Source organism: Gopherus evgoodei, chromosome 2, assembly GCF_007399415.2.
Source record: "Gopherus evgoodei ecotype Sinaloan lineage chromosome 2, rGopEvg1_v1.p, whole genome shotgun sequence".
NCBI lineage: Eukaryota > Metazoa > Chordata > Testudines > Testudinidae > Gopherus > Gopherus evgoodei.
This window is the reverse complement of record NC_044323.1, coordinates 39741312-39813400: the sequence shown is the minus strand read 5'-3', so window position 1 is coordinate 39813400 and position 72089 is coordinate 39741312. Positions and strand designations below refer to the sequence as shown.

Sequence of the window (72089 nt, the reverse complement as noted above, 5' to 3'; positions counted from 1 at the left end):
GTGAAACTAACAAGTCCAGAAAAACAGTATTGATCTGTCACTACATTATCTCCTACATTTCTATGGAAGGAAACTTTGTTCTTAGGAGCAAAGTTTACACCATGAATTTGAGTTATTTTAAAAAGCCACATGTGACAGGATATTTCCTTATTTAGAGCCCAGAGCTTTCCCCTGATCTGTCAGCCTTTTGAAACTGAGGAGGACCTGCCACCTAGCTTGTTTGAGAAGGATTTTATTGACAGCTACAAATTACAACACATCTCTTGGTGGAAAGGAGTTAAACATTTGTGATGATTCTCTCCATGTTGCTGGTTTTTCTCTCACTCATTCACAGCGCTTTGCAGCTACTGGGTAAGTCATTGTTTTGTCTCCGATATCAGAGTGGAAATGAAAGTGCTTCTCCTTCTTATGCTTTTCCTTTGACACTCTGGTTCAGTCTGTTTATTTTGCATTCATTATTAATCCTAATTTGAGTGATTTAAAGAAATGGGCTAGAGAGTCTTTTCCAGATGTGTTGGATCCTTCTCAGAATAAGGTAAATATTTACTGAAGCAGCAGGGTCCAGGCCTAGCAGGGGAGCAGAAGTAACAGCAGAGGCAGATACACTCAGGTACAATCTTGAAGATTCCTGTAGGATCTGATTTAATTAAAAATATATATCTATATAAAAGAATAAAACATACTGGATGTGTACCTTCTTCCACTTTAGATGAGCTTGTAAAAGAAAAGATGTGACTTGCAAATAAATAATTGGATGTTAAAGTGGGGATATATGGCTGTTGTTAGAAATATATAAGCTTGTGTGTAAGAATGTATCAAAGATATGGGCAGAAACTGGTTGGGGGCATTGGCATGGGGCAGAGTTAAGGTTGGATGTGCATATTTAACTCTGAATAAGAACTTTTGGGCCAAATCATGGTTGGCCCTGCATTCATAGAATCATAGAATCTCAGGGTTGGAAGGGACCTCAGGAGGTCATCTAGTCCAACCCCCTGCTCAAAGCAGGACCAATCCCCAACTAAATCCTCCCAGCCAGGGCTTTGTCAAGCCTGACCTTAAAAACCTCTAAGGAAGGAGATTCCACCCCCTGCCCAAGTAACCCATTCCAGTGCTCCACCACCCTCCTAGTGAAAAGTTTTTTCTAATATCCAACCTAAACCTCCCCACTGCAACTTGAGACCATTACTCCTTGTTCTGTTATTTTCTACCACTGAGAACAGTCTAGATCCATCCTCTTTGGAACCCCTCATTCCTCAGGTAGTTGAAGCAGCTATCAAATCCCCCCTCATTCCTCTCTTCTGCAGACTAAACAATCCCAGTTCCCTCAGCCTCTTGTCATAAGTCATGTGCTCCAGCCCCCTAATCATTTTTGTTGCCCTCCGCTGGACTCTTTCCAATTTTCCCACATCTTTCTTGTAGTGTGGGGCCCAAAACTGGACACAGTACTCCAGATGAGGCCTCACCAATGTTGAATAGAGGAGAATGATCACATCCATTGATCTGCTGGCAATGCCCCTACTTATACAGCCCAAAATGCCATTCGCCTTCTTGGCAACAAGGGCACTCTGTTAACTCATATCCAGCTTCTCATCCACTATTATCGTTAGGTCCTTTTCTGCAGAACTGCTGCATAGCCATTCAGTCCCTAGTCTGTAGCAGTCCATGGGATACTTCCATCCTAAGTGCAGAACTTTGCACTTGTCCTTGTTGAATCTCATCAGATTTCTTTTGAACCAATCCTCTGATTTGTCTAGGTCCCTCTGTATCCTATCCCTACCCTCCAGCATATCTGCCACTCCTCCCAGTTTAGTGTCATCTGCAAACTTGCTGAAGGTGCAGTCCATGCCATCCTCCAGATCATTAATGAAGATATTGAACAAAACCATCCCCAGGACCGGCCCTTGGGGCACTGTGCTTGATACTGGCTGCTAACTAGACATGGAGTCATTGATCACTACCCACTAAGCCTGATGATCTAGCCAGCTTTCTATCCACCTTACAGTTAATTCATCCAGTCCATACTTCCTTAACTTGCCAGCAAGAATGCTGTGGGAAACCGTATCAAAAGCTCTGCTAAAGTCAAGGAATAACATGTCCACTGTTTTCCCCTCATCCACAGAGCCAGTTATCTCCTCATAGAAGGCAATTAGGTTAGCCAGGCATGATTTGCCCTTGGTGAATCCATGCTCACTGATCCTCTCCTCTAAGTGCTTCAGAATTGATTCCTTGAGGACCTGCTCCATAATTTTTCCAGGGACTGAGGTGAGGCTGACTGACCTGTAGTTCCCTGGATCCTCCTCCTTCCCTTTTTTAAAGATGGCCACTAAATTAGCCTTTTTCCAGTCATCCGAGACCTCCCCTGACTGCCATGAGTTTTCAAAGATAATGGCCAAAGGTTCTGCAATCACATCTGTCAACTCCTTTAGCACCCTGGGACCTGGCCCCATGGACTTGTGCTCACCCAGCTTTTCTAAATAGTCCTGAGCCACTTCTTTCTCCACAGAGGGCTGGTCACCTCCTCCCCATGCTGTGTTGCCCAGTGCAGCAGTCTGGGAACTGACCTTGTTAATGAAGACACAGGCAAAAAAAGCATTGAGTACATTAGCTTTTTTCACATCCTCTGTCACTAGGTTGCCTCCCTCACTTAGTAAGGGATCCACACTTTCCTTGACTTTCCTGTTGTTGCTAACATACCTGAAGAAACCCTTCTTGTTACTCTTCACATCTCTTGCTAGCTGCAACTCCAAGTGTGACTTCAACTTCCTGATTTCACTTCTGTATTCCTGAGCAAGATTATTATACACCTCTCTGGTCATTTGTCCAATCTTCCACTTCTTGTAAGTTTCTTTTTTCTGTTTAAGATTAGCAAGGATTTCACTGTTAAGCCAAGCTGGTTGCCTGCCATGTTTACTATTCTTTCTACACATCAGGATAATTTGTTCCTGCAACCTCAATAAGGATTCTTTAAAATACAGCCAGCTTTCGTGGACTCCTTTCCCCCTCATGTTATTCTCCCAGGGGATCCTGCCCATCAGTTCCCTGAGGGAGTCAGTCTGCTTTTCTGAAGTCCAGGCTCTGTATTCTGCTGCTCTCCTTTCTTCTTTGTGTCAGGATCCTGAACTTGACCATCTCCTGGTCACTGCCTTCCAGCTTCCCATCCACTTTTGCTTCCCTTACTAATTCTTCCCTGTTAGTGAGCAGCAGGTCAAGAAGAACTCTGCCCCTAGTTGGTTCCTCTAGCACTTGCACCAGGAAATTGTCCCCTACACTTTCCAAAAACATCCTGGATTGTCTGTGCACCGCTGTATTGTTCTCCCAGCAGCTGTCAGGGTCTCCCATGAGAACCAGGGCCTGTAATCTAGTAACTTCTGTTAGTTGCACCTAAAGGCCCTAACTAGCATTGGAGCCACTATGCTAAGCACTTTATAAACACATAGTAAGAAACAGTTTCTGCCGATTTGACGCTTACCATCTAAACACACAAAACTGACAGAGTAGAAGAAAATATATTTTTTTATTATTCCCACTGTACAGCTGGAAAACTGAGGCACAGAGAGATTAAATGACTTGTTCAATGTCACACAGGAAAATGGTAGGCAAACTGGGGAGTGAACCCATATCTCCTGATCCTAGTCCAGTACCTTAGTCACAAGACCATCTTTCTTCATGGACCTTGATTACTTGGAGTTTCCCAGATTCTGCTCTGTGGCTTCAACTCTGTTCACCACAGAGCTGTGATGTTAAGACACAATCTAGCCATTAGGAATGGAAGTCACTGGGAGCTGTGAGTGTTCTGGAGTCTGAAAATGAGGATTATTCCATTTAGATGCCTAAATATGGATTTAGAACCCTAGTTTTGGATACCTGAGTTTGAAACATTTAGTGATAATATAGAATAATTTCTCTTTGGTCTTAACTATACCTAATAGAATGTTTGGTACCAATAGTTGTGTGTAGAGCTCTGTTCGATAAGAAATTCTGTGGTCACACTACAACTGCAGCATGGAATTGTGGGCAATAGACTTGTTTAAAATCACTGATCAGAGGTAGGGCTGAAAGGGGCCAAGGCCTATTATACATCTAAAAGAGGTTATTTTTATTTTGAAATTCCATTAAGGTATGTTCAGTATATTCATTTGATTTAGAAAAGTTAATGTAACAAGATACAGTTAACATCTATACAGGTGATTGAGGCAATTGATCCCCTCACTCACCCCCCGCATTAATTTTTTGTTTTGTTTTAGCCATTTAAAAACAATTTATTCTTCTCAATGGAGGCTAAGAGGTCAAAGTAAGAGGCCCCTGGCACTGATCACACAGGAATACACAATGACAACAAATAAATGAGGAAAAGGCTTCCTCAGCTGATGCTCAGCCTCTTGGCAGCCTTGTCACTCATTCTCAGAGTTCAGATGGATCCTCCTCAGCTGGGTTGTGGGTAATTGTTCTGCCTTGTCACAAAGGGGCTCCTGTGGCACCTGCTTTGCTAGGCCAAGAAGCCTTTCTGCCTCTTCTGTTGCTGAATTCCCCCTGTTGGAGCTGAGCAGGGAAGGAACAGCCAGCAGGAGCAGGTGGTGCCAATATGTGAGTCAGCTCAGAATTGTCCCCAGGCTCCTCCAGCCAGACTCAGCCATCCAGCAAGAATTCTCTGCACCAGCCACCAAGCAACCATAGCCCTCCAATAACACCTTAGCTACCCTCCCAGGTAGCACACATTTACCTGAAAACCCTAACACCCAGCTGTCACTCAACAGCACTCTGTTTACACCCAAAGAACACCCAGGTACCCCACTCTCCTATCTAACACTATATCCTGCCCCTGTGTCCTATCCTTGCTATAGCTTGGAGCAAGGTGTGTTGACCATAAGATGAGATTTATGGTTATAAGCAAATTATTTACATTATAAAAATTAGCTCATTAAATAATTCCTATAAAATGCTACACATGAGCTCCTTCAACACTTGTGTAAGCCCCAAAGCTAGAAGGCTTAGGGAGCTGGAACATAGGTACTTCTATAGAGGAAATACCAGTTATAGCCTTCCCTATTTATGTTAATTGTAATGTTGCTTAACCATACTTCCACATTCTGTGTTTCATTGCTGTAGTTGGAATTTGCCTATCATCTGATTGTATAAGTTATATTAGACTCCTACTGTAACTGCACTAATGAAACATTGGATAACAAGCTACTATTTTTGTATGCAGTGTAGTTGTAACCATGTTAGTCCCAGGATATTAGTGAGACAAGCTGGGCGAGGTAACATCTTTTATTGGACCCACTTCGGGTTTCCTTTGAGGATGAGGCCTGATAGGTATGATATAACTTGATCATTCTGTGAAAAGTGTTCACCCACAGGTGATAGGATATTTTTATCTTTTATCATTTTCCTTTGTTAGTTCATTCAAGAGCAGGGTGATTGTGTGGTTTCACCCACATAGTTATTATTGAGGCATTTAGTTCATCCAGAAAAGCTTCTTGGAAGAAGTTTGTTTCACCCACATAGTTGTTATTGGGGCATTTAGTGCAATCAGAAAAAACTTCTTGGAAGAAGTGTGTTTTTGGGACAAAGTTAAAGGAAAAAAGAAAGTTCCATTATAATTATTGCTTTGTTAAAATGAGGTATAATATAAATTCTTACATTTCTTCTTTGCTTGATTGTCTCTTTGTGTTGTGTATGCACAAGTCACACCTGATTTTTTTCCCCTTCCTACGTACTAGGGCTCCAGAAGATACTGCCTCTGTCGCTATAAGTGGGACTTGAACCCACAATCACTTGCCATGAGTAAAAGGCCCATTCTTGATTCAATAAAACAACACCTCACATCGTCTTACTGTTTTCCTCTCAACCTCTCTCCAACCCAAATGCATTAATTATTCTCATTTTGTTTTGCAGATAATGAAATATTTTTAATATATAATAAAGATCTCAAGCGCTGTGCACAAGCTCAGAGTTCTAGCTCCGTCACAACTGCCACTTGCAACCAGGACGCTGAGTCACAAAAATTCAGGTGGGTCTCTGATCACCAGCTTATGAGTGTAGCATTGAGGCTATGCTTGGGAGTGCCTTCAAAGAAAGACCAGGTGATGATCACTTTATATCCTTGTAACAAGACAAGTGAACTCCAACACTGGGAATGCAGAAATGAAACCCTTCTTGCAATCCAAGGAGAAGATTTCTTTTTTAACTCTGGCAGCAGAGAAGAAGGAAATGTTATGCTGCAGAAGGAATCAGGTGTGAGGAGTAAGTGGAAGATCTATGGAACCACAGATGATTTGTGCTCTCAGGGCTATGAAGGTAAAGTCTGAAAATTTATCTTTTTATTGTTCTGAACTAATTTATTTGTGTGTGTGTGTGTGTTAGAGTAATTTGATGTATATTCATCTGATTGTATAATCAGCCATGCTCAGTTCTCATGTGAGACTATGGCAGAGCATGACCAGGCTTCTACATCCCAACCAGGGGCGGCTCTAGACATTTCACCACCCCACGCGCGGCATCAGACCGCAGGGGGCGCTCTGCCGCTCACTGGTCCCGCAGCTTCAGTGGACCTCCCGCAGGCATGCCGCCGAAGGCACCCTGCCTGCTGCCCTCCCGGTGACCGGCAGAGCACCCCCCGATGAATGCTGCCCCAAGCACGCGCTTGGCGTGCTGGGGCCTGGAGCCGCCCCGATCCCAACCCTGCAAACATACTCTTCACTTTACACAGGAATCATACCATGATATGATTTATTCAGCACCATGAAGGAAAAAAAGTGTAACATTTGTTGTCTTATTTGTAAAACAAAAATGGAATTACATTATTTTTAATTATTAAATGTAACTTGTGTTAGTCTCATCAGCTGCAGTATATGTGCTAGTAAAGTACATTGTAGTTACTGGATGAGAGGCACAAATTTACCTCTGCTTACTTCACACTTCTACTTTGATGGCCCATTAATATCAGAAAAGAAAATCAATTCTGTGTACAGTTCCTCCAAATGCTGTAAGTGTCTTTAGAAGATGAAAAGTCCTTTTAAAAGTGAACTGAAAAGATATTTACTTAAAAATATACAATTGTTAAAAATGAAACTATACAAGGTACACTTTTTTTTCCATTCAAAGAACTTTATCTTAAAATGAAGTTAGTGAAAATAACTAGGTGCTTTCACCAGCTCATGAGCATGAGTTCTGAAGGTTCAATTTCCAGCTGCCACAGCTAATGATAACACGGACCAAATGTGTAAGTCACACAGTGTTTCCTTGGCTGTCTTATGCTGCTCTGAGAGTAACAGTTGGCCATCAGTGACTATGCATACAGTGGCCCTCCCAGGTGTGATACAGAGGATTAGAGAGTTGGGCACCTCAAGCTTCCTTATTTTTATTACTATTCCTATACTGACCTATCATTTTGTATCCTCAGATTTATTTACATTGCTAGGAAATGCCAATGGGGCACCCTGTGTATTCCCTTTCAAGCTGAGTGGTAAATGGTATGCTGAGTGTACAGATGCTGCCAGGTCAGATGACTTGCTATGGTGTGGAACAACAGCAGACTTTGACACAGATGAGTTGTATGGATTTTGCCTGTTAAAATCTAAGTTCTGAATGTTGATTTAGAGTATATAATAGCATAATATTTAGGAAACAGAACAACACTGCTGAAATGTCACTGACAGTGTCATGTTCACAAGGCAAAAACTTGAACGGATTTATTTTGCATCATCCTCTACTTCCACCCTATAACATTTCTTACAGGGCAATAATGTGAAATCTAGTGCAGTAGAGGCATCCATATAAAAGAACTCTGGCTAATTGGGGATTGTTATCAATTGCAGAGTTTTGAGCAGTATCTCTAAGCAACTCTAAATTCTATTGTAGTCAGCATAAAACCACAAGTGAATCAGGCAGCCACTATCAGTTGCCTCAGGGGCTACTTCCCTTACTGCCAGCTATGGATAGCAGCAGCATATTGCCTCTACATCTTTGTCAGGCCCCCTATATTGCATTTGCAGGTAGGGTGACTAGATGTCCCGATTTTATAGGGACAGTCCTGATATTTGGGGCTTTGTCTTATATTGGTGCCTATTTCTCCCCGTCCTCTGTCCTGATTTTTCATACTTGCTATCTCCTATGTCATAGACATTGGAGCTGGCTATGCTAGATCTATATCCCCTTAGGAGATGTCAGCAGTCTCCTGGGTGGTGAAAGGGAACAGAATGGGCCACAGGACCTGACCCAGCATGAGTAAGGGTTGTAGAATCAGGCCATTACAATCTTCCTGGAGATCCAAATACTCAGTTGATAGCCATATGTAGGGTCAGGAAGGAATTTTCCTCAGGTCAGATTGGCAGTACCGTTGTTTTTTTTCACATTTCTTTGCAGCATGTGGGTACAGGCCTCCAGCACTGGTGCACCTCAGTCTGTCGTATTCTTTGCCTGTAGCATACAGTAGTTTAATCTTCTGTGGGTTGTAATACTTTGATTTGATTTCAGTTGTTGTGCTTAGTGTTTGGGTGCTGGGTGGTGTTGGTGGCCTATGATTCACAGGAGGGTCAGACTAGATGATCTAGTGGTCCCTTCTGGCCCTAAACTCTCTGGCTCCATGACCCTATTGAAATGGATACACACATGAGATTAGAGAGAAGGTCACACTAGGAAGGTGAACTTTGAATTTAAAGAAGATAATACAAATGCAATCTCAGCCTTCATATTTCATCAATGTCATCATTTGCTTTTGATTTTCTTGCTTTTTCAGAATGAGAAAGTCAAAGACCAGATTCACCAGTTTGCTGTGACTGTTTTGTGCCTCTCCTGTGACGCAAAGCAGCTGTGAATCTGCCTTAACCAGTGCTGAATTTGGCCATAAAACTAGAAACAAATAACTCCTTCCTGAGGCTGCAATGGCTGTTGAGTCAACTCTAATCCTTTCTAGGCCTGCCTAACCCCACCTCCCAAATATGGCAGCATGGAAATGCACAGGGAGCCACCCAAGAGTTGTGCTTTGTCATGTATGAGACTGTAGATATTCTGGGCAGGAACCCCAAATTCTTACCTATTCTCTACTCCTTGTTGTGGAACCATGTTAAATCTATTATGACTGGGGCTGTGTAGTGCTATGGAGGAAGGTGCAGGATTTGCCCCATTGTATTTCTTTCTTTGGAAGATTGTCACGTTTGAGCTATGAAACTGAATATATCAGGTGAAATCTTGGCCCCGTTGAAATTAATGGCTTATCCCATTGACTTCAGTGTGATCAGGATTTCATCCATGGAGCAAAATAACAGACTCCCACTTTTAAAGAAAGGATTCTGTTTTCTCGATTGGAACAGTGCTACTTTACAAGTACACTCACAGTTAAATTTTATCATACATTTTATATGTATTAATCAGAATAAATGTCAACATTGCATCCCACTTCTCTCATGCAGATAATGAAACTCACAGATTTTGGACTACAGACCCTTTGACAGGCACCCACTACCAGATAAACTTCCAATCAGCTCTAACATGGCACCAAGCAAGGAAAAGCTGCCAGCAACAGAATGCAGAATTATTAAGCATCACAGAGATACATGAGCAAATGTATCTGAGAGGTGAATTATGGAAGCAATTCATCTATTGTAATTAATGAGACTTTTGAATATTAGCAATATGTGCTAACTCATAGGAAAAAACCTAAACGCAGAAAGTGATGTTTTTGAAACGTGATGTGGAATTACCATTTAAATGGCTTAGAAAGTGTCTGATTCAATTCCCTTTGCAGTAAATACAAGGATATCAACCTCAAAGAAAAGCAATTTAGGAAATGTCCTTGATATGATAAAACTGAAGGCAGAGCTGTTTTGTTGCATATTACACTAGATACTGCCATTTATAAGCTTACAGTACTGGAAATTCAGCTGTTCCTCATATAGAAATTCCAATACATACAGCATTCTGGGAATTTCCTTTCACATGAAACACCTGACTGGATTAACCCTGTCAGCAGCTCACATAAATATTGTGCACATAAATATAGGCTCTGTTTGAATTAAGCCTTTGAATGATTTTGCATCAAAACTTAGAGTGAATTTAGTAATAAAATATTATTTGCAGCACTTAATGCTTTTCATTGCCAAAGCTTATTGCAAACACTTTTGGAAACCACTAAACAGACATCTATTAGCCTCTTCAAAACATTGTGCCTGTAAAGTATTTTACAACTAATATATGATGATGTATTTTAATTTCTTTTGGTTTAGATTTAATTGACAGGATGAGATCTGCTCTGTGGATTGGATTTAACAGTCTGAATTTCAACTATGGATGGCAATGGAGTGGCAGCAGTCATTTCAGATATTTAAATTGGGATCTAGGTATGGATAATTTTTAGAATGGTTTTAAGGATGAAAATCTGCAGCTAGACTGTTGAGTGGATCTCAGTTACAATTTTGTACTATCTGACATATAAATATAGCATTTGTAATGATAGCCATGTGAATAGATCATCATTGAGCTCCACTTTAAAGATTTGACAGTGGAGTTATGCTTTAATACGTAATCTGAAAATAAAAAACGAAAACAAAACAGAAATCGTCATCTAATCATATATCAAAAGTAAAATGCAATAAAATCCTACAGAGCCCCTGTCTGGGTAACGGCTGGGTTGCATAAGGCATGTATTTAGAGGTAATGTTGAGTCAATTAAGACATCCAACATTCTCTTGGTGCCCCTTAAACTTCACCATCTCCATCTGAGAGCATCTCAAGGTGTCAGTTCTCAGTGGCAGTGAGTTTTAGTCTTTTTCAGAGTTTCTCCTCCTTATTTTTGGGCATTTCTTCTCGTTTTATATCCTAAAGAGTCTTTGACCATCTGAGTCCCTGTGCATTTACATTCTAGCCCTGAAGTAATCTCTACTGTTATCACAGTAACAATGAGGTGGCTCAAATTCAAAATTCCTGTTATGATCTCAGCTGCCTCACAAACCCCAATTTTATTCAACATTATATTTGCTTCCTGAGCAAATGTATTTGATTTTCTTTTCCTGACCCTCACCAAATCTGAAAGTTCCTTTGGTGTTGGGGTATATGGCTACCTACCTTTTCTGACACCATGACTGGGGGACGGCTTCAGACTCAGGCCTGTCTCTATCTTCCCTATGACTCCAGGGTTTGTCTATTCCCTGCTGGTCCCATCAAACTTCCTGCCCCACCCTGTTTATTCAAGAGATAGGGGAGCCTTGTGCCTTGGCCTCCTACAGCCTTCACTCAGGTTGTTTCTGCATTCCCTTGACAATGGGTTATATAGGTCAGTAATAAAATTCTCGTGTCCAATAATTTTAGCAAATATGATTTTCTACTTATCTTCTTTTACTTTCTAAAAGACAAATAGAATTTATAAAAGGAATATGAATGTTCCCCTTTAATGCATACAATTTCTCTTAATCGTTAGTGTCTGATTATTCAAACACTGGGGTAAGTTCTTCTTTCAATACATATGTATATAATTCCTAGCATGAACTGAAATCATGCACAAGAATCAATAGGGGAATATGCAGTGCACAAAAATATTGGGCCAAATTGTGTCCTCAGATTTCATGACAGTAAATAAGGGCAGAATTTGTCTCATTACGTTCACTATTCAGCAGTCATACCAGTATGACCTGACCCCAGTTGAATATTACATCAGATGTTATGTAATTCATATTTTATCACAAGTGTTTAAGGGGACATTGTCAAGTAAAGAACTATTTTTGAACACATTTCTTTAGCTACAGTATAAAAATAATAATACCAATGAAATGCTGAGTCCATAATCTATATGGGAAAAGAAACAAAACAAACATGAGGATTTGCACTGCCTACAGGAATTTCACTGGCTTTGAATTCATTTTTCGAAGGAAATCCTTCCCTGGAACCTGAGAAAATCTGTGCAGTACTGAATCCTAGAAAAGATGCTAAATGGGAAAACCGTGAATGTGATCAGAAAGTTGGCTATATTTGTAAAAGGGAAAACTCCACTTTGGATTCTTTCTCTCTTCCCTCAGGTAGGTCTGTCAATAAAAATTACAGTAAAAGCTTTTTATTTAAATTGTATGGATTTGGTCTGCAGAGCTATGCAACAGAAATGCATTTTTATTTATATGAAATTACAAATTTGCTTCATCCAAAAGTAATTCTTTTTAAAAATTGCATATGTTCTGTTTTGCTGGTTGCACAGAACAAACCATTCTACCCATTCCCCTGTTTAAAATACTCTAGGAATAATACCATTATTTAATTTTTCTAAAGTAGGATGTCTAATCTTTGGCAACTTTTCTAGAACTCAAATCACACCTAAGTTTAAACAATTTATTTTTGTTTTTTTTATTTATAAAAACAGAGGTGACCATCCAAACCATGGACATCCTGACATAATTTAACTTCACAAAGAAGTAAAATGGATTGTGCTTCCGCACGTGAAGCCAATAGGAGTTCAGGATGTTTAGCACCTGCTACAATGTGTTCTGAACTTCCAAGAACGACTCCCCTTTGCCTTGAGAGGTCACTGGATCTGGGCCTTAGCAAGCAGCAGGGTGATCACTGGAAGCCCTATAAAGACTGCAGTATGGGCGCATATCACCACCTGATAAAGTCAAATGGAATTGGTTCCTAGGTATTAGAACCTGTAACTGGCAAAGGGAACGATTTACTGCAGCACCACTTTTCTGAGAAAATAAAGGCAGCTATCCTGTCTCTGACAAACTATTTAATGAGAACCTATGATGTAGAAAGTAAACATATACAGAGAGATAATTGCTACTGTTGGGATTTTGTGGTTCACAATGAGTCTGATGCTGGGTAGAATCAAGGGACTTCGATTCTATGTGATGCGATTCAGTGCGATCTGATGCGATTCAATTCAGCAAGGCTTTATTCAATATGTACAAAAGGAGAGCCCCTGGTACAAAAAATCAGACAGAGTCCCTCCAGCAAGGAGCCCCTCCCCTTGCTATTTTATAGCACATGGCACTTACATAACAAGTTATATAACATGAACATCTAACCAATCAGATTTTACCTTTCCATAAATGGATTTGTTTATCACATGCTCATAGTTTCTCATTCCCTGTGCTGAGCTCAACCACCTCCCCCTGGCCTTCTCTAGAATGTTCCTAAGGTGGTGAGCCATAGCATGCTTCCCTATGCATAAGCACCCTGCAAACCACATTCCATCCAAAATGAAGATAAGCATATCCTTCACTACTGTTGTGATAATATACAAAACATAATTAGATGCAATGCATCATGTGAAAATATTACATCTGGAATTATAAAACATCATTTTGTCCAAATTTGCACATTTTGCAGTGTTGATGTTTTCAGACTGTGAAATCCAGTTGGCATTGATCCCATTTTTTTCAGTCTTGGTTGAATGTGTTTATATTTTCTACCCCAAATTCTGTGTATCATAGCAGATAGATCTAATAGCCTGACATATTTATATGCAGAATAAGAAAAAAAATACTTCCAGTATCTTAACTCTGCTTTTATTTTTAATTAATTGCATAATTAATTTCAAATTTAACCACACTTATTCCAGGCTCTAACTTGAATTGTTCTGAAATATTTTTATTTATTGTAAGAACAGCAAAGAATCCTGTGGCACCTTATAGACTAACAGACGTTTTGGAGCATGAGCTTTCGTTGGTGAATACCCACTTCATCAGATGCACGTGGTGGAAATTTCCAGGGGCAGGTATATATATGCAGGCAAGCTAGAGATAATGAGGTAGTTCAATCAGGGAGGATGAGGCCCTGTTCTAGCAGTTGAGGTGTGAAAACCAAGGGAGGAGAAACTGGTTTTGTAATTGGCAAACCATTCACAATCTTTGTTTAATCCTGAGCTGATGGTGTCAAATTTGCAGATGAACTGAAGCTCAGCAGTTTCTCTTTGAATTCTGGTCCTGAAGTTTTTTTGCTGCAGGATGGCCACCTTAAGGTCTGCTATAGTGTGGCCAGGGAGGTTGAAGTGTTCTCCTACAGGTTTTTGTATATTGCCATTCCTAATACCTGATTTGCGTCCGTTTATCCTTTTCCGTAGCGACTGTCCAGTTTGGCCGATGTACATAGCAGAGGGGCGTTGCTGGCATATGATGGCATATATTACATTGGTGGACGTGCAGGTGAATGAACCGGTGATGGTGTGGCTGATCTGGTTAGGTCCTGTGATGGTGTCGCTGGTGTAGATATGTGGGCAGAGTTGGCATCGAGGTTTGAAATCACAGCCCCCAGTTACTGCAGCATTGGGTAACTGCTGTGGTCACAAAAAGAGCAGCCAATACTGCCGCTAAGTAGAATGATTTGCTTTCCTGGTGGTATTTCCTATCTCTTCTTGAATGAACATGAAATAGACATTAAGTAGACATCATTGTCAATATATCTGGAAAGGCTTTGTAATGCAATGTAACAATTTCAGCTCATCGTCATAAAATCTGCTCCTGAAAATTATTACAATGCAGATAAAAACATAGCTGAATTTATGTTCTTAGAGCCAATTGTTGAGCTGTGGATTGGTTTGAATGACCTCAGGATTCAAATGTGTTTTGAATGGAGTGATAAGATGCCTGTGACATACACAAAGTGGCTCCATGGAGAACCAACCATTGCAAAGAGCAGACAAGAAGATTGTGTTGTTATGAAAGGACAGGTGAAATAATGCAATTATATCTATGCATTAACAACATATTTTCTTTCTGTTTTTTATTTTCAATTAGATGTCCAAAAACTGGAGAACTTGTTTTAGAATAATACCATATGATGATATCTCTAGTTGCTCGGCAAGTTTATGCTTTAAATTTTAGAGAAACTTAGATCAGTATTAAGATACGATAATACATTTACTTCTCTAGCATATCCAGCAATCCTTGTAACTCTGTACCCAGGCTTCAGGCCAGCTCAATTCAACAGCTGTAGCTTCTTTATGAATCAACTCATGGACTAGCTTCAGGGAAAAAATAATAAGCATATTTCTTTTTTATTTTTAAAGGAAAGTTGCCAAAAAAAAGAAAAAGAAAGAAAATAAGCAGTTGTGTAAAGAATTTTAGTTCCTCTTAACCGACAATCTTCTTCCCAAACTGCCTTCAGGATGGATACTGGGCAGACAGTGTTTGTGAAAAGAAATTTGGATAAATTTGCAAAAAGAGTCCATTGCAAGACACTCCTGGAACAGTGAAGCACATTGATCCTGGCTGCTGGAAGGTAGGGACAAAATAAATTATGTTTAGATCAGATAAAATCACCCTTGAAATAGCTTGGTATTTTTGTATTTTTGACTAGGACATTGTAGTTTATATTTGCTGATGATTTTCAATCTGAAAAAAATGTGGTCCTTCATTTAAACTAAATTTGATTTGAATTCCTTCAGACACATGCACCCCTCTCCGAATGAAACAGAAACTGGTATTGTAGCTTTGGGCATACACGATTCGTGTTGGTGTACATATATTTCAACACTGTGTAATTAGCTATTGGGTAGCACAGTGTGGGGATTTCTGAATTGTGTGGCATCACTTTCTCAATGGGTGCAGAATGATGCTGTGTTCTATTAGTGGGAATCTGAATTTTTAGAAATGGCTAAGCACTAGAACTGTATTCATGAAACCATTTTAAAACAATTTACTGTTTCCTGTTCTTTTTTTTCTCTCTTTCCCCTCCTTTCGTTTTTCTTAATATATCATAGAATCATAGGATTAGAAGGGACTGCAATGGTCATCTAGTCTAACCCCCTGCCAAGATGCAGGATTTGTTGTGTCTAAGCCATCCAAGACAGATGGCTCTCCAGCCTATTTTTGAAAAGCTCCTGTGACGAAGCTTCCACGACTTCCGAGGCAGTCTGTTCCCTTGTCCTACTGTTCTTACAATTAGGAAGGTTTTCCTGAGAGTTAATCTAAATCTGCTGTGCTATAATTTGAAGAACCCATTGCCTCTTGTACTGATCTCTATGGCAAAAGAGAACAACTTTTCTCCATCTTTTTTATGGCAGCCTTTCACATATTTGAAGACTGCTAGCACATTCCCCCCGCCTCTTTATCTCCTAAATATACCCAGTTAATTCAGCCTGTGCTCACAGGGTTAGCATTCAATCCCTTTGATCATCTTTGTCACTCATCTCTGGCTCCTTACAGTTTCTCTACATCCTTTCTATACATTGATGACCAAAATGGGACACAGTATTGCTGGGGCCTAACCAGCACTGAGTAGAATGGTACAATCACCTCCTATGACTTGCCTAAAATTGCATTTGCTTTTTTTACAACGTTGCATTGGAGGTCGTGATCCACCACACCACCCAGATCCTTCTGAGCTGTACTGCTGCCAAGCCAGTTTTCCCCCATTCTGTATTTGTGAATTTGGTTTTTCTTCCCCACATTGTAGCACCTTATTTCTTTGTTGAATTTCATTTTATTGTCTATAGTCCAGTTCTCCAATTTATCCCTCTGAATTTTAGCTCTATCCTCCAAAGTATTGGTAACCCTCCCAGCTTTGTTTCATCTGAAAAGCTGATCAGTGTGCTCTCTATTCCTACATCCAGGTAGTCAAAAAAGATTTTAAACAACACTAGACTCAGAACAGATCCCTGTGGAACCCCACTTGAGACCTCCCCCCAATCCGATTCATTCCATTAATAGTTACTCTTTGTTTGTGGTTGTTTAAACAATTATGTATCCACTTAATGACAGTTCTGTTGAGCCCACATTTCTCCTGCTTTCTTATTAGAATGTTATGTGGGGCTGTGTCAACGGCCTTGATGAAGTCCAGATATATTATGTCCACCACATTCCCCTATCTACCAAATCAGTTACCCTGTCAAAGAAGGAAATCAAGCTCATTTGGCATAATTTGTTCTTGGTAAATCCATGCTGGCTGCTAGTGATCACCCCTTTATCCTCCAGGTATTCACAAATTGAATATTTTATACAGTGCTCTAGTGGTTCCCAGGTATTGAAGTCAGCCTGACTGGTCTATAGTTTCCCAGCTCCTCCTTTTCCCCCTTGTTAAAGATGGGCACTATATTAGCTCTTCTCCAGTCTTCTGGGACCCCACCTGTCGTCCATGAGTGTGTAAATATTATTGCGAGCGGCTCCAAGATTCCTTCAGCTAGTTCTTTCAGTACCTCAGTTAAATAGCATCCAGCTCCACTGATTTGAAGTCATTGAAATTGATCAGAAGATTTCTGATGCGTTCTTTATTTATTCTGATCTGCATCCCTTCCCCTTTATTGTCTATGGTAACTTTACTAGTCATCTGGGTACATGTTCTTTTTTGTGAGAAGACTGAAGAAATGGAGGCACTGGGCAGCTCTGCCTTCCTATCATCTTCTGTTACCAGCTCACCTTCTCCTTTGAGCAGCAGACCCACACCACCCTGGATCTTTATTTTTGTCTGACGTATTTGAAGAAACCCTTCTTGTTGTCTCTAACATTTCTTGTAGGTGTAACTCATTCTTTGCCTTGGCTTTCCTGATTTTGTCCGTACACTCTTGCACTGTTCCCATATATACTTCCTTGGTGATGTGCCCCTCCTTCCATTTCCTGTATGTATCCCTTTTGGTTTTTCAATTTTTCAATTTTTTTTAAACCATTTGAACTAAATTGTTCCTTTTTGTCCGATGACTTCGGTGATGTTAATGGGCCACTTCACCTTGAATGGTCCCTTAGAGTATGTGTTAACTACTTATGCTGAACTATCTGTTCAACCTTGTATTCAGTTGTGGCATTCTGAGTACCTTTTCCAGCCCCAAGGAAGAGATTTTTGTGTTACCCTTCTGCCAGATGAAGCCAGCAGCAATCAGGGCTGGGTTCAATATCTAGGATTCCTTTCCATTGATACAACACAGACCCAGCTCGAGCCCCCATCCAGTAACCTGGGAAATTTACACACCACCCCTGGGCGCCTTTGAGAGGCAATACTTCTGCACTCACAGGCACAGAATCTGAGTGTAGAAAAGAAATTTTTAATAAAAGGAGGGAAGTAACTCGACATTAATTTGGGAAAACTCCAAAAACAGGGTTCATAAACATAAACTATGAGTAAAAGACCCACCTCCAAGTAGGTTGTGCAGTGTCCTTTTCCCCTCAGGTTCTTAAGTCCAGCAACCCAAAAGTCCCTTTCACATGCCCAATCCTTCTCTGCACCCCACTCATGGTTACTGTCCTTGGTCAGTGCAGACCCAGAGTTCAGAGGTGAATTTGCAGAGCTCACCTCTCCCCACCTGGGTGGGCTAAAGAGGTACCTTACTCGTTCCTCTGCTCAGGCACTTGCTCACCACCCTTCTCTGACAGCCACCCTGACGACCGCCTGCTCACTGCTGTCACCGCGCGTGTCCATCAGCTGCCCTGCTGGTGGCTTGCTCACTGCTCTGGCTGCGCCTCTCCACTCTGGGGCACCAGCCATTCATTCACCAGCTGACTGTCAGTCGCCTTCTGCTGCCACCTGCCCCTCTGCTGTGACCTCTGCACATCAGTCTCTTAGTGGTTTTTGGCTCTTTGCAGGCTGGGCAGAAACACAGTCCTACCACAACTGATTTCGGCTCTGATAGGGCATTTAACATAACAAAAAGGTGCCTAATTAGCTCTGTTCTGTGAACAGTGGGGAGGATCACATTAAACCAGTCTAGAGAGGACCCTTGATGAGAGTGTGCATCCTCCTGGCTGGGAATACCTGTTCCCACCCATCTTCCTTTCACAGGGCTCTGACTTTTGAGCCCCTGGCTTATCAAGGTTCTTTCAACTGAGGGCCCCCTCATTTGGGACAGGTTAAGCACAGTCCTGCTTTCCTGAATTCCTACAATAATTACAACATTGGTAACCATATTTCACTATCCCTACATTCAAAACTAAGGTGATTTGTACCCAACCGCAGCTAAAGTTGATCACTTTGACACCACTCTATCTGCTGAATATGTAAGCAGAGCAGGACCAAACTGTATTTACATAAACACACTCAAGTCATTCTCCCTCCCAGCTAGCTGTGAGGGAAGCATTCATTCAAACCCTGCTTACATGTGTAGCTCAAAAGTTGTCTTTCTCACCAACAGAAGTTGATGCAATAGAAAATATTACCTCACCTACCTTGTCTCTCTTAGGCCATGTCTACCTACAGAGTTAAGTCAACTTAAGTTATGTCGATGATCATAAATCACTGTAATTACATCACTTGTGCAAATTCACACAATGCTCCTAGTGTTGACAGAGCATGTCCACAGTTGGTGCTTTAGTACCAACAGAGAGAGCAGTGCACTATCCCACTCTGCAAATTGCCACCTTCTCCTGGTAGGATTTCTGGGAATGGATCACAGTGCATCATGGGGGTGGGCTCAGCACCCCATGATGCACTGTGCATGCATGATGCAGTTTTCTCTATCCAATAATTTCAAGGGCTTCTGACTGCATTTCCTGCCATTTTTCAGCTGTGACTGTAAAATTTGTGCCCCCCATCTCTGCCTGAAAGTATAGACCCTGCCCTGCTCACCAGTCTTGTGGTAAGCATTATGAACATAACAAAGCTGATCCTGCTGTATTATATGAGCTGAAAATCTGAACAGGAATCCATGCTGCCTGCCGTGCTATGTGCTATGGACAGAAACAATTCAAGATTGATGTTTGCCTTCACGGTGCTGCACATGGTGGACTGTTGCTATTGGGCTCAGGAAACAAGCACTGAGTGGAGGGATCAGACTGTGATGCAGGTACAGGATGACAAGCAGTGGCTACAGAACACCAAAATGAAAGCTGCCCTAACAGTGGAAAAGCATGTGGTGATCGCTGTGTGGAAGCTGGCAACTCCAAGCTGCTACCAATCAGTCATTAATCAGTTCAGCGTTGGGAAGTCCATTGTGGGGGTTGCAGTGATTCAAGTGTGCAGGCCCATTAATCGCCTCCTGCTATGAAGGTCAGGGACTCTGGGCAATGTGCTGGAAATAGTGGATGGCTTTGTGGCAACTGGATTCCCTAATAGAGGCAGGGCGATAGATGCCAACTTCTCATCCATACCACGAGCAATCTGCTTGTAAATGTCAAAGTTCCTATGGCTGAATTAGAGCTGCAACTGCACAGCACCCTCTCTCCACAGGCCCAACAGATCCAGCAACTCCTGTGTACTCCAGGCAGGAGCACATTTGCTACAGAAAGCTAACATGGTCAGCTGGGAAGAAGCAATGTGAGGAAGTGAAATTTCAAAAATTCCTTGGGCTTTAAAGGTGGAGGGGTGCACGCCTCACCAGAGCAGTCATGATGGACACCTTCTGGAGGCCACGTAGGGTGACAAGCAACCACAGTATCTACACTGACACTGCCTTGCTCTAACTTTATTGCAAAAAGCTCTATGTAGCTTGTCGATATGGTTTTATGATGTCAGTGTAGAAGCAGAGTTAAATTGGTGGCAGGAGCATTGTTGTGTGAACACATCCACAGTTTAGTCAACACAACTTAATTAAATAGATAGAGGAAACCCTAATCAAATATTCCCATTTGTTTTGAATTACTGTTCTTTCCACATCAACTATATCAGCACTACAAAACAAACACTCCCATCTTCTATTTTGATCAAGGACATTGATTGATTAATGTATTTATTTTTTCTATTGTTGAATAAATTCTCTATTCTGTATGGTTATAATTTTTTCAACTACAGTAACACCTATTTATCAGCTGTTAAGTGTCAAAAGAGGATAATGCATCATCACTTTGATTTGTAGGTTTGTGGATGTTTACTTAGGCTTAGTTACTTTTGTGACTTTATTATTGGATTCCAAATTAATATATCATTTTGCAAGGGTAGAGTATAGTCAACATATTATATCACAATCTGTTACTAATTCATGGTCATTCCTGATTGATGTTGACAGGGCTGGGAAAGACATGGTTTTTACTGTTACTTGATTGGACATACATTTGTAACATTTTCAGAGGCAAAGAAAACCTGTGAAAGGAGTAAAGGTTATCTAACAACTGTTGGAGACAGGTATGAAAAACACTTTTAAATTTGTGCTTTTGATGGAATAATCTTAGAAATTTCTAAAATACTTAAGAACTTTTCAAAAAGAAATTCCAGAGTTAAAACAGATAAATATAAAAAGTTTGAATCAATACCAAAAATGTTCTATTTCATGAGAAGTTACTCAGAAAATACGTGTTTTTTTCAGGCTATTATATTTTGATATGTTCACCTTTGACAGTTCTCCAGACAGGTAGAAAGTAAAGCCATTTGCATCTGGAGCTCTACAAAATTACAGTTGAGAAGAAAAAAAATATTTTTGTTTTAAAAAAAAATCGCATTTCCGCTTTACCAGATACCCCCTGCCATGGCTGTCTCTGCTTTATAAGAGCTAGTGTTCAGTACAGCAGTTACTCATGCTACAAACTATGTAACTCAGAGAGGCATTTTCACGTGAAAACAAATGTTATTGAAACTAAATTTTACAAGTGTATCACAATAGCTTGAGGTGCTAGGTCCTTATCAGAGGGCCAGCAATACAAGGATTATTCAGATCCAAAACAAAAATCCAAATGCAAGTCGGTAAATTAAATCAAAGCCTAAGAGGGCTTTTAGAGCAGTGTCAACATGAGATGATGGCATGATAATGAAGAACAAAGTGGAGAAAATAAGCAGAAAGAGAAAAACATGAGAAAGTCAGAATGAGAGCTGGGAGCAAATGAAGGACCTGCAGGTGAGAGACAGCGATCCCGGATGAAAGAGAGGGCTCAAAGGGGTTAGTTTGAAAGGGTCTGGGAGAATGGAGAAAGTGAAAGATGGATATACAATAGTAAAGGACATTGAAGACTGGAACACCATTAAGCAGTTATAGAGAGGCGTGGTGCCTTGCAGCAGAGAGGAAATATACCTGTGCCAACCCTTGATAAGCTTTTGAAATCTCAGTCATTTGTGGACATTACAAATTATGAGAAAACCAGGCTTAATCTCAGTTTGCCACTTCCTCTCTTTACAGATATGAGCAAGCCTATCTAACTAGTCTGATTGGGCTGAGGTCTGAAAAATATTTTTGGATCGGTCTTTCAGATGTTGAGAAACAAGGGACTTTCAAGTGGACTGATGGTGAAGAAGTTCTATTCACTCACTGGAATTCAGCAATGCCTGGTATGTTTTGTCATAGATATTTTCCATGGGCTTGTCTACTTTGTGCAGCAACACATCCCACAGGTGTGTGAATTTTAATGCACATGGCAAGAGGGCTGCCACTTCCTGAGCAGTCTCTCTTGGTCAGAGTGCCCATTACAGTGGCCTTCCCTTGTTCTTCCCACTTAGACTCCCTACAGTGTTTCTTATAAGTCCTACCACCCTCCACTTGGGGTTGGTTTAATGCCCATAAACAGTCCTGCCCATAAAGTCCCATCACTACAATCCAAAGGGTCGCACTTATCTCTGTTCTCTTTCACCATCCACACAGAGCTCTTTTTCTGCCACAGCCCACTCTTCACAGGGTTGCTTCTCATGGTTGTCTCTCCCTGGAGTTCAGCTTTCTGGCTCTGGCTTCTTCTCTTGCCAGCATCCCTTCCCTCATCCTTTCCCCCATCCTTTCCAAGGAAGAAGGCATTCAATTTACTGTCCTGCTCCAGAGAGCTCCTCCAAATTGGCTGAAAGAGAGGGGAGCCCTGCCCCACCCTACATTCCACGGCTCCCGGTACTGGGCCCTTTACAGAACAGTGTCCTGGGGTTTTCCCTGTATCCAACTCCTTATTCCCTGGAACTGCTTCCCCTCTTCCACTACCAGGCCATTTCTTCAGCCTTTGTTCATTCCAAGTCCCTGGAACAGTGTTTTCTGGATCCCCTCTACTCTTAAAGGGCCAGTATACCCTGTTACACGCAGCAACATGGGGCACGCTAGGTGCCTTTTGTAGACTCTGCTGGCATGCAATAAAAGTTCCCTAGTGCAGGTCAATGTAGTACTGTTTTAATCTTACTTGATTAATGTCTATTAGGGAACATTTAGTGCATGCCAACAGGGTCTACGTGGGCCTGCTAGCGTGCAACATGTTGGTGCACATTAGAATTCAGACCAGAGTGTATTGCTATACCATGTAGAGGAGCCCATGGCCTGAATCCATTTTTAAAAGTGAATTTTGAAATTCCAGTGAAATTTTATTCTTCAGCAGGGGTGTTGTATAGACTGGTTAGCAACTCTCAAATACATCTTCAGTGAATGTTGCCATGGTTACAGTGGTAGCTGCATCTCTGTGCCCTTTATGGTTTCTCTGAGTGCTCCTGCTCAGGTATTAGGTCACATGCCTTTACCTATTCCAGGGTAGAATTTCACAATTCTCCCACTCTTTGGCCTATCCTGGGCTACAGGACCCTGTGTATCAACTGCTATTACCCTGCAGATCTGGTTGAGTTTGAGCACCTGCAGTTCTTCCATTGAGGAGTTTATGACCAGTGATATACAGAGATCAGATTAGAGCTGGGCAAATATTGGAGGGAAATAGTAAATTTGTCAAAAATGCATTTTGGGGGTTATCCAAACTATTTGGCCATTTGAAAACAAAGTATTTTGACTTTTCATTCAGAAGCAGAGTTTCATTTTGAAAACTAGGTGGTATTTCTTTTCTTTTTAAAGTGTGGATGAAAAAACACCCAAAACAAAAGGTAAAACAGAAAAAAAGTCATTTCAAATGGAAGGAAATGTTTCTTTCAACTCAAAATCATTTTTTTCCATCTTTTTCATTTTGAGGAGAAAAAAAGTGAAAAAAAGATCATGTAAGTTTAAATGGAAGTGATTTTTTCCATTAATTATTTACTCTACTCTAGCTCAGACAGCCTTCTTTTTAAAAAAGTGTTAATTTGAACATTGTAGGAACAAAGCCTCTTTAGAGAAAAAAAGGATTTTAAAACAACAAACAGTCTTCATGTATATCTATTATAAATGTCTTATCTTAGACCCTGATGTCAACCTATGCAGGCCTAACTTCTTTCAGCTCACCCAACAGTTTATTATGTTTTAGTCTGGTTCCCTTCAATTAACTATTGCCTTGAGAGTCTGTCCCTCTTTTAACTTGGCTATAGTTCTTTTGTTCTGTGTTGCCAGACTTTCATCCTTCCTGGTCCAAACATTTTGCAGGTTGGCTGAAGAGAAGGTCAAACCATCCAAGCTAATAGTTGTGGCATTGTCTCTTAACAACTGTTGAATGTTTCCTGAGAAGTGGCTAGCTTGAGTCATTCTTTTCTTTTCTGCCTGTTTTCCAAGACCGCCCTCTACTAAGTTAACCGAATATATTCATATAGTTAACATCCCCAAAATGAGGCCAATATATATTATTCATACAGTATTACAGAGCAGTTCCAAATCTGTCACATATGACTCTATTGCCAGCTTGATACCACTATGAAAGATGTCATGAGTGATCTGCTGTTTATATCAGTTTAGTTGGATTTTAACCCACCAAGACAAAAAGCCAAAACATAGGATTAGAATCCCGAAATTTGCTATTGTTGTTTATGAACAAGTATCTGTCATAAACAGATAGCTAAGGGTTAATGTCTCTTTCACCTGGAGCACCTGACCAGAGGACCAATCAGGAAACCGGATTTTTTCAACTTTGGGTGGAGGGAATTGTGTGTCTGAGGTCTTTGTTTTCTGGCTGCCTGCTTTCTCTGAGCTTTGGAGAAGTAGTTCTACTTTCTAGTCTTCTGTTTCTAAGTGTAAGGACAAAGAGATCAGATAGTAAGTTATATGGTTTCTTTTCTTTGGTATTTGCATGAATATAAGTGCTGGAGTGCTTTGATTTGTATTCTTTTTGAATAAGGCTGTTTATTCAATATTCTTTTAAGAAATTGCCCTGTATTGTGTCATCTTAATACAGAGAGACTATTTGTATGTATTTTTTCTTTCTTTTTTTTATATAAAGCTTTCTTTTAAGACCTGTTGGAGTTTTTCTTTACTTCAGGGAAATTGAGTCTGTACTCATCAGGGAATTGGTGGGAGGAAGAAATCAGGGGAGATCTATGTGTGTTGAAGTGGCTAGCCTGATTTAGCATTCCCTCTGGGGGAATAGGAAAGTCCTTTTTGTTTCCAGGATTGGGAACGGAGAGGGTAGTTTCACAGAGCTTGTTTCTGTGTATCTCTCCAGGAGCACCTGGAGGGGGGAAGGGAAAAAGGATTATTTCCCTTTGTTGTGAGACTCAAGGGATTTGGGTCTTGGGGTCCCCAGGGAAGGTTTTTCAGGGGGACCAGAGTGCCCCAAAACACTCTAATTTTTTGGGTGGTGGCAGCAAGTACCAGGTCCAAGCTGGTAACTAAGCTTGGAGGTTTTCATGCTAACCCCCATATTTTGGACGCTAAGGTCCAAATCTGGGAATAAAGTTATGACAGTATCACAGACCACTAAGTCCTAGGACCTGATCCTCCTTTGGCCTGCACAACGTATAGCCATTTACACCAGGGTCAAGTGGGTGTAAATACTGTCATTCTGATCTGGTAGCATTTTCTGTTCACTTTTCACTTATTTTTGCACCACTGCAAAGAATCAGGCTACAGGTCTGTGTAGCCCGTGTCTCATTGACCTACCATGAACATCTAATAGATTTCTCCTTTAAGGGCTACACTCTCCTTATCTTCTCTTGGAATTTAAAGGAGTTTCCCAGGCTCTGGGTTGTGATTCCAAACTATTTTCTGTTTCTCCAACTGGCCAGGACCAAAGCATTTCTCCTTTGTGTGCTTTTGAGATACTAACCAAGACTGAATTCATAGACTCATAGAAAATTAGGGTTGGAAGAGACCTCAGGAGGCCATCTAGTCCAACCCCCTGCTCCACACCAACTAAATCTTCCCAGCCAAGGCCTTATTAAGCCGGGTCTTAAAAAACCTCTAAGGATGGAGATTCCACCACCTCCCTAGGTAACCCATTCCAGTGCTTCACCACCCTCCCAGTGAAATAGTTTTTCCTAATATCCAACCTAGACCTCCTGCACTGCAACTTGAGACCATTGCTCTTTGTTCTGTCATCTGCCACCACTGAGAGCAGCCAAGCTCCATCCTCTTTAGAACCCCCCTTCAGGTAGTTGAAAGCTGCTACCAAATCTCCCCTCACTCTTCTCTTCTGAAGACTAAATAAGCCCAGTTCCCTCAGCCTCTTCTTGTAAGCTATGTGCCCCAGATCCCTAATCATTTGTTGTGCTGAACAGAGGGGAATAATCACTTCCCTCAATCTGCTGGCAGTGCTCCTACTAATGCAGCCCAATATGCCATTGGCCTTCTTGGCAACAAAGGCACACTGCTGACTCATATCCAGTTTCTCATCCACTATAATCCCCAGGTTCTTTTCTGCAGAACTGCCACTTAGCCAGTCAGTCCCCAGCCTGTAGCAGTGCATTGGATTTTTCTGTCCTAAGTACAAGACTTTGCACTTGTCCTTGTTAAACCTCATCAGATTTCTTTTGGCCCAATTCTCCAATTTGTCTAGGTCACTCTGGACCCTATCCTTACCCTCCAGTGTATCTACCTCTCCCCCCAGCTTAGTGTCATCTGCAAACTTGCTGAGGGTGCAATCCATCCCATCATCCGGCTCATTAATGAAGATGTTGAACAAAATCAGCCCCAGGACCAGCCCCTGGGGCACTCTGCTTGATACCGGCTGTCTACTAGACATTGAACCATTGATCACTACCCATTCAGCCCGGTGATCTATCCACCTTTCTATCCACCTTATTCACCCAAGCCATACTTTTTTAACTTGCTGGCAAGAATATTGTGGGAGACAGTATCAAAAGCTTTGCTAAAGTCCAAGATATATCACATCCACCGCTTTCCCCATATTCACAGAACTAGTTATCTCATCATAGAAGGCAATCAGGTTGGTCAGGCATAACTCGCCCTTGTTGAATCCATGTTGACTGTTCCTGATCACCTTCCTCTCCTCCAAGTGCTTCAAAATGGATTCCTTGAAGACCTGCTCCATGATTTTTCCAGGGACTGGGGTGAGGCTGACTGGTCTGTAGTTCCCTGGATTATCCTCCTTCCCTTTTTAAGAGATGGATACTATGTTTGCCTTTTTCCAATTGTCCAAGATCTCCCACTATCACCACAAGTTTTCAAAGATAATGGCCAATGGCTCTGCAATCACATAAGCCAACTCCCTTAGTACCTTTGGATGCATTAGATCCAGAGCCATGGACTTGTGCATGCCCAGCTTTTCTTAATAGTCCTTAACCTGTTCTTTTGCCACTGAGGGTTGCTCACCTCCTCCCCATAATTCCTTAAATATATATTGCAGTCAAAGGTATTTGTAGCTCTTCTTTCACAATCCTTACAAGGGTAAAAGCTACCTTGTGTAGAGAATGAAAGGAGGATGCATTGGATAGAAAAAGTACTACAGAAAACTGGCTGTAAGATGTTGACTAGTTTGCAGGCATGTGTTTAGCTGCTCTCAGGTGGTTTCTGTATCTGCTTTCCATGCTCCTATCTATTCATCCATTTTGTTCCTCTTATCTCTTTATTACTGGGTTAGACAGCTTGCATTAAGATTTCTTTTAAATAATGCAATACATATATATGATAAACAGAACCACAGAAAAGTTTGACAAAAACTGGTTGCTTTATGGAAGTGGTCTATAGAATATTGTTCCAAATGGCTTTCAGGCTCTGAGACCACATACGGGCCAAATAAAAAAATGTGAAAGTCAGGTGAGTATGTGGGTGTGTGAGCATTTCAGAAGCTATTTGTAGGAGCTTGATCATTTCAAGATGACAGACTACCAGCTACTTGCATTGTCACAGAAAAGACTTAAGCAGGGTATCCTTTAAATACCAATGATTGCCCATGCATTTGAGATTTAAAATTTCTAGAGCAGGAGTTAAGATGCTGGACAACTCCGATCTAGTCTTTTCAGTTTACATAAGTCACTTTGCAAAACTCTTTATTCGAGCAGCCAGATAACCATTACCCAATTTCAGTACAGGTTTCATTCTCATAAAACATATAAAATGAGATATGCAAATTACAGGAGGAACAAAAAGAAAAAAAAAGTGTGCATTTTAATTTTATTTACATCTCATGAAGGAAGAAAGCCAGGGAAGTGCATCTGGACTATGGCATGTTCAGGACTGTGAAGAAAAGGCAAAATTTCTCTGCAAACAACCAGCTGAAGCAATGACCCTTCATCCTTCTGTTCCAGAAGAAAAATCTTACTTCAAATGCCCCATGGGTTGGGATTCAAACAATAATATCAGTTCATGCTTCAAAGTAAGTATTAAATTTCCAAACTAATAATGAATTGGATACATGCAGATAGATACAAAGAATGTCTAAACTTCAGAGACTACCAGGCTATGGTGCAAACATAACAAGCTAGTGTATAGACTATGTTTAGGTCTTGTTTTAACTGTCAATTATCAGTGAAAGAGCCGACTATCTGAACAGGGCATTCTGTAATCCAATTCAAATATATTTACTTCTATATGATTAGCTATTTGATTTCTCAGTTTGTCTTAAATCCCCATACAGGAAAGTCGCTAAGATGTCTTTTTTTAATGCATATAACATAATATACAGTGTTTAATTGTAAAATATATCATTAGCCTTTTGTGAGAGAAGGAAACCAAAAGAAATCATGGCTTGAAGCTCGAGATTTTTGTAGAGAGATAGGAGGAGATCTGGCTGCCATCAATAGTGAAGAAGAACAACAAGTGATACAGCATTCAATAGTGTAAGTATAGGCATCATAATGGGTCTTTCAGTATAACAATATTTGTCTTGCATAACCCCAAGTTTCATCTCATTTGAAAACTACTTGGTTAGAAATCAGACATAAAAATACAAAAGTGCAACAGCACACTATCCAAGTCATTAATGAAAATAATGAATAGTACTGGACCCCTCTACATATATCCTCCCAGTCTGACAGTAAACCATTAATAACTACTCTGTGACTATGGTCTTTCAACAAGTTGTGCACCCACCTTCAGGAGCAGCGCCATGGTTTTTGGTGCCTTAGGCAGGGGGTCCTTCCACGCCCCCGGTCGTTGGTAGCAATTCTGCCGCGGGGGGGTCCTTCCACGCTCCCGGTCTTCGGGGCACTTCAGCGGCGGGTCCCGGAGCAAGTGAAGGACCCTCCGCAGAATTGCCGCCGAAGACCTGGAGCGCGGAAGGACCCCCAGCCATCGAATTGCCACCGAGGATGGCAAAATGCCGCCCCCCCAAATCCTGGTGCCCTAGGCGACCACCTAGGTCGCCTAAATGGAAGCGCCGGCCCTGCCCACCTCATAGCTATTTCAGCTAGATCGTATTTCCCTACTTTGCTTATAAGAATGTCCTGTGAGGCTATGTCAAAAGCCTGATTAAAATCAAGATATATCTCATCAACTGCTTCCCCTCTATCCACTAGACCTGTAATCTGATCAAAGAATATTTGCTGCACCATTTTCAAACAAAGTAGTAGCTCATAATCTATGTGGACTATTTTTTCCTAAAAAAAGGCAACAATGAAACATTAAAAAAGAAAAACAAATTAACAATTTGTTTTTATCGGCATTTGTCACACAAGGGAATATTTTGTGTTGCTTTGATGATTATGAAAATTTATGGGGGCTAGTCGCCTAACTGCACTTTCTGCTTTTGAAAATCTCCATAAGAGTTAGTTGATGGTAATTTAGTACTTGAGACATTTCCTGTGTGTGTCACTTCACTACCATGTACCAGAATATTTATCTGCAGATCCTGAAACATTTAATTTAAATTATTAGGTTTAAAGTTCTGAGTATTCCTCTAAGCCTCCAACAGATATAAGAGATTTGTATAGAGAGCCTTCAAATTTGCTGAACTGCTGTAAGTACTAACATCGATTGTGTATAATGATGACCTATATCCTGTTATATTTATGTGCTATTGTATTTCTATTTCACATTTTAGGGACAAAGAACTGTCATTTCGGCCTTTCTGGATTGGTTTATTTTGTCTGGATCCTGATGAGGGCTTTTTTTGGAGCGATAGCTCTCCAGTGAGTGATTTAGTTTTTAGCCATATAGCTATCTTTCTAACTTCATCATCCTTGGAGCGACTGGGGGCCAGTTCAGTAAGGGGTAAGGACTGAAGATGACTATAATCTTCCAGTAGGCCACCAGCTCACTGGTGAAATGATTGGACAGCAATCTCCTCAGTGTGGTCTGGAATCCCATGAGGCCCATTAGTCTTTGAGATTATACCATCAAAACAAGTGGTAGTAGGGACTATTAAAGGACCCTGACTACTGGCTTGGAGACAATTATATTACTGTAACAAAGATATAATAAAGCCTGTCCAAAATGTATTTAGTTACTGCATGCAGATATATAATGCAGTTCCCGTTCCCAAATTAATTTTTAGCCTCACTTGATATCTCTTCTTACAAAGGCTGAATATGTTGCTTCCATAACACATCCATGTGGTGTTGGCACAAAAAGCAAGAGCCTGGCTTGAAATTAAACCTGGGTATTCTCGCCTCTCTTGCTAGTGAGAGCATAATTTTTGTCCCTCTTTAGGAAGAAAATAAAAACCAAATTGTGTTTCTACTATAGATGAGGTACAAAAACTGGTATAATGCTGAACCGAATAATGAGCATGGAATTGAATATTGTGGAACAGTCAATGAAGAATTTTCCATGAACTGGATTAACACACACTGTGAACATTTTAATGATTGTATTTGTCAAATAGAGAAAGGTAGGTTACGTTCTATTTTAAATTAGAATATTAAACAAAGAAAGATGACCAGTTAGCTGGACTAATTAGATTAAATTGGTGTGACCCTGAGAATTATTTTTTCCATAAGGGGACATGCAACGAGACTGAGACACAATGGTTCTCACAGATATAATGAGATGGAGTTAATTCAGACCTTGAAACAATGTCATTAAAGTCATTCATTGACCAAAACACACACAAAAGGAGACAGAAAAGAACAGCAAACATAGAAAATGCAGCTTCTAACTCTGGTGCTGAGTCTTACCTGCAACCTCACTGTGATAGATGCACAGACACAGCACCAGCTGTTATCAGCCACTCTGTGACCTGATAAACTTCTATCAGCATCAGGTTGTTTAGGGTGTTGCTTTCACTGCCTCATTGGTCACAGGCTTATAAGAGTATTGCAAAAGAGATTGTCTTGGTTGCTTAAACTCATCTCTTATTAAACAAGAGGTAAAAAAGAGAGACAGACTAAAGAGAAGAAATAAGGAAGGAAAAGAACATATGAGGTAGGGGTCTCGCATTCCAGGTTTAGCCAGAATGAATGAAGGTGACAAAGTCACCTGGGTCCCTCACTCTGGTCCTGTCTATTCAGCACATCTCTCAGGATCAGGACAGTGAAGCTCCAATGGTGGCACAGTGGATCCTGGGGTCCCAAGAGATGGTAGGGGGGGCAGCCACGCTGGTAAAGTTCAGTCCTTTAAGTCCACTCTTCTAATCATTTTGACCCTCCCTCTGAAGTTTCTTTTAAGGACCCCAAAAGGGAGTGATGGGCAGAATAGCCCACCACTTCATCATTTTGTCCACCAGCGAAGCCAAATTTCCAACACACCAGTTTTGGTCCATTCATTTCCAGTTCCATCCTCCTCTGTTTACCAGTTGCAATCGCAACACAGTCCTTGGGTTGTAGCAGTAGACCTGTTTTTGGATTAGTTCAGTCTTCCTGGCTTTAACTTTTGATGACTTTCATAACTAACTTTATATAATGGACTGAGCTGGGCTTTTGTTACTTTGGAGAACTTTGAGTACAGGCCTCTGCACAACATCCCTCCCCTCCCTGTCCTGTCTTTCCCCTCTTTACATCTTTGGAAGGACAATCAAAGTAGGTCTTTGTCTAACAAATCAACTGGTGGTAATGTTCAGTAGACAGGCTACCCATCCTTTATTCAGCTGCAAGACTCAAAAATCTGCTGTAGGGCTGAGAGGTGCTAGGACACCAGCAGATGTACCTCAGTTCTGGAGCATCTTGAAGCCCTATAGTTAAAAGGCTAGCAGCAGTGGAAGAAACAGCAAGTTCCATTCTTATTATTGCTAAAGTGGTAGGAGCTGGGGACTCAATCTGAACATACCAATGATTTGGAGCATACCACTTACTTCATTGTATTTTCCCTCTTACTCTTTCCAAAGGCATAAGTTAGTTTCACACACCCCTCCCCCATGAAACACATTTTATTACGCAGATATAAAAGTCATATATAGTGTTCATATGATGGATTGCTAAAATCCAGTACATTGGAGGGATTCATGCTTTCTTTAAACTTAAAAACTTGAGGGCTCAAAATAATATTTTGCTGAATGAAAAAATTCCTTTAATATCATGAGCATATGTCAAAAAAATAGAAAATTTATTTTTTCTTTCCTTTACAGGAACACCACTTAAACCAGAATAAACAAGTTCTTCTGCCAGTAAGCTCCTGTCTATTTCATATAGTATAGTACAGTATAGTATAGTACAGTATAACAAGAATAGCCTACCTTCATGCACACTAGGTACAGAACATGGAGTTTCATTATTTATCTTGCAGAGTATGAAGTCACTGAAGATGGATGGATTATATATGGGGGCAAGCAGTATTTTTTCAGCACAGAAAGTGTCCCCTTGGAAAAAGCTAGGCAGTTCTGCAAGAAGAATTTTGGAGACCTTGTTGTCATTGACAGCAACAGTGAAAGTAAGTTTCTATGGAAATATGTAAGCAAACACTTTATTACTTAATTCAGCACAGTCAGCATATGCCACATATGCTTATGAAATACAGGAAAATGTGCATTTTCACATCATCTCTCCTCTACAGTGTCTGCAGTAATTTGAATATTAATTGAAAAAGGACATATATAAAGCAGCTTCTTAACGGAAAATTAAATGTTCAAAATAATAGCTGACAGATCCTGCTGCTGCTCCACTTATTAGGCTAAAAAATCAACTATACCTGGTCTTAGTCAATTATACTCCTCTGAATCCAGTGGATGTTTTGCTTGAGTCAGGTTTTGCCCAATCAGGCCCTTGAAATGTTCAAAACTTTGCAAGTGTGGGAACTGACAGAGTCGCTAATATCATAAAGTCACTATTGCAAAAAAATCACTGCATTAGGCTGGTGCTTTTGGTGTGTGAGAGAATATGAACAAGCAGAGAAGGAGATTTTGAGGCACAGTTGATTAACGGATTGATCGAAAAGAAAACATGTAGGTGTTTTTTCACTCTCAACAATCTAAATAATTTAAACTAGATTCTTCTTAAAATTATCTTCCATGCAGCCTCATCAGGGCAATAATCTCGCTCCTGGGAGGCATTGCACAGCGCTGCACACAGTGTCCCACAAAGAATTCTCTTAAAATCAGGAATATGCTTACCAGGCTGGCTTGGATACATTTCTGCTTTGATTATAGCGGTATGGCATCCAGAACTAGCTGTAAAGCATTCATGCTAATGAGGCAAAAGTTTCTATTCTTGCAGATGTGATCCATATTTCCACTGAGTCACAAGTCATTGTCACCTGTACAGACAGTCAACAAGATTATTCTAATCCAAATAATTTGAAAATAATCTGCTTTTCATATAAAATAGCTTTTGTTATATATATGGAAGAATTTAATTAAAATCACATCCTTATGTTTAGATTTTAAGAAATGTCCAAAAGGAGTCATATTTCATTAGTTTAATTCTGAGTGTCGATCAACAGTTTACGTAAGTAAACAAGCAATATCTAGTTTTATTCCATTGAGTAGTTAACTTCTTGTATGTGGTGCATTGATTCATAAAGGGACTTGGTAGGGTGCACAATCATCACCAGTGTCCCCCCTTGTATCCTGGTGAGCTGTTGCAGTGGTTTTCATCTCCAGTGGCCCTGTAGGCCTCTGTGTGTAATTCAGCTTTCCGGCTGAGAAGCAGATAAGTCAAATCCCTTTTGGGGTAACAAAAGCTCAAACTGATGTCCCAAAGTCTCTCAACAATCAGCCCTTCCCGGGGACTCTGTTTTCAATCTCCTTTCTCAGCTACTCAAGAGTCTTCTTCCCCAGCTCCAGTATTGGACAGTGGCCCCTCCAGCTACCTTCCTGAGGTATCGGTTCTCCTGCAGTATCTGTCTCAGGCCCCTTCATGGGAGTCACTCTGCTCCATGTGTTTCCTCCCTTCAGACTGAACTCTCTCTCTTTGATGATGACCCCATGTCCGTTAACTTGTCACCGGATACGGCTTACTCAGGCCCCTCTGGCTGAAAAGCCACTTATTAATTACAGCATAGATGCAACAGAGGTAACTAATTGACTATTAACTCCTTTGCAGCTACGATGAGGTTTCATCCCATCACGTGACCCTTAAAAAGGAGTTATAAAAATGGTTTCAGGTATATTATGTGTTGAAAGGTAAACTCAGTGAGTTTAATTATGTTTTAAATGACCTGCATCTTAATGAATGGTTTTTTTATTGGGAATGTAAGTGCTATGAATACAGGTATAATCACCATGCAAAATAAAATGTATATTGTATTCTTTACCTTATGTGCAGGGCTTTAGTTACATTTAATCCTAATGGAAGTTGAGTCTAACATCACATATGCAAAGTAGTGAATATACTTATACTCTTGTGATATTTCTATCAAATGATTTCTGTAATAAAACAAATGGATTTGCATCATTTCTTTTGTAAAAAGAAAGTAACCAGTAATTACTGGGCTATTTGGTTTTTTAGCTGGATGGATGGAAGCCCAGTGCACTATGTAGCTTGGGCAAAGAATGAGCCAAACTATGCAAATGCTGAAGAAAATTGTATGGTCATGTATAAAAACTTCGGTGAGCTACACATTTTGATGTTTGTGTGTGTACAGGTATTTGTGTGCCTATACCTTTCCCCCATATGTTTAACTGGCTTTCCCTCTTTTTATATGTAGAAAAGATAACTTTGGAAAAAAACTGTGTACCCATAATAAAAGATTCTCACTCTTGGGGGTTATATCCCACCCAGGCAAATGCAGTGTTGGGCAAAAGTGTAAGCTAAAAAGTTATGAGTGGAACCAGGCGTGCAGGGGAATCCAGCCCACTTTAAAAAGTTTACTGCTCTACAGACAAATAGGGCAAAATCCAGGCCCCACTGAATTTGATGGAAGTTTTGCCATTGACTTCACTGGGGCCAGGATTTCACCCCAAGTTGGTAACCAGAGTAAGGCTGGCCAAAGAATGGGGAACATAGTTAAGTGACTAATATGCATGTTGAGGTTTGTGTTTAATCCTATATTTCCTCAAAGAAAGCCACACACAATCTATTTTTTAATTTGAGCTCTTGAGAATAAGGAAATGGGTGCCCAAAAGCTTGAAACTTTGGCTGAGAGTACAGGATGACAGTACATTAATTGCTTAACTGTATATCTCCCCCACATAGTCTCTGTTCCCACTTACGCTGGATTCCAGATACCTAAACTGTGCACCACTTAAGGATTAGCAGTCTCAAAGCCTTTGTGCAAGCATTGCAGGTGGGATGTAGTTAATAAACTTTCCCAGTTCCAGGAACTAGTGACAGTTGACTTGACACAGTCTGTGGCATTCCCAGGGGGAATGAAAACATGGGGAGGTGATAAATTTTCACCAGAAATGTCACACTCATCCAATGGCTTATTTTCTGTATTTAAATTGCTTTCAGGTTTGTGGCATGATATCAACTGTGGTAATCCAAATGCCTTTATCTGTGAAAGGCATAGTAGTAGTACTGTAAACTCAACATTTGCTGTGACAGCACCTTCTCCTCCAGGAGGGTGTCCTGAAAGTTGGCTTTTGTTTAGAAACAAGGTATGGTAGCAAACTTCTACAATACATTACATTTATCATAAGAACAAGGGAAATTCAGATCTGAATTTGAACACTATGTATTATAGTTAATGCAACTCAATTAACTTCTATTTTCTTTTGCTTATAAAGTAAATATCTGACTTTTCCCCAGTGTTACAAAATGTTTGGCTCCAGAGATGAAGATAGAGTTATGTGGATTCCTGCACGTAGAACATGTGCAAAGTTTGGAGGAAACCTGGCTAGCATACCTAATGAACAAGTGCAAGGTACAGTACATAGACCCTTTAGGAATTAGATGAGACACCAATCAATTCATGCAAAGAAAAGCATGCCAATATAGGGGAGTGTGTATTATACTATCTCTTCCTGTTATTGTTCAGGTAAAAGAATTAATGACCCTTCCTTCTAAGAAATATATATAATTTGTTGACACATACAAGTCCTTTATTATACCAGCCAGGTCGATGGAAGTGGCAAACACCAGGTATATTCGGTGATGGTGGTAGTTGTGGTGCCAAAAGTTGGTTCCCTGTACTAACCCCATATTGCCAGGCCAGACCAAATGGCGTATGTGTAGTGTACTGGTAAAATAAATAAATAAATAAAAGGCGGGTAAACTAACTGAAACTAAACTTAAGCTATGTCTACACTACCACTTATGTTGGTATATCTTATGTCACTCAGAAGTGTGAATAAGCCACCCTCCCTGAGCAACATAAGTTTCACCAACCTAAGCACCGGTATGAACAGCGCTATGTCAGTGGGAGAGCTTCACTAGAGAGCTTATAGCTCAGTGTAGCCTCTAGTGTAGCCATGGCCTGAGAGAGACAGGGTGGGTGAGATAATATCTTTTAGTCCTCCAACTTCTCTTGCTGAAAGAGAGGAGCTTCACAGAATTCTTCTTGTGATCCAGTAAAAGATATTAACTCTACATATTGTTATTCTGGAAGGTGTTAATGGGTACCATCAAGTGGATGTCTGATCTATAGACAAATACAGACCTGTTTAAAGTGGATGGGTATGCTAAGCATCCTTCTTTCAGGCTCAATGAAAGGAACAAATAAGCCCCCTTAATATAGTGATAGCTGGAAACAATCAGAGTGTGCTGGCCAAGGCACTGAGCAACATGGCAAATCCTGGGAGTGGCTGCAAACACGGAGGGCTTGGCTACACTGGAGAGTTGCAGCATTGGTGGTGGGTTTACAGAGCTGCAACTTACCATCCACACTTGCAAGGCACATACAGCACTGCATCTCCCTGGCTGCAGCGCTGGCTGGACTCCTGCTCTACCTGGGGTATAACGATTGCAGTGCTGGGCATGCAGCTCTGCTCCGCCAGCGTGGCCACCAAAAGCGCTGTAATTGGCCTCCAGATGTATTCGGAGGTATCCCAGAATGCCTGTTCAGCCACTCCCAACAGCGCTGCAAATGCTGCAAATGTGGCCACACTGCAGCGCTGGTAGCTGTCAGTGTGGCCACACTGCAGCGCTTTCCCTACACAGCTGTACGAAGACAGCTGTAACTCCCAGCGCTGTACAGCTGCAAGTGTAGCCATACAGGGGGGCTAGAGGATTGACTCTGAGCTGTGTGCATGGGCACCTGGTTATATGAGTCTGTGAGAAAGAAAGAAAGATGGCAGCTTGATAACCTAAACAGCACAGGTTACTGAAACACCAGCTTTCCTTCTGGAGCTAGTCTAGAAGCAGAAGAGGTGGAGGAGGCGAGGATGGCATTTCCTCATGCTGCTTCCTCCACATCTTCTGCTTCTGGGCCTGCTCCAGAAGGGGAGAAGATGGCTCAGTAATCAGGCTGCCTAGCCACCATCTTTCCTTCTGGAGCAAAAAGCCAGGTCTGGCGGATCCCCTGGGGTTCACCCAGATTACTGAGCCGCCATCTTTCTTTCCAGAGTGAGGAGCCAGGTCCAGGGGTTCCCCTAGTGTCTGCCTAGGTTACCAACCTGCCATGTCACATTCCGGAGCAGGGAGCCAGGAGCGGGGGATCCCCCTGGGACACACCCAGGTTAATCAGCTGCCATTTCTCTTTCTGGAGTAGGGATCTGGGTCCCAAGAATATTTTCAATTTTTTCTCCTACCTGGGGGGGCTCCACCCTCAGATTCCAAAGTATAGAGGACTTTGCCTCTTATATTTCCACTCAGGACTTCACCCTCAGATCCCAGGATCCCACCAAAAAATTCACAAACCTGGCACCTATATATATGTGTCTGTGTGGTGGGGAGGGGAAAGGGGGATGTAGAAAGCTAGCAAAGAGCGAGAGAAGTGTCATGAGTGCAATCCTGGGAAGGAGCAGAGAGCCAGAGATCCTTGGACACAGGACTCACTGGCAAGATAAGCTTGGAAGTACTGAGCATGGAAACTACCTGTTGCTGTTGGTTTCTACTATGCTCAGGGAAACAAGACTTCATGTACCTTCTTCATCAATAGACAGGATTACACCAAAGAAACCTCTGACTTGTGTCCTCAATTTCTCCTCCTAATGGAAAAAAATCCTGAATTTTGGCTAACTGCTCGGGCCACGGGGCAACAACATTAATCACAACTGTTTCAATACAAGACCAACTTCATGCACCATTCACCTGCTCCTACTGCCATTCATGTTCATCCTTAAATGTCATGTGTTACAGTGCTACTCAGTATGGGGCGTCTCAGGGCGCCTTGCCATGCAAGGGAACTTTCAGTGCACCATAGCAGGAAGCTGCCACACTGAAGAAACACAATCTGGCTTGCTGTGTAATAACTCACCATGTAGACATTGAATTCGGATACATGGATGTTAAATTCAAGAGCATGAGCGAACAAAATATGAGCAGGCAGGATCTGGTAGATTTTCAGTGGCCTTAGATATAATGTCCTGCTTTACCCTTACTCATGTTTCTCCACAGATCCAGGCCTTTTGCCCTCTGAGCATTTTCTCAGCCAAGAGCCTGGATCCATTGTTCTGGCCCAATTCTGCTCTGCCAGATACTAATCTAAAGATGTAAAATGTTGCATTTACAAGATTATTTAAAATTAAATAATTAAGCAGATTTTGTTTGGTTTTTGTAACCATGCCCTAGTCCTGGACATGCTGGCATTTTCCTTGATTAGATGAAGGCATGTGCCAGGTTTCCTTCCCTTCCTTCCTCATGCATCTTCCTTTTCTCTGAACATTTATTTGGCTTTATTCCAGCTTTCCTCACTTACTACTTAAGAGATGCCAAAACTGATACCTGGATTGGATTGAATGATATAAATTCTGAGCTCAACTTTGTTTGGGCAGATGGAAGTGGTGTCTACTACACCAACTGGATTACAGGTTCACCTGTAGTTGGAGAAATAACCTTATATGATTCTCTGCAGCCAGAGACTGGCAACAATCTGCTTCAGGTAAACATTAATTAGAGATTTCCAATAAACACTCCATGCATCTGAAGAAGTTGTTTTTTTTACCCACAAAAGCTTCTGCCCAAATAAATTTGTTAGTCTTTAAGGTGCCACCAGACTCCTCGTTGTTTTAATAAACTCATTGGAAAAGGCAATCCGACTTTAAATAACCTGCTCAATTTACTTCCTATATAGGTGTCTTTGTTTTCCCAATGTTCATGTCTGTTGCATTTGGGAATAGAGTGGCAATATTGCAAGGGTCAGGTCTTCTGTTGATGTAAAAGGAAAGTTTAAATGGTGGCTTTCATCACTCCCCTATTTCTCAAGTAATAACAAATTGAATTTTGCAACGATATTCTAAAATATTGTAGGAGAGTTGGGCTGACTTCAGTCACAAGGATACAAGAGGAAACTATTAGCTATTTGTTTTGGAGAACATTTTTTAATGTATTACTAACATAAAAAGAGATACCATCTGTTTTGAAAGAGCGTGTGAGTAACAAAAAGAGAAGATGTATCTATGAAGCTGGGAAGATACCACATGCATTCAACTTTTATTTTACTTGCAATCTTTTTAAAGAATAGTTAGTTTGAAGATATTTCAGTGTCAACAGATATTTCTGAAGAAGCACTGGTAGAAATTAGAAACTGGCAATCAGGCTCATTGTTTAATGATGAGTTAACATTGGAAAAATCCTTATGCATCCTTGCCAACATTTGAAATAAAAAAATAGTGTATTTTAATTAACACAATTTTGCATACACTTGCACAAATATACATTGATTTGCATTGACATATTGCCTATTTACCCCTCTTATATCCATTCCCTGCATTCAAAACTTACATTTTCACACCACTCTGTTCCCAGCCTTTCCACCTACACATTCTCCATACCCAACTCACTCCACGCCTCTCCCAATTTCTTCTGCATTTATCCATCCATTTATTCTTCACATGCACATACATCCGGTACCTGCCCCTGATTGTTAGCTGCTATGGAATCTTTCCCTTGCTCAGTAAAACAGTACAAATGATCAAAACCAAAAGGAGTGTAAAATGAAGGACTATGTCACTCATTATTTTTGTTTGCTACCAATTTATTCACCTTCTGATCCTCTCTCTCACTTGCATCCCCGCTCCACATACACACTTTACACATTTTTGAAATTGGGTGTAAATTATCTATTATACCATCTTTAACCTGTGGAGTTTTTATTTACAATATCTGAATTTTTACCAGTCTGATCATTTGACTTATCCTTCCCTCTTTGCGAACATTATTACCCAAAGACCTAACTAAGTAGGAGATAGAATGGTCCTGATTGTGCTGTGAAATGTAATTGGTGCTCTGAAATGTAATTGGTAACAAGTTAAACTGATAGCTGACAGAATGTTTATAGTCCTATTTTAGTACATTTGCTTTTTGTATTTAATTCAAGAATAGTGGTATCTCTCCAGAATAATAACAAAAATGTGAAACTGATAAGCAGGCAGAGGCTAGAGCTAAGGAAGTGGCTGCACTGAAACAGCCCCTAGCAATAGCAGCTGTGTGTAAAGGAATGCCATGTGGGAGAAGGTGTTGCTGGATGTAAATTACACACCAAATACCAGCAGAATTCAAATGTGCAAGAATACAGGGACTGAAACTGCCCAGGGCTATAGCTCCAGAAGGAGGAAAAGACTTCCTTCTTTGTTGCTGACATTTTTTTAGTAATTCATATATGCTTTTTTCCTCTAGCTGGATTGTGTTGTTGTGAAAACAGGTCCTGTTGATAAGATAGGGCAATGGAAGGATGAACCATGTTATGAAGCCAGAGGATTTATATGCCAGATGGACAGTGGTGAGATCTGTTTCACTAGTTTTGCAAACTAAAAACACATTAAAAACTCATTTTGCAATTGTTTGTGGATTAAACATGGTTTGTATGCACAGTAGATCAATCCTGTTCTTAAGTTATATGAGTTTCTCTGCCTCAACGATACTAGTGCACGCCATAAAAATAAATATATAGGGTCACATGTTCTCCTGTTTCCTGTGGCACAAAAGGGAGCATTCAGAGTAACATTTTGCAAAATCTATCCTGATGTCTCTTTGTGAGTAAGCCATGAGTACATAGCATGCTCCCTAAAGCAGACATTGTACCCCTGGAATGGAACCAAGGGGCAGGAGTACTGCAGTTCCTAATTATTCACCCTTTCTCCAAACATTTGGTACCATGAGGGTACATGAATGTGGCTTTAATAATCTCAGCTTTTAGAAGGTTTTTGAATTTAACATTTAGAGTATTTGTGTTTGCTTCAGTAAGAGAGTGGATCTGCATAAGTTTTTGCAAAAAAAAAATGTAAATGATAATGAAAGCAGCTAAGAATTGGAATGCTACTTTTCCTTTTTTGTTTTACCACATGGGGATGTTAATGCTAATGCTAAGGGTGTAATGCAGTGGCACTTGTTTGATCTAGGCATGGTCTGTGCCAATGTTATGTAAAGTTCCATAGCAACTGGAGTATACCTCATGGTGGGTCTATAACAGTCTTCTAGTCCTGATCTTCTCTTGAGCAGTGAAATCGAATTATATCTTATTTAGTTGTGAATCTGTATTGGGAATAAATTACTTCTATGGATTAGGGAAATGGTACCAAACTCACTCTCGCTTTTGGCCTACCCAGGTATGAATTCAACATTGCAGATGTAAACCATTGCTGCATTACTCAACTTTGCTCACCATGCCACCCTCCCCAACCTGAAAATGCAGAGTTTTCAGTCAGAAGTGTTCACTGCTGTTTTCTCATGAATGTTCAGTGAGGAAGGTTTTTCGTTAATAATCAATGCTACACTACTTACGTTCTGAAGACTGCAGATGCTTGTTGTTCACTGGCACAAGATAAATCTTTGCACTCAAAGTTTATCTTTGCATGTTTTGTTTTGTTTTTGTGCTACAGACCCTAAACTGTCTCATTCCCCAACAACGATTCCTGCCTCTGACTTTACTCGTTGTGGTGATAGTAGCTATTTAGTCATCAGTTCCAAAATGAAATGGGAAGAGGCGCAAAAATCCTCAGAACTTGCCAGTATTTTAGATCCCTACAGCCAATCATTTCTGTGGCTCCAGGTGTTAGAATATGGAGAGCCTCTATGGATTGGTCTTAACAGCAATGTGGTAAGAACAACAAATACATTGCTGCTTCTCCAGGTAATATGAGAACTCTTATTCCATTTTTAAATGGTAGGAGCATCTATTATCACAAGACTGTTTTAGCTGCACCTCTTATGGTCTCACACTGAGCATCTGAAACCTCTATGAAATCCTGTCAGAATGCAAGGGTGAGACCAGCAGGACTTGAGGATGAGGGAGGCTACAGGAAATGTGGAGGAAAGAAGCAACAGGCAGCTATGGGTACAAGGTGTGGTGGCAAGACATAAAGCCACAGTAATGGGAAAAGGGGGAAACATAGAGGAGACCTGAGCAGCGAAGCAGTGGGTGAGGGCAATCCTTGATAGACTTGGTAGGTAAAGAAGCAGAGTGTGGAAAAGGAAGCCTCACAGAAGTGGAGGTAGGGGCTGAAGACTAGCAGCAGGTAGAAGAGGTTATTTTTTTTTACACCAGTTCTTAAACTTAGCGACCAGTAGTTTAAACCCTTCCTTCTCTGTTGTATATTTGTTTATCCCAGTGGGTAGCTCTGCAGTGACACCACATCTAAGGTTCCCTAATGGCTACTTTAAAAAATTTCCCAATGAAGAATCTTTTGGATTGTTTCTTAAATATACAATTTACAACTTATAAACTTCAAGGGGGAGGGATAGCTCAGTGGTTTAAGCAGTGGCCTGCTAAACCTAGCATTGTGAGTTCAGTCCTTGAGGGGGCCATTTAGGGATTGGTTCTGCTTTGAGCAGGGGGTTGGACTAGATGATCTCTTAAGATCCCTTCCAACTCTAATAATCTATGAATTCCTAAAGAATTTCCCCTATAAGGGCTGCAACCTACTCTGTTTGCATTCTTTTATAACCTACTTTATTATTCCAACATATCTGTTCAGCAAACTTCCCCCCTTGTACAGTGCCACAGTCATGTAGGTCCTATATAAATAATAAATTTACAATATGACATTATTAATCTTATTATTCCTGTGCTGCTGACAAGAGGTGCCCACTTCACATTTTAAATTATATATAGATACCAAATTACTTTAATACTATATAATGCTATAATTATGCTAAAAGCCACCCTTGAATTGATTTTGCTTCCAGACCAGTGGCAATTACAAATGGATCGATAAGTGGAGAATGGGGTATTCTAAGTGGGCCAGTGACGAGCCAAAGCAGACAGTAGTTTGCGTCTATCTAGACCTTGATGGAACCTGGAAGACAGCATCTTGTGATCAAAAATACTTCTCTGTCTGTAAACAGTCTGATGGTAAGCAATAAAATTTAACAGTTTACATTGTGGAGCCTGGAGATTCATTTAAGTTCACTGACGAGTTGTATTATAAGCATTCAGAAAAGATACTTGTCTTCCTCTCTTGAAAAACCCAATCCTAAACCATAATACAAGATTTAGAGGCTATCAAGTTCTAAAAACTCAAAATTCTTCCCGGAAACCAATCAGTTTACTCACTATTAAGGTCACTTTTCAGTTCCTTTGGACTGAGCAATCATCACGCTCTACACGTAGGCTATTTAAGCATTTGACAAGGGTAATGGAGAGGAATACTCTGCATGACCTCGAACTGCAAGCGAATGCAAACATTTCTTCATAATAAAACATTTAATCAATGAAACAGCTTTGTTTATTTACAAAGTTGTTTCATTGATTAAATGTTTTATTATATGAGCTCCTGGACATAAATAAAACCATAGTGCTTTGCAGTGAGGGACAATATTAATAGTTATGTTTAATTTTTTGGCTTAAATTTTTATAAAACATATTTTTCAGTGAGAAATAGGTTTTGTCAAACAGTTTCTTCCTGCCCCCCTTTTAACAACTAAATGTTTGTTTTTTCAAAAAAAAAAAATTGGGGGAGGGGAGAATTTTTGTCATATTTGAAATTTTTCATTGTAAAATTGTGTGAAAATGCCTACCATCTCTCAGCTTTTTACTGTTTCCCCCACTGAATAGGTGAGAGGAAAAGTTAAAAAGGTGAGAGAGGAAGTAATGCTTTTACTTTAAAGTCTTATTATGAAAACTTTTCATTTTTAATAGTAACACTTTCTTGGCACTTTTTAATTTTCATTTTAAGTGAGAGAAGGTCATTTTTTTCCAGTGAAAAAAAATTATAAAATGAGTTTTCCCCACTTAGTTTCTTTTTTTAAAATTTCCATACCCTCTCCCCCCACCAAAAAAACATAATAATAATAATGATACCCCAAATCAAAAACCCTTGAAGAACAAACAAAACAAAACAAAAACAATGTATACCTTTTTGCCATGCATCCGACAAAGTGGGTATTCACCCACGAAAACTCATGCTCCAAAACATCTGTTAGTCTATAAGGTGCCACAGGACTCTTTGCTGCTTTTACAGATCCAGACTAACACGGCTACCCCTCTGATACTTTTCTAGTTATTTTCATCATCTATTTAAACAATCACTCCTTAATCTACTTGGCCCATTTAATCACTCTGCAAAACAAAATAACAATAATAATAATAATAATTAATAATAAAATAAATAATATGGTCCCAGTTACCCCCTGCCATAGGAAAACCCATTCGTTTAGATAAGTACGTTTTATTGTGATTTCCAGATTTTAAACTTCATCTAAAAAAATAATTACAATCTCCCTAACAAAGTTCAGGAAGCTGGGATAGATGGTTTAGTTTTGCGTCATTAGTATATAATGGAAAAACCAGGTTGGTTGTGGTTTCACAAAATCTTGTCAGGCCATTCATAGAAGTAATATAGTTTCTGTGGTCCAGCATCTCCCACAATTTTGTACATCTGGGCTGCTTTCCTCTCTCTGCAGTTCAGACAGAAGCACTCCTTTGGCTCCTCATTCTCACAGATGTACCAGGAGACAAAAGATTCCTCTAGAGAAAAGACTGGAATTTAAGTTGTGGGGGAGTTCAGAGGGATCTCAGCCCCCCTAAATCCACTGAATGACAGAGATCACATAGGCCTCCACCCAGAGCTGAAGCTGAGTGACAGGATTTCCTATTTCAGAGAGGAATGATTTTCATTGACCACAGTCAGGGAAATAGTGACCCAGGGATAATCCCATGAGCTAATACTTCCATATGCCATCATCTCCAGAGATCCTTTAAAACACAATCTGATCCAGAATGAAAATATCTCATCTTCTGGATACGGGAGTGATAAAAAGTATTTTCTCAGAAGAAAGATTCTCTGGGTTCTACTCCATCATGTTGTACAGAAACTCATGGGGGGTATCAGAGCCATTCTCAACCTCCAAAGGCTGAAGAAGTGGATGAAAATAGTGGTGATGATAACAGCCAGAGTCAGGCCATAGGGAACTCACCTGTACCCCTTCATGGACAACATCCTGATCAGAGCTCCATTGCAATCAGCAGCACGCAGGATCATGTCTAGGATGTTGAAACTCCTCCAGGCACAAGGCTTCATCATCAGTGCCAAGAAAAGTTCTCTGGCTCCATCCAGGAATTTGTTTTCTTGCTCCAGAGCCGCAGGAGACCCGCTATAGCACTATGTCTCCAACTGCTATGTCATGTGCATGAATCACGCCATGATGATAATCACACATCATAAATCTTTAAACTTTCATACTAAAGGTGTGGGATCACTCCCTGCAACACAAGGGATTAAGTATGGGTTCCAGCACAGGTGTTCAACACTTTACAGTGGTGGTCAGCCCATTACAGTGTCCACAAAGGCATGCCCATCTGCCTTCCAGTTTTTTTAGTTTTCACAACCAATGCCAGCCTCAAGGTCTGGCAAGCTCCCTTGTAAATGCAAACAGCCTAGGGCATATGGAACCAGGAAGAAAAGGCTCACAGAATGAACTTCCTAGAGCTGAGAGTGGTGAAGCTAGATCTTCAAAGATTCCAGCCCACCCTAAGGAGGAACCATGTCATGACTACAGTCGCATATTTAAACAACCAAGGGGGAACCAAAGAGTCTGGCACTCCAAACGAAAGCAATAAAAATAATAATGTGGGCAGAACAGTTCCTCCTTTCCCTCAATGATTCACATCAAAGGGGACCTGAACTAAAAGGTGCAGGGTCAACACCTCCAAGTGTTGCCTGAATCAGGTTTTCAATCTCATTGTTCAGATGTTCAGCCTCCCTTCAAACAATCTGTTCTCAAATAGTGTTAACAAAAAGAGACCAAAATACTTCACAAGAAAGGCAGAGCCCAGATCCTGGAGACAGATGCTTTATTGCACAGTTGCCTGCAGGGCCTACTTAGTGCTTTTCACCCGTGCCGCTACTGGGGACCATGATCCAGAAAATACAATGAGAACAGGCGATGGTAATACTGATAACTCCTCACTGACCAAGAAAATCTTGGTTCTCAAACCTGATAGAGCTGACACTGGACCCCCATTCCAGCTTCAGTGTAGACCAGACATCCTCTTGCAAGGTCCTCTTCTTCATCTGGACCTGAAACAGCTTCAGCTAACAGCCTGGCTATTGAGAGGGAAGTACTAGAAGGTCCCATTCTGTCCTCCAGCATCATTAAGACATTGCTTTCATCTAGGAGAGTAACAACACAAAAATGCTCTGTGTGGGCCAGATTCAACAACTGGTGCCAGGAGCACAAGGTGTATCCCAGAAAATCCAGGAATTCCAACCATTCTTGACTTTCTAGGAACACATGGACAGAGGCCCTCAGCCCAGCACTATTGTACATCAGTTCTTTGCACCATTGTACATTCATCCCTGCACTATTGTCTGCTCTTAGTAGCATGTTATTCACAGGATTCTTTGGCTCCCTGTCAGACAATCCAGAGGTAGCCGGATTCCTCCAGTCTAATTAGCCAGACTGACAGTCAATCCAGTCTGCCCAAAATGAAACCTTCTACCAGTGTTGAGGGCTCTGACAAACCATCTCACTGAGTCTCTTACTTCAATGTCAGCCTTTTATTTATAGATTAAAACTTGTTTTTTAGTATCTGTCATGTGTGCCAGGCAAGGTTTGGGGCTGACAGCCTTATCTATACCAGAGCCATACGCATGTTCCACAAAGAAAAGCTGATGCTCAGGACTTCAGAATCCTTTCTTCCCAAGGTAAATTCCTCCTTCCATTCTTCCCAAGAGGTTGTGCTTCCTTTGTTCTGTCCAAAACGTCAATATCCAGTAGAAAATGTGTCACATCACAGATGTCCAAAGAGTGTTGAAAATCTCAACCATATAGAATCTATGAGAATATTGGGTTCCCTATTTGTGTCCTTCCACCCAATATGCCAGAGACTCAAATCTTCCAAGTCCTCCATAATTAGGTGGCTTGACCTATGTATTGTGGAAGCCTACAAATCATTGGAGATCTCTGTCCCAGAAGCAGGGCTGGCGCTTCCATTTAGGCGACCGCTAGGATTTGAGGGGGTGGCATTTTGCCACCTTCAGCGGCAAGTCAGCGGCGGGGGGTCCTTCCACGCTCCGGGTCTTTGGCGGCAATTCTGCGACGGGTCCTTCACTCACTCCGGGATCCGCCGCCAAAGTGCCTTGAGGACCGGGAGCCACGGAAGGACCCCCCCCCACCGCAGAATTGCCACCAACGACCGGGAGCATGGAAGGAACCCCGCCTAGGGAGCCAAAAACCCTGGCATCGCTCCTGCCCAGAAGGGATCAAGCTGCACTCCAGAAAATCCGTAGCATGGATGGAACAAGCAAGTGCATCACTTTGGAAATTTGAAAAGCAATCACTTGGTCTATCATGAATACCTTCATTATGTACTGCATCGTGGACCCTCCAACATCTGCAAAGGCTCCTTCATCAGGAATGTGCTGCAGGTGGTAGCCCTGAAATAATATAGACCTTTGAGCAAGCTCACAAAAAGGGAGTATTTCCTTTCTATCAAAATTTCACTGCTCACTACTTTCCAGACATCCAGAATTGTGGAAGACACTAGGCTGCATAATGGCACTTACTGATAATTTCCTTTCTGCTAGCAGTGTTTTCCATGATTCTACCCACTCTGGGTAGCTCATAAGTCAGGGTCATATATTAAGTGGTTAGACCATCTTCCTTGGTCTAATGTATTTATTTTGTTACTTCTAGAATATTTGTTAATAATGCTGTTGTGCAAGTTTTACAGCTAGGGAATAACTCATTGGGCAACAAGCAGCAACAGAGGCGGTATGGTCAGACAATGGAGGCACCAAAACACTGATCCATCTCTGTGGGCTGCAGAGAGGAGAGCAGCCCAGCCCAGATGTCCAGAATTGTGGATAATACTGCTAGAAGAAAGGAAATAATTGGTAAGAAATTTTCTATTCTTAACAGTTATGGCCCCTACTGATTCTCCACAACTCTTTGGAAGATGCCCTGAATCAGAGGAACACAGAACTTGGGTTCATTTCCGCAGTCATTGCTACTACATCGAGTCCTCGTATACAAGAAACTGGGCCCAGGCTTCCCGAGAATGCACTCAATTAGGTGAGTATCATTTTTTTAAGAGTGAAGACTTAGACACATGTAAAAACAATATTATTCAAAAAACAGTCATCAAATTTTAGATCATTAAAAAACAAATTGACTTTTTCAGTGTTAATGATTTTTATTTATTATTTAGATTTCACACTACTTGGACAACAAAACTAGATTGATTAGCTTCACTGTCTAGTTTTCATGCATTAGAAATTTCATTGTTTAGCACCCAGATCAGGTGGAAGACTCTCAGTTTTGGGCACTTCCTCCCAATGATAAGCATCTGCTAGTGGCAGAGAAGGGAAGCTGGGGAGGGAGGAAGGAAGAAAAGCACTCTAACCCTCATCTCTGTGGGTAAGGCTGGGAGAACTGCTCAAGGGTAATAACTCATAGAGATTCTGCTTAGACGGTAATCCCTAACCCCCCGCCCCCATGTTTCCTTAATTGTTCCAATATATTTCTGACTTCTAGCCAGATTTCATAACAGATTAAATATTAGACACTATATTTCTGAATGTTTAATAACAATTTAATCTCAAGAGTGGGTACAAAGATTTTCAGGAGCATTGCATATAGTCGCTGGGAAGCAATAACAGTGTTCAGCAAAAAGCAAAAATGCAATATACGTAGGCATTTTACTGTGCAAGTGTGTTAAAAATAAACCACTAAAATGATTACACAAATATGTAATTTAGTCACAAGGAAAAGAGTAATTTTACACTAAAAAGCAAAATTCAAGAAGAGCTATATTGTGCCATTGTATCACACAGAGAACTTCCATTCTCTGCAGTGGATGTTTTGTGCAAAAATCAGTGATATGACACTGTCATAAACAGATAGTTACGGGTTAATGTCTCTTTTACCTGTAAAGGGTTAACAAACAGGGAACCAAACACCTGACCAGGGGACCAATCAGGAGACAAGATACTTTCAAATCTCGGTGGAGGGAAGCCTTTGTTTGTGTTTTTGGGGTTTGGCTTTGTTCTCTCTGGGTCCTGGAAGGGACTAGATGTGCAACCAGGTTTCTTGCCAATCTCTCTGCTACAGTCTCTTATATATTCAGAATAGTAAGTATTTAGTAAGAAAGGTGGTTATAGTCTTTTGATTGTTTTCTGTATTTGCAAATGTGTAGTTTGCTGGAAGTATTTTAAATTGTATTTTTGCTGGGGGAAGGCTTCTTTCTAGTGTCTATAAGCTGAAAAACCCTGTAACTTTTACTTTTTTTCTTTCTTTTTATTAAAAGTTTTGCTTTTTAAGACCTGTTTGATTTTTTCCCCTTGTTCAGGCTCAAGGGAATTGAGTCTGTACTTAACAGGGAAGGAGAAGGGAGGGGGACAGAAGGGGGGGAACCACCCTGATTTCTCTGTGTTGTGATTCAAGGAGTTTGAATCACGGTGATCTCCTAGTGTACCCAGGGCGGGAAAGATCTGGAAGGAAGAAAGGAGAAGAGGAGGGAAATGGTTTATTCCCCTGTGTTGTAAGACTCAAGGAATTTGGGTCTTGGGGTCCCCAGGGAAGGTTTTTGGGGGGACCAGAGTGCCCCCAAAACACTATATATTTTTGGGTGGTGGCAGTGTATCAGATCTAAGCTGGTAATTAAGCTTAGAGGAATTCATGCTGGTACCCAAATTTTTTGGACTCTAAGGTTCAGATTGGGGAAAATACTATGAAAAAAAAAGTTATCTCTGTAATTTAGATGGTAAAAGTTACAGAGTCTTTCAGCTTATAGACACTAGAAAGAAGCCTCCCCCCAGCAAAAATACAATTTAAAATACTTCCAGCAAACTGCACATTTGCAAATACAGAAAACAATCAAAAGACTATAACCGCCTTTCTTACTAAATATTTACTATTCTGAATATATAAAAGACTGTAGCAGGGAGATTGGCAAGAAACCTGGTTGCACGTTTAGTCCCTTCCAGGACCCTGAGAGAACAAAGCCAAACCCCCAAAACACAAACAAAGGCTTCCCTCCACCGAGATTTGAAAGTATCTTGTCTCCTGATTGGTCCCCTGGTCAGGTGTTTGGTTCCCTGTTTGTTAACCCTTTACAGGTAAAAGAGACATTAACCCTTAACTATCTGTTTATGACAGACATAGCCTCAAGAATTAATTGCTTTCAATTGTTCATAAAACTTAGAAAATAAGCTTTTCTCCCAAAAGGCAGATTTTTTTCAGTTATGTCTTGCTTTTTTTCAGATGCTACTTTGGTTTCTGTAGAAGACCATGCTGAATCCATCTTTCTGTCACATAGCATAAAGCCACTTGAAAGTAAAATAACAAGCTTATGGATAGGAATGAGCAAAAATGTGAATGGTAATTTCTTACTTTCAGTAGTCAATAATATAACTAGACCATTATGGTGTCAGGGGTCAGTACTCAGTAACAGACTTAAAGATGGCAATTTTGCAACAGAAAAGCATCAAAAACAGACTCCAACAAGAAACTGAATTAATATGCCAACTAGATGCCATCAATTTAGGTTTGAATAGAGACTGGAAATGGCTAAGCCATTACACACATTGAATTTATTTCCCCATGTTAGGTATCCTCATACCTCTTGTCAAACTGTCTGTAATGGGCTATCTTGATTATCACTACAAAAGTTTTTTCTCTTAATTAATTAGCCTTTTAGAGTTAGTGGGCAACTCCCACCTTTTCATGTTCTCCGTATGTGTATGTAGATCTCCTTACTATATGTTCCATTCTATGAATCTGATGAAGTGAGCTGTAGCCCACGAAAGCTTATGCTCAAATAAATGTGTTAGTCTCTAAGGTGCCACAAGTACTCCTGTTATATTTGAGTTCGATATTAAAGTTTTAACCCTGTACGGTGCTTTTTGTAAATAAAATTTCTGCTCACTTTAAGATTTTCCTATTGGCAACAAATCCAGGTCTAGATTAATGTGCCAGCCCTACTTAGAAGATTGGCATTTTTGAATGACTCATTAATCTGTAATAACCAATAGAAATTTAGATCTGCTTGTGAGGAAAACAGGATTGGGAGGGGCATGAAGTCAGAAAGATAAATATCACACTGAAAATATGGAAGGGAGATAGACAAGATAAATGCTATCTGAGTATATAAGATACGTAAAGACAAATTTTGCTAACAATTATTGCATACATATATCACAATTTTAATTCATACTTAAAATTGGAAATAATTATGGTAATTATGTGCTCTGTTTGGCAATTCCTAATCACTGTAGCTTTCTTAGACATGAGTCGGTAGTCAAGATATTATCCAATACAACATTCAACTATGATCTGATCTGTCCTGTAAGATACATTTCCCTGAAACCAAAAACTATAAGTAAAATGACTCAATCTGGATGCAGACCAGAGAAGGAGAAAGGCTACTTACTAGTACATTTGATCCAGTAATGATAGTCTTGGTTTGGTGATTAAATCAAAGCTTAAAATATAATCTGGTGGCTGACAAATAGAGGAGTCCTTTACAAACTCTGGGGCTCAATCTGTTGATACTTCTATTCTGGTATTTTAAATACTTCTAAGCCTTTCAACATGTTCTTTCAGTCAAAACAGTTAACCTTTTAACATTAGGTCAGTGGTTATGGAGAGACAACACTGCAGTGGATTTTGCCAACTGGAATGAGGAAGAGCCTTCAAGTTATGGTAATGAGAAGTGTGTCGAAATGTATGCATCATCTGGGTACTGGAATGATGCTCAATGTTCCTACAAAAGAGGATATATTTGTAAAGATCAGAAAGTAAGTGATATTTGCAATATATTGGGGTTATGGTTAATAATGTGTATAATGGGTGTATACATTAAATTGCATGCTGCATAGTATTATAGCAGAGCACAAACTCTGCTATAGTCAATATATATATATATATATTACAGATATTGTGTTTATGTGTGTGTGTATATAGATATATATTTATATAAAAATATATAAAACCATACACATTGAGGGTGAAGTCAGAGATCACTTTATACTTCATTAAAGGCCAAATTTTATCCTTGTTAAACACAAAACTCCCATTGACTTCAATGAGGTCAGGATTTCACCAAAAATACCACACACACCTGTGTTTAGAAGTAACAAGTTTGGTTTCACTCATCTTAAATATATATAAAAATGATTGTTTTGATGGACAGTCTCCCTTTAATGAAAAGTAATATGCTAGAATTGGATTTCCCTTATTCACCATCATCCTACCATGCTGATGGAGTACAGAATTGTGATTCACGCCCATGCCAATCTTGTAACATTCCACAACTCCTGTACTGTAAGGTTTAATATAAATAACGTTTATTAAAACATTTGCACTTCTTTGGTATTAAAATAGTTTTGGGGAAAATACTAGTGATGATTGAACCAGTTCAAATGATATAAGACAAGACCAATTAGAACTTTCCTTCGGAACATGAAATAAACATGATTTTCTGAGGATTAGAAAAGTGTGGTTAACTTCACATTTTTATATTTCTGTGCATCTTTGCACTACCTGGTGCTGTTAGGAAACAGAAATACCCTAGTATTGTGAGCAAAGATATTCCAGTGGTATTTCTAAGCCAATTGAGGCGTCCATTCCGGCAAGCCTCCTATTTTAGAAAGCCCTTAAGCATGTGCTCAAGTCCCATAGAAGAGAGATGCTTAAAGATAAGAACATGCTAAGGCGCTTTCCTGTGCTGCAGTCTGATGTAGGAAATATTGGAAATCATGCAAGATCCTGATTTCCTGCCTATATCTCAGCTGAAGAGAGTCTGATACTTACCATAATTAGACAGCCAAGCATTCTGAGCTTCACACTTTCTTAGCTCCATCTCTTAAGAGAGTTCAACAGCACCAAAAGCAGAGTATCTGGAAGCCACAGATTTTCATGCTTATGGGATGGCACCATCAAGACCATCCATGTGAGTGCATCTGGAATAAATGTCTTGCTTTATTTCTTTTTGAAAGGTATTAAAACAGTATTGACTGAGGAGCCACCAGAGAGGAAAGGTATGATTAGTTAGTTTTTAATTAAAAGTAAGGAGAAACCTAAATAGAGTAAAAACATAATAATTATTTAGAGTAAGTTTCTGGACCATATAATTATTACTAATAGCATTTCAAAATAATAAAACCATATGCATTATTTGTATCTAAATACAGAAAATTGGCTTTCATTTTTAATTGTGGTGTTTAATATAACTTATTATATTTCTTCCTCCACTTCTGTTAGCAAAATCTCTCCAGGAACTGCGAACATATGTGCATATCTTGCTTTTTAAAATTGTGATTAGCAATATCACCTTCCACTCCCACATTCCTGGAATCTTTCATATCATTCTGGTGTCTAGCAATTGCTTTGTGTTTATTTACAGGAGAGAAAAAGGATGAAGAGGTTTCTAGATTACCCACCAACATCACTTGGCTTGTAATTATTCTGGTCATTCTGATTCTATCAGGATCTGGATGCGCAGCCTATTTCTATGCCAAGAAAAAAAACCAAGACAACTTCTTACCTATTGGAACTCGAATGAGTGATACAAAAGAATCTGCCGATAACCAGGAGCAAGATGAGCATGCTGTTGCCTAGTGGGATAAAATGATTGAATAATATGTCTAATATTAATAAAAGTATGCAATTGGAATAAGTGAATCTTAGGCCAACATTGCTTTCTCTTACCAAATAGTAGTCTGTTTCACAGTCTCTGCATGTATGATACATAACATAAATAAAATATACTGGTAGAAGTGATTATTCCTCTTATAGTCTTGTAAATTTTCTAGATCTACAAATTTCAATGTCCCATAAAACATAGTATGAACTGTTTATCAAGTGGGCAAATGCATAAATTTCAGAGATCTAAAATAAGCCACACAGCAAGGTGTGCATTAAAGCATCTTCAGGTTTTACAGAAATCCGATCTGCCATCATTCGTAAAAACATACTGTTCATGCAAACTGTAAGAATTCCTTCTGCAAAGCACCCTGCCAACTTCAGTTCAAAGAACCAGCACATTCTTTTAGATTTTAGGAGTGTATATCAGCTCTACATATAAAAAACTGTGAATGAAATCCTGACCCTATTGAAGTTGATGATAAAACTCCCATTGATTTTACTGGGGTCAGGATTTTGCCCTGTGCAGTTGTTTCAATTAGGATAACTTTGGGATATCCATATCTACATCTCTAGAGAGAAGGAATACAGTAGCTCTGCCTTTATGTTAACTTTTCCCCACTCTTTTAGTTCAGCATTAGCTGTAATGTGCAAAGACTGAAATATTTCAGAAATCTGATTTACAACTTAAGATTCACAGAAATCAAATTATAAAATCATATCAAACTTCAGCCACGTGAATTAAAATATTTCCCCCATCAATATATAAATAAATGGGTGGAAGCCAAATGTAAATGTTCCTTCATTCATGCCTTCAACTCATGTTCCTTGAAATGAGATTGTAATTTTCTGTAACTTTGCATTTCTATAATAGTCTGTGAATATGAACATTTTCCTATCAACTTCAAATTAACAATAAAAATCATTAAGAAAATGATCTGTCCATTAGATAATAATACTTGGGAATGAGGATTTTAGGATTCTGAGATGCCACTTTTATATGATCTAGTGATGTTTTTGTTTGTGACTTTGGTCTAGTGCAGCATACAGGTCTCTAAATGAGAGAAATAAAAAGGATTTACAAATATTTTGTAACTAGAGTGTTTCCATTTTTGTTTCAACTTGACTTGTTTGTGTATTTCAGTATAGGCCCCTCCGTGACTTTCCAATCAATTGACTGCTATAGCAATGCTTGGCTTGAGATGGTATGGGCCAGTATGGCCTATCAGCATTTTGCTGTAATGGGCCTATTCTTGGCTTATTTTATCTTTCTATAAATTTCAGGACTTCTGTTCTCTATGGCAAGTTGTAGAATGGCCTTTCTCTAAGTAGCAGGAGAGGAGCTCAGCATCAAGGGGCCTGAAGAGAAAAAACAGAAAATATGAACGCTCATCTGAAGCAGGAACAATATGGGAAGCAGGTGCTCATCAAAATACATCTGTGATAGGGGACAGGTTTTCTCTTATGCCACTTTATGGATATTGTGATTAGTCAGAGTACTTGCTTTGTCTCCATGGATAAATGACAAGACAACTTTGACAGACAGTCCTTTGCTCTGGTACTCCTTTACTCTGCAATTCCTCTGAGCTCACATCTGGTCACTGTTCAGGTATGGTGTCAGATACACCTTTATTTGGCTTTTGCTAAATAGTGGTAATTTTAATTAGGCGTCTTTATTGGTTGGTAGCTGGAGGGAACTTAGGGTGGAAAGAGCTTTATTAATATTGCCCAGATAACAGAGTGATACATACATTTCCTTCTTGATCTGTTGGTTTCTTCCCTGTGGCTAGCCACTGCAGTCCTTTACACCTTAGTGGAGAGGACATGTGACTAGGCCCTTTAACCGAAGCTTAGTGGGAGGTTAGGATTCAAATACTACAGTGTTGAAGGATTTATAGACTTCATAAGACACCAGAGGATGAAGGATTTTGCTCTATCCTGGTACTTTCTGCATGAAATTTTCCAGCCAATAATTCACGAATCATATTACTGGTAAAAACAAGATTTATTAAAAATAGAGAGAAAAATATAGTAAAATAAAAGAGTCTGTTTGCATAACTTACCTAATTCTGCATACTTTGCAAAGCCAATTTTGTAGGCTCCCCTTATAAACAAAGGAAAAAGGAACTTCTTCCATCCCTAGAAAGCAAGTCCCTTCTTACCCAACCTACTTATCACGTTGTCAGTGTTAGCATTTATTATCATGAAGGATGAGGTTACCTTAATTTTTCAACAAGGAGGGTTTTGTTTTTTTTTAGGATTACTATCTGGAGGAAATGCAAAAGTCTCTCTCTCTTTTTTTGGTGTTTGTCTTCCATATAATGTCCGTTTTTTCCTTATCTCCTCTGGGAGTTCCCACACCTTCCTGTCTCCAAGTCCAGCATTTTACAGGCCATCTTGATATCCACCTCCCTTAGCACTTCTTGCCAAGCAAGGTGATTGACCTCTGATTCTCATAGCTAATGTCCTTCACTATAGGAGTAAACCACAGCCTTATGTCTCTTTTAAAATCTTTAAAATTTCTCAACAATTTTCCATTGCCATAAAATATAAATTAGTGCTAGAACCAGCCCCTCTATCACAGGTACATAAGAAACCCTCATATTAAACAGGTAAACATGGGTTTACATTTCAAAACTGGGTAGTAGAGTGTATTTGAGGGAAACAAAGCCATGATTTTTAGTTTGGGTTTTCTGCAACGGAGTATGTCTGAGGGCTGGTCAACAGTGAAAACTTACGTTGGCTTAGCTCCATCTCTCAGGGGGGTAAAAACATCCACAACTCTGATAGACAATGATATGCTGACCTCCTCCTCCCCGTGTAGACAGGGCTAGGTTGACAGAAGTATTCTTCCGTCAACGTAGTTACCATCTCTTGGAGAGATGGATTAAGAGGAGAATCCCCCTCCCATTGCTCTAGTGAGTGTCTGCACAGAAGTTCTAGAGTGGCACAGCTGTAGCACTGTGGCATTTTAGGTGTAGACATACCCAAAGACACAATCCTTCATGCCTCAAGAATTTGAATCTGAACTCCTTGTTAAGAGATTTACCTAGCTGCCGATTTTGAACCAGATGCATGTCTGAAAGAAAGACAAAAGGGCCTACAAATACTTCAGTTACTTTAATATCCCAAAGTGAAGAAACAGTAACTTCCATTACCAATAGAGAAAACATGTCTTTTAAATCCTTATGTAAGTGAATAAAAAAGGAGAACTCCAAACAGAGTGGAAACCAGAACCAGAAAAACACCATCTCTTCCCCTTATAAACAAATGCTGATATGACTGTTTTTTAGGAAACATGGAAAGAAAAAAGAGAGAAGATAATGAAATTCATTCAATCACACATGTGCCTAAGACTTGAGCTATAAAGGACCCTTGACTTCTTCAGGTTTGTGGCTCTGGCCTGTTCGTTTTGTGGTTGTCACAGAATCATAGAAATGTAGGGCTGGAAGGGATCTCAAGAGGTCATCAAGTCCAGACCCCTGCACTGAGGCAGAACCATGTAAATCTAGACCATATGTGACAGATGTTTGTCTTACATGTTCTTAAAAAGCTCCAGTGGTGGGGATGCCACAACCTATTCTGAGCTTAGCCAGCCTTATAGTTTGAAAGGTTTTCCTAATATCTAACCTAATCTCCCTTGCTGCACATTAAGCATATTACTTCTTGTCCTACTTTCAGTAGACATGGAGAACAATTGATTTCTGTCCTCTTTATAATAGTCCTTAACATATTTCAAGACAGTTATCAGGTCCTGCCTCAGCTTTCTTTTCATAGATTAAACAGGTCTTAACCTTTCCTCGCAGGTCAGGTTTTCTAAACCTTTTTTCATTTTTGCTACTGTCCTCTGGGCTGTCTTGAATGTATCCTCATCTTTCCTAAAGTGTGGCACCCAAAACTGTGACACAGTTCTCCAGCTGAGGCCTCACCAATGCTGAGTAAATCAGGACAATTACCTCCTATGTCTTATATATGATATTCCTGTTAATACACACAAGAATTATATTAGCCTTTTTCACAACTGCATCACGTTGTTAGATCATATTCAATTTGTGATACACTATAGCCCTAGGTAATTTTCAGCTGTGCTACCACTTAGCTGGTAGTCTCCATAGTTGTACATTTTCCTTAAGTGTAGTACTTGACACTTGTCTTTAGTGATCTTCATCTTGTTGATGTCAAACTGGCTCCAGCTCCTCCACAGTGCGGGTAAGTTTGAGGGATGGATCCCACTCACTACCCTCATGGTGCATGCAGCCAGGGCACCCCGGAATACACAGCCCTGGGTGAGAGGGAGGCTGGAAGTAAGGGTCAGGGAACAGAGCAGGGACCAAGCGGCTGACCTGCAAGGAGTGGGGGGAACAGTAGAGCTCGCAGCTCAGCCTGGACAGGGGAGAAGGGGCACCATTTAGGGAGGGTTCGGGGGAGGCACTTGCCCCTGAATTTTGGTACCAGAGATTTGCTCACGGGGTATGTCCCAGACGCAGACAGAGCTCTTAACTGCAGTGCTTCACAGTCAGGTCCCCTGCTCCAGGAGCCAGGATTCTCTGGCTACAGCTCCCACATGCAGTCAGTTTCTTCCAGCTTGTGTGGCTTTAGGTGCACACATATGGCAAAGGCAACGAGCAGCCTGAGTGTGGAATGTAATGAGTTCTGTGTAGGAGAGGTGCTACTCCCCCCTTGCACCCTGGAGCAGGGAGTCAATATTCTGTTTATAAACAGAGCCAGGGTGATTAAGACAAGAAAAGGCTGGTAATTAAATTAAATTAAGGATCTGTAAGTCATTAGAGGAGCCAGGCACTCCAGTTCCTAGATCTGTCAAACAGGAATCCCTCTGCAGGGGGTGTTGAAAAGAGATCCCATGGGATGAGTAGTATTATCAGCATGGAAGAAATACAGCCAAGGTTACATTCAGAAAAGAGGGAGATATGAGAAGGATAGGTGGAAAGAAGGGCCAAAATGAAGGGAAGGAATAGCAGTGGCATAAAGAAGTTCCTGCTCTACCTATGGTACTTAGGCCCCATTACTGTAGCATCTGAGCACCTCACAACGTCTAACCTATTTCTCATAAACACTCTCTGAGGTCAAGCAGTGCTGTTATCCCCATTTTACAGATGGGGCACTGAGGCACAGAGAGACTAAGGGCCAGATTTTCAAAGGTATTCAGGCACCTTGTGGGATTTTCAAAAGTGCCTAGAAAGCTAGGTACTTTGTAAACCCCACTAGATACCAAGCTGCATCTCTGGGTTCCCAAAAATCTTTGAAATTGTCCCTAAGGCACTGGCCTGAGGTCATACAGGAAGTCCCTGGGAGAAGTAGGGAAATGAACCCAGGTCTCTCAGGGGTAGCAAACTCTCTCTCTGCTGTACACCACCGACATCCCACCCACCAGGTAAGTCCCCTTCAGCTGCCACAAATTGGCCTCTCAATAGCTGACTAATGTTACAGTAGCACTCAAAAACATTAATTAGTAGTAGTTCCCCATTGTGCTAGGCACCACACAAACCATTAAGAAAGCCCAGTTCCTGCCTCACAGATGCCAATCTAACCCTTATAATTCCAAACTGCAGGCATGCAAGTATTATTATTTCCATTTTACAGCAATAGGAACTGAGACACAAAGTACAAACACTGAATGGTACTTTATATGTTGTTTTTTTTTAATTTTGAACACCAGCATTACAAACTGACTGGTCAACCACACAGCTCATTTGGAACCAGAAATATGCAACCAGGCAGCAGCAGAGACAAAAAACAAAAAAATCTGTCACAGCACAGTACCCTGTTAAATGTAAATTACTAAAATAGAAAGGGAAAGTTTAAAAAAAAAGATTTGACAAGGTAAGGAAATTATTTCTGTGCTTGTTTCATTTAAATTAAGATGGTTAAAAGCAGCATTTTTCTTCAGTATAGTAAGGTTTTAAAGCTGTATTAAGTCAATGTTCAGTTGTAAACTTTTGAAAGACCAACCATAATATTTTCTTCAGAGTTATGAGCAATCTCTATTCCTAAAGTGTTCAAAACTCTGAGGTGCTAATGTATATACAAATGCTAAATAATAAACAAAACAATTTTTTCTGAACTTTAAAATGTGTAATTTTCTTGGTGTTTGGTTTTAAATATTCTCCTGTGAGAACTACAACTCACTCACTGAGGTGTTATGTTTAAGAGACTAAACAGAAGTGAAAGTGACTTGAAAGTGTCAGTTTAACTCCTGTTTAAAGTCACTTTTTAGTCTATTATTTGTAATAGGGTAAAACACTCCTAGAGCCCCAGGCAGGCGCAGTATAAACTCATGCGGACTTGCCCTAGTAGGATGTTCCCAAAAGGTAAATGATCTGTTCCAAGTTTAGTGCACTGCAAAAAGTAAGTAGCCTAAATGATAGGACATAATCTAGCTATTTCTACAATTGCTTTAATTGTTGTATTAATGAGTTAGTAACAAAGTATGACCATACATTAACATTTTAAAACTAACTAATGTTCCTTAAGTAACTTGCCACAAGAGGTCAGAACATGTTAGTATTAGAGCTGAGTAGGTCTAATATATATTTAATTTTCTTTCTTTATATAGAAATTAAATACAGTGCCCCTGGCAGCTAATTTCTAAGTTATTCTCTGCAAAAAAGCTAGCGATTTCTGGTGCCTAAGTAGCCCCTAGACTCAGGGTTAAAGTTACCTCCCTGGAAATGGTGCCCTGCAGGGTGGTGCTTGGGCTGCGCTCCACCCTCTGGCCCATGCTCTCAGGCTGCCCCTCCCACCCTGAGGCTGCATGTGCCTGGGCAGCCTGCACTGTGAAGAATGTGAGTAGAAGCCAGCAAGGGTCGGCAAGGGTAGGGATAAGGGATCCTCGACATATATTGCCTTTGATTGAAGCAAAATAGGAACCCAGTTTAAATGAGAAAAAGGAATTAAAAAGATGTTGATAGCATTTTGCCAGCTGGGTAGCAACAGCTGGTTGGCATTCTGATGCTTCAACAGCAGCTAATCCTGCTCTGAGCTGGATTAATTGTCAGGTTTCAAATATAGTTGCCGTAGTTCACACAGAACCAGGATTTTGGCCTTCGTGAAGCAGGTAGGAGGAGGACTAGGAAGTAGGGCTGAGTGACTCAGTTACACGACTCTTCCATTCCCACTTGGGACACTGGATTTGATACGTGATTTGAAAACAACACCAGATTTTATATTGATGCTAAATTTCCTCAGTGAGGAACTGAGGAAAAGGCCACTGCCCGGTGTATTCTGGGGTGGGTGCTTTGCTTACAATCTCATGCTTTTGAATATGGTTGTGGTGTTTCCCCAGACGAATGGTTTGGTTCCCTTTCCCTTTTAATAAAAGTTTTCATTTATTATACACAGACTCGGTGCATGTGAGAGGGGAAGTATTGCCTCTTAGAGACATCCAGGGGTGGTGTTAAATTTTCCCAGATTACTGGGTAGGGGCTCAAGCCAGTTCTGTTTGTTATTGCTAAGAGGAACCCCTACATAGTGAACCTGGCCCTTGCTGCTGCTGACTTCACCTGGCAGAAATGTTACACTTGTATTTCATTTACATTGTAACGGAAGGGATTTCTTTTAGGAGTAACAGTGTGGGGTGAGAGAGGTGCAGCGATCAGCCAGCGGAGTGACTGTCAGAAAAGGGTGGTGAGAGAGTGCCCAAACAGCAGAGCATTGAACTTTCCCCATCAGTTTTTTAAAAGTACATCAGAAGCAAGAAGCCTGCCAAACAATCAATGCGACAATAGGATGACCAAGATGATAAAAGAACACTCAAGGAAGACAAGGTCATAGAGAAACTAAATGAATTCTTTGCATCAGTGTTTACTGCAGATGTTATGAAGGAGATTCTCAGACCTGAGCCATTCTTTTTAGGTGACAAATCTGAGGCACCATCCCAGATTGAGGTGTCAGTTGATGAAGATTTGGAACAAATTGATAAATTAAATAGTGATAAGTCACTAAGACCAGAAGGTATTCACCTAGGACTGCTGAAGGAGCTCAAATATAAAACTGGAGAACTGCTAACTGGTATGTAACCAATCACTTAAATCAGCCTCTCTACCAGATGAGTGGAGGATAGAAAATGTAATGCCAATTTTTTAAAAAGGCTCCACAGGGAATCCTGGCAATTACAGGCCGGTAAGCCTAACTTCAGTACCAGGCAAATTGGTTGAAGAACAGAATAATCAGAAACACAAATTGACATGATATGTTAGGAGATAGTCAACATGGCTTTTGTAAAGGGAAATCATACTTCACCACTCTATTAGAATTATTTGAGGGTGACAACAAGTGTGTGGACAAGGATGAGCCAGTTGATATAGTGTACTTAGACTTTCAGAAAGCCATTGGAGAAAGGTCTCACAGCAAAGGCTTTTAAACAAAGTAAACATGGGATATAAAAAAAATGAGTGTAAAAGAAGTGCAATGGTTAATTAAAGTTGGAGCCCAACATTTATACATCAACATACAACTTTTTTGTTTTTTATTTATTAATATATAATGAAGGAAGACAGCGGAGCTGTGTTATCATGCGATCTGCAAATACAGGGGATTAGGGACTGTACAGAACTGTAAAGAGAAAGCAAAATGTTTTTGCAAACAACTAGCTGAACCAATGTCATTCTCCTGTTCGAGAAGAAATTCCTGTCTCCAACCGCCCCAGAAGCTGGGATTTAAACAATATTAGTTCATGCTTTAAAGTATTAAATTTCCAAACTAATAATGAAATTGATACATAACTGAAACACACAGAAGTAAAGAGACATAATCATTCATATAGCTCCTTCCATCCAGAAGAATCCAAATCCACTGTACAAATATAAGATGTCAGGCAGATTATAGATAGGTATCACTGGAGCTGTCATTCCATCAATGAAAGACTAGATTGTATGAACAAGACATTCTGTGAGCCATGATAAACAGGTTCCCTTTTATATGATTTGGTGTTTGATTTTTCAGTGCTATGAAAATAGCTGAGATTTCTTTCATAATACAGTGCATTATACTGTGTTATCTTGTAAACTATATTATTTGTCTTTTGTGAGAAGGAAAACAAAAGAAATAACAGCTTTAAGATTGAGACTTTTGAAGAGAAATTGTAGGAATGCTGGCCACCATCAAGAGTGATTCTATAGAAAGAGGTATTGGAAAAATCAGCAAGGGAAGCAGCTGCACTGTATTGTACAATATCTTGCATAAGAATAACAAAAATGCTTTTCTGAAAGTTGGTTTCACTTGAAAAATGAAGTAACATTTATAAAAAACAGTGTCTAGATACTGCAAAACCTTCATGAATTAAACATAGTTTTCATTTACAGATTTCAGAATGTGGTTTTGGAATTTATAAAATTGGAATAGCGTTCTTTTTGACAACTTAGGAAAATTTACAATCAATAGGAAAACATTTAATGGTCCAATGCATTTATTTCTCACATGTTAGTAACACTATTTACTGAATCATTTTTCAGACAAAGAAGTAGTTAATAATCAACACAGACATTTTCTTTATTTAGAGAAAGTAAAAAAAAAAAAAAAAAGTAGAAGCAAAGATTTTTTTTTATCATTTGCCACCAAGTTAATTAATGATAATCCAACATTTGGGGCCTGGTTTATTAATTTAGATGGAATATATGGACCAAAGGTGTTAAAGTAACGCAGTCACTGTCCAACACGTAACAGTGTTAAACAAGATTCAGGGTTTGGAATACAGAGACCTCCACTTACTTAATACCATGGCAAACACACCATTAATAATCCTTTAAACTTTTTTGTTAAAGATACATAAAAGAAGGAAAAACAGTTAAAATAGTCAAAATGTAAAGTATTAAGGAAGGTGTTCATTTTAACAACAGTTCTTGTTCCTTTTCCCTTTAGCTGGCAGAGTTTTTAGAAGAAAAAAAACCCTTGTTTGACAGTCTGTTAGATAATATCTAAGGTGTCAATAACTGTCCTTTTGTGTAAAAGAGAAAAAGTTAGTTGAGATGAATTAAAGCCCATTTTATGTTAAAGCAGGGGTGAAAGTAACTTAAAGGACTTAGCAGTACACTGGAGTCCTGAGCGGGGCAGGGCCTCAACCAGAAGAGGCATGGCCTCAGCAGGAAGAGGCGGGGGCCTTTCAAGATCTCAGGACCTTTAAATCACCCCGGAGCTACCAGCTGCAGAAGTGGCTGGGAGCCCTGGGCTCAGGGGTGAATAAAAGGGCCCGAGACTCCAGATGCCGTGGAGCTCTGAGCCCTTTAAATCACTGCAGGAGCCCTGCTGCCACTACCCTGGGGTAGCAGGGCTTGGCATAGGGCTGGAGTAGTGGCAGCAGAGCTCCGGAAGCGATTTAAAGGGCCCAGTGCTCCTGTCACTGCGCGGAGCTCCAGGTCCTTTAAAGCACCACCGGATTTCCAGCAGCGGGGCTCGGGTGGCATTTAAAGGGCCCGGGACTCCCCACAGGGGTCGGAGCCCTGGGCCTTTTAAATCATTGCCGGAGAAGCCGGTCCAGTCCAGTCTGGCTTACTTTCACCTCTTCGTTAAAGTCCAATCTGATTTCATCCCAAGTGGATTGGAATTCAGCTGGAGCAGGTAGTGATGATAATGTGATCTGGGTCCCTCTCTCTCTGGCCTGGTCAGAGATCTCTTAGGATTAGGATGAAACATGACCAGGGTCCTGGGAGACAGTGGGGGTGCCAGCCTTGATGGCGAAGGTCACTCCAGGAGACGCCATCTGTTCTTCCGTCTTTTCCTCCTGAAGTTTCTTTTTTTAAGGGCCCAAAAGGGAGTGATGGGTGGAATGGTCCATCCCCTAATTATTTTATCTACCACTTAGGCCTAATATCTGACACACCAATTTTGGTTAACTAATTTCCGGTTCCATTTCTTCAGTTTTTACCAAGCATGATTTTGGCATCATCCTTAGTCTTTCTGCCTGGCTCTCTTGCACCTGTTTATAAAATTAATTATTGAAAACAACTTTCCCTACTTAACATCAACATTTGTTTGTGAGTATCATAATGTAGGTGCCAGGCCCCAGAGTATTAGGTTTAAAACCCTAAATGTTCCTTTACATCTCCACCATCGGTAAGATATTTTTATAGAGAGCCTTCAAAGTTGTTGATACGATGCAAGTCATAAAACTGATTGGTCCTGAGTCTCATTTACGCTGTTACCTCAGAACCTCTGGCAGCGCAAACTCTGCCAAAGTGGTGAAAAGGGGTCTCAGCTTGAATGAGTTGTGTGTGAAGACATATATCCCTTGTCTATATTTATATATTATTCTATATAGAGACTTTTTTTTAGAGAGAAAGGCCTGCACTTCAGCCTTTCATTCCTTGAATGTGTATGTTTGGAGTGATGGCTCTCCAGTGAATATCTCAGGTTTTATTTCACCATAGCTGTCTTTCTAAATTTATAATCCTTTTCGCAAACTTTTTTCTGTATATTTCTGCTTCCCTTAGCTCTTCAGTTAGTTTAGATCTTTAACAACATTCACATTAAGGAACATGAGTCACTCACAGTTGCAAGCTTCTTTATAGTGAAATGTGATCAGTGTTCACTGCTGTTCTCAGCTGCATGTTCATGAAAAGTTTTTATGTCTAGAAGGGATCACTATGATCATCTAGTATGACCTCCCTGCATCATGGAGACAGAATTCTCACGTGTGCTGGATTTTCAGGACATTCTGTATCTAGGTTGACACAGGCGCCCTGTTCTGCCGCAACACAGCCAGGCATTGTTCTATTAGGGAGAACTCAGAAAGGGAGGGAGGCCAGCCATCCCTCATGTATTATCTTTTGACCTAAGGGAAGATGCACTGCGGTGGGAGCCAGGGGGTCATGTATTCTAGTCTCACTCTTCTCAGTGCTTTCTATATTTTTGCGCACTTCATAGCCTTTATTATTCACCAAGGCCTCATACCCCTACCATAAAAGGTAGCCAAGTACCAGCCTCTACTTTTACAGATAACAAAGCAAATTGCACAATATTGGAGGTGAGGCTAGAACCCTGATCGCTAATATGACAGAGCCAAGTCTCAGCCATGCTCTCCTTCGGAATGAATATATGTCTAACCACTAGACATACTCACCTCTCTGAGCCCAGAGTAGAACCCAGGGATTCCGATCCCCAACACTCTTGTCTAGCAAATAGTTTTGCAATCCACTTGCAAAGGTGCTTTACTTCCACCTCAAGTGGCTTCTCCAGACAGAGATTTCATAGTGTTTCTTTTAGTTCAAATGACAGTAGTCTGTGTTGTGATTTGAAGGTTCAAGGGTTGAACTCGGATTGTATTTGACAAATCATGTATGGGTCCTCTTGATTGTGGAATTTGGTTTTTCGTAGTTTTTTGTTTTTAATGGTTTAGTAAAACCATTCAAGTGAAAAAAAAAAACCTGCTAAAGTTGTTACATCTAAAAACCAATGTGAGCTGCCAATTATGATGTGATATGAAACAATGCACACGTATTCTATATTTCAGTCATTTGGCACACATTTTGATTGCTCATGTCACACACTGGCACATTTAAACGTTCAGGCCTTTAACTGCAGGCCATAAGATTTCATCCAAGTATTCCTTGAGGGGGGAGAGAGCTTATTTTCTAGTACGTAAATCAGTTTTGTAAAGTTCAATAATTTGTCATGGAGCTAGACTATATTTTTTAGTAAATTAGAAGAGATTTTTCAGAAGCATCCAAGGGGCACAAATCCACAGAAGAACTGGACGTGCTCCTAAATCCTTATGCACCTTTGAAAGTCTCCCTTGCAATTTCTGTTGAAAGACACCAAGTGATGATAATTTACTGCTTCCCTTGGTAAGCTGTTCCAATGGATAACTATCCTCACTAATATGAATTTGTCTCCTTATTTACATTCTAATTTTTCTACCTTTGATTTTCAGACATTGAATCTATTTATGTTTTTGTGTGACTGCCTATTGTCAGATATTGTCTACCTTTGTTGGTACTTTTATACATTGTAATCAAGTTGCCTCTTTATTTCTCATGAATAAGCAACATTTATAGAGCTTTGTTGAGTATGGAAATTTCGTTGAAAGGTCTTAGAATCCACAAAGTTTATGATTTTTCACAATGTGAAAAAACACTTGTGTTTTATTATGGAGAAAATGGAAAAAAACTAAAATACCCACAAAGGTTTTATGAAATGAAATACAAAACACAAACTACATGATTCATTTGGTAAGTATGTTTATTCCTTAAATATAAAAAGAAACATTTCATTTTGGACAATAAACATGCAGTACTTCAAGTGAATGGCAAAAACACAATAATCAAGTCTGCAATTTACAAACTAGCTAAGAATTCCTCAAGTGATGCCACAGGTGGTTGAGCAAAGTTACCCAGAATATCTAGAAACTACATCAGCAAGTTTGTCACCAGGTGAAAGACAACTAAAGGGGAGAGAATATTTGCCCCTTTTTGCCCTGAGCATAGTGTCTAATATCTGTCACTGACTGAGTCGCATGTCTGGAGCTCTAAAGTAGATAGAATACTCTTCAGATTAAAATACTGTACTTCATTCTGTTTCCAAGTAGAGGCCGTTTGGATTTACCAGGCTATCAATCACCTGCAAACTTCCACTTGTCTAGATTTCACATGTGCTGTACTAGTGGAAAAGAATAACTTGTCCTCCACCACATACATGGCAAAGGAATGTAAAAAAAAAAAAAAAGTATCCTTCATCCCTTGCCAATCCAGCGTGTCATGATGTATGGAATCATGGAACCACGGTCCTCCTTAAAAAAAGACCTTTATTACACAGAACAGTTATAAAAATAGTTTAACTACACAGCCTGAGTTTGCCTAATCTAGCTTTATATTATAGGGGCCATATATTGTCTGGAGTTCGGTACAGCCCACAGTGACATCTAGTGATTTAATAAAATACTGCAAGTGTATATATAATTACAGAGTATAACTACTGTCCTTTAACAAGAAACAACAATTAAAGTTGTGTTTATACCATAGGTGAAGAATAAAAATTAGCAATTTAGCTCCAAAAATAAACTCTGTGGAGTGGTCAGAACAGCATTCCATAAAATGGGATGCTATGGCACATGGATATTTTCTTAACTGGATTTCTCAAATAAAGAAAGGTAGATCATTTTCTTTTTTAAATTAGAACACTAACAAAAATCAATCAGTAGGCTGGACTAATTCAAACTAAAATAGATGAGAGCCTCAGAATCACTCTTTTTTCATAAAGCGAGATGCAAAGGGAATGGAACACAGTGGGCCAGCACATGTAGTGAGAGTTGATTCAGACCTCATAATTAACTTCTGAGATTACAAACACAGGGGCATCTTGCTATTATATTTATGGTTAACACATTCTCTTTCTATAGCCTGATGAGAGGTAAAGTCTTTTTCCAAAGCGCACATGCTTAATTTATGAATATAGTGAGTGTAACAAAACAGGGACCATCTTCATTTTGTGCTGTTTGCTAATTCTTTGCCTACCAGACTAACAGAAATATCACATACACATCCCTCTTTAGGCTGACATTTGTCCATCATATATACAAAACACTACTTGGTATGCAAAACACTACTTTTCTCCGAAGGTGTGTAATGGGAGAAGCAAGTGTAGTTCCCTGCCCACCCTGAAAGTTGATTCGCTATGTGACACTGGGCAAGTCACAAACTCTGAGTGCTTCAGTTTCCCCTCTATAATAAAGTGATAACACATATCTATCTCACAGATGTGCTGTGAAGATTAATTAACTGTTTGTAAATTGCTTTGAAATCCTTGAATTACAAAACCTATAGAAATGCAAAGTACAGTATTACAATATTTTATTATTATTAATGATGTGACGCTTGCAGGAATTCTCCTAGCTAGATTTCTTAACTTTTTATACAAGCCATTTCCTTATCCCTTCTGAAGAGGTTTAATGGCTTCCAACTCTGTTTCTTTCTTACTATTAGGGGTAAATGAGCTCCCCTGTGTCCCTGATGCTACTTTGCCACAGCAATGTTAGGGCATAATTTACTAATTCTCCATTATTTAATCTTAGATTTTTAATTAGTTCTACTTTTCCCATGCAATATTTTCCAAAAGGTGAAATGATACTGTGAGCTCTGAGGCAGGCTGGTTTTGGTGCATCACAGAGCTTTAGTTGCTAAAATTCCTTTAATCTCCCCCGGATTTTCCTAAAACTTAATACTGGTATATATCATACCCTTTATATTGCTTTGTTGGGTCTATTTTCCCCTCTCCTTGATTCTTCAGGATTTCAGCATGTGGAAGAAGTTAGCTAATAGCTTTTTAAAAATTGTAATGAGTGTGGTCACAAGATGTTCATTATGAAAAACATTAGAGATGCCTTAAATGTTTCTGAAAGGATTGTGACAGTCTCAGCTGTAGCATCTGCGCACAGATTTTGTGGGCTGTGTTCCCTACGCCAGAAAGCTCTGTTGACTTCCACAGTGTTTCCAATAAAAGCAAGGGAATTTTGTCAGTATTAGCAGCAGCGGCTCCAGGCACTAGCACTCCAAGCGAGTGGGCGGGGCGGCAAGCCATGAGGGGCGCCCTGCCGGTCCCTCTGAGGGTGGCAGTCAGGCAGCCTTCGGCAGCTTGCCTGCAGGAGGTCCCTGGTCCCGCGGATTCGGTGGCTTGCCTGCGGGAGGTCCGCTGGTCCCGCAATTCAGTAGCAATTCGGCGGCGGGTATGCTAATCATATATTAGCAATGCCTATAGTAGGTCCCGCTTGCCTGTGGGAGGTCCGCTGGTCCCGCAGCTTTGGCATACCCGCCCCTGTTAGGAAGTCTCCACCAGCTCTTCATTAACATTTGACTTAGAATGCTAAAAGACTGCTATTGTATATTACATAAAACACACAGTGGAGATAAGTGTCTGGAGTTTATCTCAAGGCATGCTACCTTCGGGTGACCTGTTTTTAACTACAGACCTAATGAACATATTTTTAGTGCGTGTTTGTGTATGTATATTTATATATATATATATCCTCACATATTTTCTGAACATACGTCTTGCAAGAATTATGATAACCAGTGTGACACAGAATTTCATTAAAATCTTATGTGACATGCATTTGGCAAATGCAAGGGATCCCTCTAAGAACATCCGAATGGCCATACTGGTCAGATCAATAGTCCATCTACAGGGCCGGCTCTAGGTTTTTTGCTGCCCCAAGCAAAAAAATTTTGGCTGCCCCTCATCCCAGCCCTGGGCTCCCCCCTGCACCCACCCTGCTGCCACAGCCCTGGGCTCTCTCACCCACACCCTCTGCCGCCCTAGTGCTGGGCTTCCCCCTTTCCCCGCCACCAGTACCCTCCCCCCACCCTGCTGCTGCCCCAGGCCTGGGCTCCCCCTTTCCCTCCCACCAGTGCCCTCCACACACACCTCCTGCCGCCCTAGCCCTGGGCTCCCCCACCACCACCTGCACCATCCTTCCACCGCAGCCCTGGGTCACTGGTAACTCGCTCCCAGGGTGGGTCATTCAGCAGGAATTTTGGATGTGCACAAAACACAGACAGGATTGGTTCCCATGTGGTTACAGAGCTGCAGTAAAGTGGAACAATTTTCAGCTTGAGTGACTGGAGGATATCTGGATGCATATTATAAGACTGTCCACCATAAATGAGGAAAAGTTGAAGTGCCTTTATTATTCTTTTGTTCCACTCTTTCTTTCTAGGGGGAATTTGCCAATGCAATATCACTGTCTTCCTTTTAAACAAACAAACAAACAAACAAGAAAAGGCAATGGCTGTTGAAAATAGCAATTCCAGTTCTAATAACCACTGGGAAACATTTCTTGCTCAATTTTATTCTACTTTTTCTACAGCAAGGATCTGTATATTTGATTTGGGAGAAATGAAGTAACAACTGCCCAAACTGAGCTTGAGCACTCCTGAATTTTGAGGGGTTCAAATCTGGAAAGCAGGTGCTGGCTGTGTGGGGGGGGGGAAGGGGCTGTGGGCTCCGCGGGGGAGCATGGCAGCATGTATGCAGCAGCGTGTCTGGAGCTGCGCGGAGCCACACACGCTGGTCTGAGTGGCACAGTAAGGGGACTGGGGGTTGGAGAAGGGGTAGGGGGTTCCAGGGGGGCAGTCAAGGGACAGGGAGCAGGGGTGGTGGTGCATGGGGCAGACATTCGGGGGGGCAGTCAGGGGCAGGGAGAAGGGGGGATATATGGGTCAGACGTTCAGGGGGGCAGTCGGGGACAGGCAGCAGTTGGATAGGCATGGGAGTCCCAGGGGTTTTTTCAGGGGACAGATGGGGGTGAGGTCCTGGGGGGAAGTTGGGGGAGGTCTCAGGAGAGGGCAGTTGGGGACAAGGAAAAGGGAGGCTTAGATAGGGGGTGGGGTCCCAAGGGGCAGTTAGGGGCAGGGGTCCTGGGAGGGGATAATCAGGGGACAAGGACCAGCGGTGCTTAGATAGGGGGTGGGGTGCTGGGGGGCAGTTAGGAGCAGGAGTCCCGGGAGGGGGTAATCAGGGGACAAGGAGCAACGGCGCTTAGATAAGGGGTGGGGTGCTGGGGGGCACTTAGGGGCAGGGGTCCCGGGAGGGGGAAATCAGGGAACAAGGAGCAATGGCACTTAGATAGGGGTTGGGGTGCTGGGGGGCAGTTAGGGGCAGGGGTCCTGGGAGGAGGTGAACAGGGGACAGGGAGCAGGGGGAGTTGGATGGATTGGGCTTTCTGGGGGGGGGCAGTCAGAGGGAGTGGATGGTGGCAAGGTGGGGCTACGCTCCCTCCCCTGTCCTGTTTTTTGAATGTTAAAATATGGATCTCTACCATTCACAGCACTCACAGCACACTGCTGCATGAGAGCCCCCTCCTTCCTTTCCAGTGGGTAGTGGCCAAGGGA

General features: G+C 40.6%; 2 protein-coding genes across 2 annotated transcripts; both read left to right on the top strand.

Moving 5' to 3' along the window:
• Positions 1–204: 204 nt before the first annotated feature.
• LOC115644815 (macrophage mannose receptor 1-like) lies at positions 205–14659 on the top strand. The gene is made up of 6 exons (XM_030549281.1): positions 205–351; positions 5896–6297; positions 9411–9575; positions 10224–10337; positions 11862–12008; positions 14463–14659. The coding sequence occupies exons 1-6, from the start codon at positions 291–293 to the stop codon at positions 14657–14659; spliced, it is 1086 nt and encodes a 361-aa protein (XP_030405141.1). The 5' UTR covers positions 205–290.
• Positions 14660–22017: 7358 nt separating this feature from the next.
• On the top strand, positions 22018–54354 carry LOC115645568 (macrophage mannose receptor 1-like). Its single transcript, XM_030550434.1, is given in 20 exon segments — positions 22018–22098; positions 28014–28196; positions 28532–28659; positions 29862–29949; positions 30506–30650; positions 32322–32360; positions 32480–32643; positions 33569–33636; positions 34639–34739; positions 35584–35729; positions 35881–35995; positions 38916–39112; positions 40849–40951; positions 42051–42268; positions 43357–43522; positions 48532–48684; positions 50875–50991; positions 52243–52413; positions 53610–53651; positions 54017–54354. Coding segments are annotated over 20 exon segments (2637 nt in total). The 5' UTR covers positions 22018–22020; the 3' UTR covers positions 54232–54354.
• The last annotated feature ends 17735 nt before the right edge of the window (positions 54355–72089 follow it).

What these genes read in the sequence shown, in the direction of transcription:
- LOC115644815 (XM_030549281.1), top strand. Translation starts at nt 291, where the DNA reads ATGATTCTCTCCATGTTGCTGGTTTTTCTCTCACTCATTCACAGCGCT. An exon ending in GTGCTCTCAGGGCTATGAAG is followed by an intron (nt 6,298 to 9,410) that starts GTAAAGTCTGAA and finishes TCTCTCATGCAG; the next exon opens with ATAATGAAACTCACAGATTT. An exon ending in TGAGCAAATGTATCTGAGAG is followed by an intron (nt 9,576 to 10,223) that starts GTGAATTATGGA and finishes CTTTTGGTTTAG; the next exon opens with ATTTAATTGACAGGATGAGA.